Source organism: Clarias gariepinus, chromosome 7 (assembly GCF_024256425.1).
Source record: "Clarias gariepinus isolate MV-2021 ecotype Netherlands chromosome 7, CGAR_prim_01v2, whole genome shotgun sequence".
Taxonomy (NCBI): Eukaryota; Metazoa; Chordata; class Actinopteri; order Siluriformes; family Clariidae; genus Clarias; species Clarias gariepinus.
In genome coordinates, this window is record NC_071106.1 from 12,083,755 (window position 1) to 12,144,702 (window position 60,948).

The 60,948-nt window shown below is 38.1% G+C and overlaps 3 protein-coding genes across 4 annotated transcripts; 2 read left to right on the plus strand and 1 right to left on the minus strand.

Moving 5' to 3' along the window:
- The first annotated feature begins 11,566 nt into the window (after positions 1-11,566).
- On the plus strand, positions 11,567-15,842 carry LOC128528073 (E3 ubiquitin-protein ligase TRIM35-like). The gene is made up of 6 exons (XM_053500815.1): positions 11,567-12,052; positions 13,234-13,329; positions 13,447-13,677; positions 13,791-13,813; positions 13,911-14,029; positions 15,002-15,842. The coding sequence occupies exons 1-6, from the start codon at positions 11,648-11,650 to the stop codon at positions 15,535-15,537; spliced, it is 1,410 nt and encodes a 469-aa protein (XP_053356790.1). The 5' UTR covers positions 11,567-11,647; the 3' UTR covers positions 15,538-15,842.
- An 11,542-nt stretch (positions 15,843-27,384) lies between these two features.
- Positions 27,385-50,371, plus strand: impdh1a (IMP (inosine 5'-monophosphate) dehydrogenase 1a). Its single transcript, XM_053500427.1, has 15 exons — positions 27,385-27,979; positions 31,823-31,921; positions 35,813-35,861; positions 39,121-39,222; positions 39,600-39,674; positions 39,770-39,976; positions 40,161-40,248; positions 40,341-40,540; positions 40,709-40,799; positions 41,394-41,489; positions 41,622-41,765; positions 41,866-42,010; positions 42,292-42,435; positions 43,705-43,788; positions 49,110-50,371. The coding sequence occupies exons 1-15, from the start codon at positions 27,741-27,743 to the stop codon at positions 49,129-49,131; spliced, it is 1,785 nt and encodes a 594-aa protein (XP_053356402.1). The 5' UTR covers positions 27,385-27,740; the 3' UTR covers positions 49,132-50,371.
- Positions 50,372-52,850: 2,479 nt separating this feature from the next.
- prrt4a (proline rich transmembrane protein 4a) lies at positions 52,851-60,197 on the minus strand. Of its 2 annotated transcripts, none has more exons than XM_053500693.1 (4): positions 60,096-60,197; positions 57,740-58,382; positions 56,886-57,038; positions 52,851-56,116 (listed from the first exon to the last, which is right to left on the minus strand). In XM_053500693.1, the coding sequence occupies exons 2-4, from the start codon at positions 58,302-58,304 to the stop codon at positions 54,222-54,224; spliced, it is 2,613 nt and encodes an 870-aa protein (XP_053356668.1). In that variant the 5' UTR covers positions 58,305-58,382; positions 60,096-60,197; the 3' UTR covers positions 52,851-54,221. The 2 variants fall into 2 exon arrangements, with proteins under 2 accessions (XP_053356668.1, XP_053356669.1); XM_053500694.1 differs by lacking the exon at positions 60,096-60,197 and adding an exon at positions 59,485-59,550.
- Between the last annotated feature and the right edge of the window lie 751 nt (positions 60,198-60,948).

Below are 60,948 nucleotides of genomic sequence, written 5' to 3' on the forward strand. Positions count from 1 at the left end.
CAGAGGGCCCCAGTTCACAGCCCGGTTCTGGAAGGCCTTCTGCCGTCTGATCAATTCCACCTGTAGTCTGTCATCCGGCTACCACCCCCAGACTAATGGTCAGACGGAACGGACCAACCAACAACTGGAGCGCTATCTAAGATGTTTCGTTTCCGATCGCCAGCGCTCCTGGGCCCGCTACCTCAAATGGGCCGAACTGTCCCACAACCTCCACGTCTCCTCAGCCACCAACCTAAGCCCATTTGAGGTGTGCCATGGTTTCCATCCTCCCATGTTCAACCATCAAGAACCGGAGGTTGACGTACCATCGGCCCAACAGTTGGTCCGTAGGTGTCGGCGGATATGGAACCAAGCTAATCACGCCATCCAGCGAGCCAACACCAGCTACGTCGCCCAGCATCGCCGCCGACACCCGCCGGGACGTTTGTACCACGTAGGTGACAAGGTATGGTTATCAACAAAAAACCTCCATCTGCACACTGAGTCAAGAAAATTATCACCAAGGTTCATCGGACCATACCGCATCACTTTACGGATTAACCCTGTCACCTACCGGCTCCAGCTGCCTGCGGCGCTCCGGATACATCCAGTCTTCCATACTTCACAACTAAAACCCTTCATCACGTCACCTCTGGTTCCACCCACCCCCCCTGCTCCTCCTCCCCGAATCATTGACGGCGGTCCCGCCTACACCGTGCGACGAATCCTTGATTCGCGCCCTCGGGGCAGGGGCACCCAGTACCTGGTCGATTGGGAAGGCTACGGCCCCGAGGAGCGGTCTTGGGTTCCAGCACGGTTCATCCTCGACCCTGAGCTCATCCGGGACTACCGTCACAGGGTATCCTCCACCTCAGGACCGTCTGGAGCCGGTCCTGGACAGGGGGGTACTGTCATGCACACTCGGAACGCGACCGGCACTAGGACCCAGGAGTTAAGCGGTCGCAAACCAGGAAGTATAAAAGAGGTAAACAAACCATAGCACCTCGCTCAGTCATTGAGTTTTGCCGATGCCACGTCGGATTCCTCCATCTAACTGTGAGTACTCACCTTTTTGGTTTCAATTCCTGATCGAGTGTGTATTTATAGGACGCGGGTTAGATTGTGTCTTTCCCTTGCTCCCCATTTGTGAGAGTCCTTAGATTAAAAGCGTGATTATCCTGCCTACTCGTGCTCTTCCGCGTTTGGGTTTACCATTCACGCTACAAAGGGCTAACCGCTAAAGCTACGTCTTCTGGTCATCTCAGGTTAGTTCTTGACAATTTTACATATTTGTACATTACTTCAGAAAATACTTTTAACTTTTACTCAACTACATCGTACAAGAAATATCTTTACTTTTACTTGACTATAGTTCTGCGTGTCATTATGTTACATAAGTGGTGTATAGTGTTTAAAGTAGAAATTTTGCCACCTACTTACCATTACGGTTGATAGCGTTACAAATGAATGAAACTAGAAAGAGATCTAGTTGCAAGCAGCGACAAAAACAGAACATTCACAGTTAAGAAACAGAGACAGAGAGAGAAAGAAAAAGAGAGACAGAGAGAGAAAGAGATTGATTCAATAATTTTTACTATGAAAAGGCTACTCTGAGCTAATACATGTAAATTTGAAGGTGAATACTTTTGTATTTCTCCTCAAGTATGCATGTAGAGTAAATGAAGGACTTCCATTTTTACTTGAGTAATATTTTACCTAGTTCAGGGATCGTCAACCTGCAGCTACGGAGACGCATGTGCGCTTTTATCCCCATGCTGCGGCTCCCGGTTGCCTTGGAAAATAAATAATCAATATTTCATTTAAATGTACTTTATTTTAGTCTGTTAGTTTTTTAAATGTAATTCTAAATTTAAAGATTTATTAAGCTTTTTGAGTCCCGATTTTGTTTAGATTGGCCCCTGACTGCACGCTCCAGTGCACACGATAAAAGGATGATAGTACATAAAGCAGATGCCATTTTTGGTTTGCCTCAGGTAGATAATTTAAGTTCTGCTTTTTATTTCATTAATATGTGGAGGACTCAAATAGGTATTGATTATTTTATTTAAAAGTAACCTTCAACTCAGCGTCTAACAGTTCAAACTGTTTTTGGTGCATGCAGAAATAAAATTTCATTTTCTTTGTAGCAGTTCATTGATTTCATAAATGCAACACACTACAGGTTGTTTATACTTAGCATAAAGGTCATCACCATGCATAAAGGTAATCTACATTTTAGATGTCAAAAGGGTTTTGTGGCTCCTGTGGTTTCGTTTCTGTGGAAAATGGGTCCAAAATGGCTCTTTGAGTGCGTAAGGTTGCCGACCCCTGATCTAGGGTATCTCTACTTTTACTGTAGTACAGGTTAGGTATACTCAACCACTGCCTGCATGTGACAACATATTGTCTATGTGTCTGGCCAATGCGGTTAGACGGCTAGATGGACGGCATGTGGCCAAACGTGTTATAGGGCTGTTTCTCTTCAGCCAGGACTAAATCTTTTATCAAGGTGGAGGGCCTCACATATAGCTGGAAAAAAAAAATGATTTTAGTACAGAACATTCAGGTGTCTGCTAGTAAGCTTAAGATAAAAAGGATTTTAATCTTTTTCAAAAAAGGAATGGAAAATCAATGAAAAAGATTCACATTTTAGACCCCAGAGCTGAATCCACCTAAAAAAGAGGACCTTAATTTGTGAGATTTTTGTTTTTGCAAGAAAGAATGAGAAACATTTTTAGTGTCAGGATGTGCCACAACCAGAAATTCCAATGTGGATCCGATAAGATAAAAAAAAAAATAAAAAAAAACATTAAATCAGGAGAAAAAGAAAATTTTTTTGTGGTTCTAAATGGAACCACAAAAGGTTAGTTTAGGCCCCCTATTTTTTCAGATAAATCCCGCTTTCTGCGTCATGACTGGTTACCATAATTCAGTCTCATTTGTGATTGTTTATATGATTTACCACATGCGATATGGGAAGCCAATCAAAGCTCCTTCTTCAGCCAGAGACCCAATGGATGAAAGTAAACGCAGGTGAGAAAGAATTGTTCTCAGAGACTCTTCCATTCTTCTTGGAAACTCATTACATCACCTAGCGTTACCTAAGTATTAGGGCAAACAGGCAATAAATTAATTTTTATTTGAAAAAAATTGTTTGGGTAAAGTTTACATGGCTAATAAGAGGGGGTATCTAAAAGTTTTTAAAGATTTGCCCAGTCGCTTTACTGTATGTCCTCGATCAGACAAACCTGGCAGTAGAATTTGTTATTGACAGTCTGGCCTCTGGGGAGGAATTCTCGATGCACAATGCCGCGGATGTTGAAAAAGATGATGAGCATGAATTTGGTCGAGCTGCAGAGATTTGCACAGTTTCACATTTACACTTTGTTTCAACTTGTTGTCCATGATAAAATAGTAGACGTTGTAACACACATTGTCAGAATAGCACCAATTGCACAGCTCTTAATGTACACAGGATTATGCCTTTTGGCAAACTGACTTATGAAGGTCGGTGCTCCCCGTGACTTTGCGTGTGGGCTTGTGCTGCCATCTGCTACAAAACTAATCTTGAAACTTTTTGATACCACGTTGTATTTACATATTGAACGGATAACTTACTTACTCATCAGCTATACCACTGTATCCTATATTCAGGGTCGTGGAGGGCCTGGAGCCCATCTCAGGAGAGTTAGGCCATAAGGTGGGGTACACCCTGGACAGAGTGTAAATTCATCACAGGGCATACACAAACACTATTTACAATTGGGGAAGGTCAATTAGTCTAATCTGCATGATTGTCATAGAAAACCCATCAAGCACGGGGAGAACATGCACCTGGCCGGGAATTGAACGCGGACCCTGGAGGTGCAAGGGGACAGTGCTAACCACTACACCACCGTGCCACCGCATCCAATCCAGTTCAATCCAATTAAAAAAATTCACTAGTTCAGTCAGACTTTTAAGCATCATAAGCCCGAAATACTTACAGGAACTTAAATACGGTGACTATGGCTAGGACATACAGTATGACCAATGGCTAACAACGTTAGGCTAAGAATAATGCTAACAACAAAATTAGCATTAGCCTTAGATAAAATGGTAACCTTACCAAAAAAAATAGCAGGATGAACAACAACAGTAAACCAAACAGGGCTAGTATCCTAAACAGCTCAGGAAAGCAATCCCAGACAAAAGGAAACAAAACAGGATACCAACAGCAGGAAAGAAAACAGACACAAGACGAAGAATCAGCTGAAACATGCGCTATAAATAGGCAGACTAATTAGACAGGACACGGTGCAGGTAAATGTCATTACAATCAAGTGACTAGTGTAATGTTCCAGGGAAATGGAGTCTGGAACAAGCCATAATAGGAGTTTGACAAAACACAAAAGGCCAGAGACAAATGCGGGAAGATCATAACAGCTTTATCTTGGTATTATAAGAGGGGGATGTAAAGTTTTGAAAACTGCCTTAAAAACAATCTGATCCTTTTCTCGAGAAAATCTGTTGTCCAAAAACAGGTTTAACCGTTTAAACTGTAGTCTATTTGATCTTTAAATCTAGGCTGCTTGTCTTACAGGAACAAAGAGCGGACTTTATATTTAGTCTGTCTGTTCAGACATGCCGTTGTCTCCGAATAAAAGTCATGCTACAGTATATGTTGAAATTCACTGTGGCTAACGTGATCTTTTTTTGTTCTTTAAGAAAAGTATGAATAGTATGAATAGTACAGTAACCCAACATAACTGTATAATTGTAAAGGTTCTCCTAAACTTAAAAAACCTAAACTAAAATATATCCTATAAAGGAAGAAAAGCACACTAAAGCTAAAAAGAAAATACATAAATAAATATAAAAAACATATAAAAAAATATAAAAAAGAAAATTACACAAAGCTCAATGAAAATACTCTCCAATAAAGACAATACTGTGTGTGTGTGTGTGTGTGTGTGTGTGTGTGTGTGTGTTAACTCATGTCTTCTAAGGAATGGTTTAATCTTTTTTTTTCCTGCATAGCCTCTAAGTAGAGATACAGTATCTGTAAAGAATACTGTCATGTGTGCATCTGTGTTTTCACTTTTGAAAGGATTGACGCTCTGCTGAAATAATTAGAAACACAAGGAAAGAACGAATGCCTGACGGATGTGCATCCCAGGAGACAATACAGTATGCTGTAAAGCACATTATTTCATGCATAATATAAAGCTCTTGTTTTTAAAATGTAAACAGCAGGTAGAAATTATTCAAAGAAGCTTCACAATTAATTTTAATTCCTCATGGAGGGTCTTGAGCCTATACCAGGAGACTTAGTGCCAATCCATCTCAGGGAACACACACACACACACACACTATGGGCAATTTGGGAACACCAATTAGCCTAATCTGCATATCTTTGGACTGTAGGAGAAAACCGGAGTACCCGAAGGAAACCCAGCAAGCACAGGGAGAACATGCAAACTCCATGCACACAGAGACGGGAATCGAACCCGGACCAAGTGGAAGACTACAGTGCTAACCACTAAGCCACTATGCCACCCCCAAAAACCTGAAATGTTAATTTATAATACATATATATATATATATATATATATATATATATATATATATATATATATATATATTGTTGTTATAATAATAATAATAATAATAATAATAATAATAACAAATGTATAAGACCGTTCAAATTAAACTGGGACATGTGAGGAGATTTCTTGTGAATGAACGTAGTGAACCTGAAGACTTGAAGCACAGTGTGGTAATAAGACACAGTAAAATATCAGAATGGTACAGTCTTCAACATCCATGAATATATATATATATATATATATATATATATATATATATATATATATATATATATATATATATATATATATATATATAATTGCCTGGAACTTATGAACAAACAAAAAATTTTCGACCAGAATTATCTCCGATTCCGACAATGCCATGTTTGCAACAAGCCTGATAAGTGAGATGTTTTTACATCTTCCAGAATAACAAAGACTAATTCAGATAAACAGATTTTAAGATTATTTTTACATTTTGCCCAGACTTGCAATTTTTTCTCTACACAGTCATTTAGTACTGCTCTGCCCTCTAGTGGACGACTCCGGTATTGTTCATGAGGCAGGAAACAGATTTCACTTTTGTAAAAGCTACCATAGGTGTTAAAGTGTTTGTTTACTGCGAGTGTGGAACAAGTGGAAAGATTTTAAAGAATTACAGTTAAATTATACTATGTATTGCATAAGTATTCACACCCTAAAATTTTCACATTTTATAATATAACGATTTGAGTTGATTGCGGGAAGTACCCATTGAGTAGATGGGAAGGGGCGAAGCGTGTGGGGTTGGGGGGGTTTATAATTACATAATTAACTAAATAGACTCAAAGTAATTAAAGTATCATGAGATCAGTGTCCGGGCGGAAAGCTGTTTCCAACATAAACATTTATACAGTGTATTGAAGAAAAAACATCCTGCACAGTGCCCCTTAATATATTATATAAAATTTTTAAAAGATGATTAGCACTGTTGGGTCACACCTCACACCTTCAGGGTTCGATTCCCACCTTGAGTCTTGTTTTTGGTGTGTTTCCTTCCACCGTCCAAAGATATGCAAATTAGGCTACCTGGTGTTTCCAAATTCTTAAAGTCTTATGACCATGTTTCTTCACACGTACAGTAAGTTTTCACATAATGCTGCATTATTCATTCATCTTCTATACTGCTTATTCTGTGTACAATGAGCCAGTCCCAAGAGACATGGGTACAGGGTGCCAATCCATCTCAGGGCACACGCACATTAGACTTGGGAACACCAATTCACCTAATCTGCATGTCTTTGGGCTGTTGGAGAAAACCCACTACGCCACATTGATTGGTTTTGTTGTCTCTTTTGTTTTCTTGACATTACACAGGTTGACTTTGATACAGTACATTAATAATAATTCTTTGTTTTGTGCTACAAATTAAAAACTGAATTTAAGTGACTGTTTTTACTTATGGCAAATTTTTTTGATCATAACCAGAACCAGATCATCACGAACCAGAGATCAATCTGTACTGTTAAGAGCTAAAATTGTTTTTAAAGATTTTCTTTGGTAATCGCAAGTCAGTTCAAGTTTAAGACATAACACTGCATGATAACATCATATACCTACGAATGAAAATAACATGCCTTTCATTTTCATTTTCAAAGGAATCCACAGTGATGTTATGGTTATTACATGACAAAGGCACAGATGTTTGTGCATGTCCGGAGGGAAGAGCTGTTACAGGATGACAAGGGCTGAGGTTTGCGGTGTGTTGAGCGTCTGCAGTGTGTAGAGGGAAGATCCTTTATATCCTTTTCACATATAAGATTAAGAGTTTAGCTGGTACAGTGGAACCTCGGATTACGAGCATAATTACGAGCATTTTTTATTTTTATTAAAAATCTTTGCTCGTCTTGCAGAACACTCGTAAACCGCGTTACTCGTAATCCGAGGTTCCACTGTATTTGTGCAGCCCAAATTAAATCCAATCACATCATGCTTTAATTTGTTTAATAAATCTGACTTGCTCTTGACATTTAGGTTAATAGTTTTAATGACAGAAACATAAGCACGAGTGTACTGTATCTGTACATCTATTCAACCTTGTTAAGCATTCTTTGTGTTCCTATCACAGAGAGTCTTTTAGTGTTTCGCCAATGTTTACGTCTTTACCGATACATTTATTTTATACCTTTTGATGGTCCAGCAGTGGCTTGAACATTTAAGACTCCAGGTTACTGATTGTAAGGTTGGGAGTTAAAGCTCCAGCACCACCAAGCTGCCTCTGTCTGGCCCTTGAGCAAGGCCCTTAACCTCATGTGCTCCAGGTGGTGATGTATCCTGGCTGAGCCTGCGCTCTGATCCCGGATATGTGAAAAAAAAAAACGTCCCTGTGCTACAAGGTACTAATAATTGAATCTTAATCTTAATATCCTTTATGACCACAAATCAATTTATGCCTAATTTAAGTCTATGTTGATCACTTTACACGGATACTTTATCGTGGTGGCCAAATGTATTGAAACAAAAATCAAATGTAATATTTTAATGGCATTTTCAACTTAAAAATAAATGTAAATAATCAAGCTAATAAGAACAATTTGTGATGTTATACACAATAGAATATAGATTGATTGTTCTCTTAATATAGAACAATCCATATTTAGTATGAAGTGCTTTATTCTTCAACACCTGCTGAATCTGTCTTGGCGAGCAGTCAAGCAGACATCTGTACTACCTAGTTTACACTTGTTTAATCCATTCTTGCTTGACTGCTTCCTGAAGATCATGTATCCCTCCTTTCAGCCGTTTCTGTGCAGAGGTGGACACCCTGGCTTTAGGAAGTAAAAGTCCAGCCACATACAGCTGAACCAGCTGGTTCAAATTAGCACAACTCTTCTGTAAGATAGGCTCCAAATTAATTAGTGACATCACCTGTTTCGTGCGCAAGGAATGGCATGTATGCTGTCTTAATACTTTTGGCCACCTGATGGTTTATACTCACTGCCAAAAATATGTATGCATATAAAGTATGAGATGACCCGTTTTTCTTGTTTGTTGTGTCAATTGTGCAATTCTTCAGAAATTTCCATGACGTACCTGTGTGATGCAACATCAACATAAATAGTGGAAGCAGTTAGTACCATGTAACGCTGTGTCTAAAATTAAATAAACAAACTATCATCCTGTCTCAAACTGCATACTTATCTACAGTATCATTAGATCAGTACTAAGCATTAATACTGCTGCTTTGGTTTTTGTGTTGCATTTTGATTTTGATTTTACAAACCACTTAAACCTACCGGATTAGATTAATGAATATATTTTAATGGACAGTCAAAGTTCTTGATTTGTGATGTACATCATACGGCAAAAATCAACAACAGAAAGTGTTAAAGAGACACACACAGCTTGTCCGTGTGTTTAACATCACTGTGCATGAAAGCGGTAAACATGACAGCTCGAAATGGAGACCAGACGGACGCAGATGATTTGGCTCTGACACTCTTTGATCCTTTAGATTTAAACAGATATGCTAGTGAGCATGTGAACAATGCCTGTCATGGGTGTGCAAATACTGTATGGGTGAAGAAAGTGAAGTGTGCTTTGTACCTGCTTTGATTGTCCTGTGATCATTCCAGGGCTCTTATTCACAATATTCATATAGTGAACACACTTGCATTTCCTTTTCTAGGTGTACATAATCTAATTAATCAGTATCACACAATAGTGGGAGTGCTGTTGTACTGAATATCAGCACGGTTGTGCTGCGGTCACAGAGCACAGCCTGAATGGCAAAAATATTGCAACTGTGCTGATATTTAATACAACAGCAGAACCTTGAGTGAGTTTCACAAACATAATTTATTATCAACAGATTATGATTTGTTTGCATTTTTAACCAGTTATTTTGCTCTGTCCTCTTACGGAAAAAAATATGGCAATATATTGTAAAATAGTATGCAATTTATTCAATAATACATTTCCATATATAGGAAACTAGTGCTTATATTTATTAATATATTGCAATATATGAATAGACCATTTACAGTTTAAATATTTGTGTGTATATATATATATATACTGTATTATGTTTATTTTTCTTGCCACTGCCACACCTGCGTCTTAAGCACTAAAAATAGAAATCTTCATCCAGACTTCTGTTCAGGTCTATTGTTAAAAGCTCTATAGAAATAAAATTTAGCGTGGAATAGATCAGATTTGAAGCATGCATTATTTACTATGCTTAACTAAATGTAAGACATGACAGTGCATAATAAAAATTTCCTTAAGACTTTGGGAGATCTCTCACTCACTCACTCATCATCTATATCGCTTTATCTTGTATTCAGCATTGCAGAGGGCCTGAAGCGTATCCCAGGAGACTTAGGGCATGAGGCCAGGTACAGTACAACCTGGACAGGGTGCCAATCCATTGCAGGTCACACACAAACACACACTATGGGCAATTTGGAAACACTAATTAGCCTAATTTGCATGTCTTTGGAAGGAAACTGGAACACTCGAAAAAAATCCACTAAATCCACCATGCATCACGCACACAGAGAATTGAACCCGGACCCTGGAGGTGCAAACCGACAGTGATAATCACTAAGCCAATGTGCCGCCTGACTTAAGAGAGATGTATTTCATAATTTTTTTCCAGAGGGTTTAACACATTAGTTAACTGCCCTGGTTCCTGTTTGATCTTCTTTCTTCTAATAAGCTGCTGCTGCATTAGTGGGTCAACCTACAGTTATTCCTACAGTTGGTTGTGGTTTATTATGATCATTGACAACACAATGTGTGCTTCTCTCTGACCTGCCCTTACCTTTGTTTTACAAAAGCTTTACCTTTGCACAAAAAAAAAAAAGGTCTAAAAAGATGGTCCGAGAGTTGTTCAATTTATATAAAGGCATTGGAGCTATTTCGTTAAAGGTCAAAGAATATTTCAGAAACTGCTGATTGCCTGGAATTTTCATACAAAACACACAGAATCACAAAGAACATAGTACATAAAAAAGCCATTCAGTGAGCTGCAGTTCTGTGTGTGCGTTTGGGGGGTGTAAGGGGGGGACAATATGTTGATGAGCAGAGGGGAATGAGCAGACGCAGATAGAAACTCTACAGTAACTTAAATAAGCACTGTTTACAACTGTGGTGAGCAAAAAAGCATATCTACCAGATATGTCCAAAAGGACAAAGCATGTCTTCTGTGTACAGTATATGAGTGTGCTGCCTCCTGTGCTTTGAGTACTTTTGAGCACATTTACTGCTTTGATGCTTTGCCCTCCTGGGCCACTGCACGAGTCAGAATATACAACATACTGAATCTTGAGGGGAATGAACAGAATCCGTAGTAGCAGAGGCCAAAATCAGGTTTCTCTCCTATCAGGCGAAGAGGAAGAATCCGAGGCCGCATTTGGAACAAGCAACAAGCTTGAAACCGATATTTTGACTGGATTAAAGAACAATACTTGAAAAGCTATGGAATGGTAGGATTCTGGCTGGTTTGGCTGCTGTGTGCAGCTGTATACCCTGGAGCCCATGCCAGTGCATATCTTTATCTCTAGATCAGATTATATCAGATAGCACAGCCTTACATGTTTTGCACAACACAATTTGTCATTTTTTTTTAATGATTGCTTATTTTATTTTAAATTGTTAAGATCTATTATTTAATTCGAATTTACTTAATACGGTTAAGTGCTTGCTCCATGAACCACCATGGATTTATCACACATAGTGAAATGTAAAATGTGTACAGGAGACAGAGGGCATCAGTGTAGTCCCCAGTCCAAACACTGAAATTCTCTAGAATTCAATCCTGGAAAATGAGTGTGTTTATCTTTTGACTAAATCAGCATCTAGTATTTCTAACGAAGCCCGGCTGTATCCGGAAGAATGTTTCTTGAGAATTGGACAGATAGGTTAAAGGGGAAAAATATGCAAATTCCTCCCCTTTTTTTAGCTTTTGCATCACACACATAAATATTGCTGTATTTAAGTGTCTTTCAGATAGACACCTGAGAGATAGAGATAGAAAGAGACAGAGAGAAAGAGAGAGGGGTTTAGGATTAATAGCTAAGAATAACTAGAACTTAGGACAAGTTTAAGCTTTATCAATGGCCTCAGGTTCAGCCCTTTTTGAGGATTATCTTCAGTGTCCTGTGTGCCGTGATGTCTTCAGCGATCCCGTGCTCCTCATGTGTTCTCACAGCTTCTGTCGCCTCTGTCTGGAACAGTTCTGGCAACACGCCGAGTCTTCCACATGTCCGCTGTGCAGGACGAGCTCGTCAGTGAATCATCCTCCATGTAATCTCGCTCTGAAGAACCTGTGCGAGGTTTTCATACAGGAGAGCAACCAAAATGCTTCAGCCAGAGCTGAGCTTCTCTGCACACAGCATAACATGAAGCTCACACACTACTGTCTGGAGGATAAGAAGCCCGTGTGTGCGGAGTGTCAAATCTCAAAAACACACCATAAGCACTGCTTTAAACTGCTCGATGAAGTGGCCGTGGATCTGAGGGTATGCTGATGCTCAGTGTGTTTTGTTGCTGTTTTATTTTAAAGTGAATTAAGTGTTTTGTTCTACAAACACTGGCTGTAATTCTTGTGTTCTAACAATAGATGTAGCAGTGTAGAAATCGTTTTCTGGAGCCTTAATAATTGCAGCACAGATTAGCTTTGCAATGTAATGTAATGTGATGATATTCAAAACATGTGCAAATATTAAGCACACTAAGCAAATGTGTATCATTGCTTCATAACTTCCTGGAAACATTAGCTTTTTCTTCTGAATGCTTCACTGGTTATAAACCAGTTACACTGGTTTAAAGATTTAAAGCCTTCATGCGTACAAATACTACTACCCAAATTGCAGTAATAATTACATTTACATTTTAGGCATTTGGCAGACGCTCTTATCCAGAGCGACTTACATTTTTTTTAATATTGCATTTGAACTGATATTAATTCTGCCCAAGGAACTGGATATTTTTACATTAATTTTACAATGGCATTTTAAATCTGTAAAATATCAGTGATCAAACAAATAAGTTAATATTTGTTGTATATTAAACTACATAACTACATAATTACATATTAAAATAGTAACTTATGGGCCTTGGTGGTTCAGTATCAGGTGTCTTGTCTGCCATGCGGAAGGGCTTCCAGGGTAAAGCCTGTGCCAAGTTGTGTGTGGATCTGGGGGTCCGCTGTGGTGACTATTATTACTACTACTACTGTATTATTATTATTATGTAAATTATAAATATAAATATTATTTAAATAATTATTTAAAAAAAACAGCAAAAAAGAAAAAACAATATTGAATCACCTCCATGAGTTAATTTGGGTCAAACTATAAACTTTTCATTCAGTTTAATAAATATGTCTTTTACTTTTATAAATTAATATATGATATGACCAACATACAGTAATATACCGTACAATATACAGTAATTGTTTGTCTGGTGGCAGCAGACCTAGGTACAGTATCTACCTATCTAACAAGCCTTTTTACATATCCATCTATTATTTTCATAACATTTAAAATCCAGTTAAAGGAAAAAAGCTTTAGGCAAAAATTGCAGAAGATGTAAAATGAAAAACCTGCTTTACTAGTTTGTTATTATTATTATTATTATTATTATTATTATTATTATTATCATATTATACTCTGTTTTGTATTTATTTCCCAATTTCTAGTCGGACTTGAAAAGAAAACTGGCATCACTGAAGGAGCGAATGAAACTCTTCCAAAATGCAAAACACACTTGCATTCAAGCTGAGCATTACATTAAGGTAAAAATATGGTACATTAGAGTAAATACAGAAATCTACTGTATGTAAATAAACTGTTCAGTATGTATAAATGCTGTATATTGTAGTTATGTATGTTATGTCTTAATATTATCTCAGTGTCAGGCCCACTCTACTGAGTCTCTGATAAGGAGAGAGTTTGAGAAGATTCACATGTTTCTCTGGGACGAAGAGGCCGCTCGAGTCTCTGCCCTGAGGGAGGAAGAGGAGCAGAGAGTTCAGTCAGTGGTGATGAAGATGACCCAAATTAACAGAGATATTTTAGTTTTATCTGACAAAGTTACAGCTATTGAGGAAGGAATAGAAGCAAACAACATTTTATTTCTGCAGGTAAAAAGTTACTGAAGACATTTTATTGCATATAAGTATGGCATAAATTGGTATGAACAGAAAGCTAATTATAGCCTACTTATTTATTTATTTATTTGTTTATTTATTTCTAGAACCATGAAGCTACTGTGAAAAGGTATGAATTATACATCCCTCCTTCTTTTATATCCATCGTTTCTGTCTTTGGATCTGTTTTTGAGTCGAAGCCTATTGACCCTTGAATGTTCCTCCAGAACTGAGTGTGAGCAAACGGATCCTGAGATCAACTCTGCATCACTGATTGATGTGGCAAAACATCTGGGCAACCTGAGGTTCCGAGTGTGGGAGAAGATGCTGAGTATTATCAAATACAGTGAGTTCAGTCATGCACGTTTTATTTCAGTGCATTAAAACTATCCAAATCGTATATACGGGATAATCCCTTCAGCCAGCATGTTACCCAAATTAGACGTTACAGTTTTTCTTCTCCCTTGACAGTGTGAACAGTGAAGGGTACGGGATGCCGTAATCCTATATGAAAATCACTGGCATCTGGAAGTCAATGCACATTTATGGCGCTTAGTAATGCGTTTGGCAATGTAGCCTAATCTTGTGTCCATGCTATAAAACATAATCCTGCTGGTGCACTGCATGAACAGTAACATTTCAGTTGTGTTTTTCATTTTTTGGTACTCAAATCTAATACATATATTGTATTGTAACTTTAAAGCAGTCATACTGGACTGCTGTTTTTAATAACCAAGACTGAAAATTTTCATGAATTCATTCAAAATGTAATATATTATTTTGCAATTTGCTTTCTTCAGTGCACTGTTACAGCAGGTGGTCATAATGGTCTTTTTCTTTTACTCAATATTGCCCCCATGAGGCCAAAGTAATCCTCTACTTACATTAATATTATACAGAACACATCTTTCAAAACTAAATGTGTGTGTATGTAGGTGTACATACATATGTAATGTAAATAGCATCAAACTAGGGTTAGGGATATAAGACTACTATGCATGTAAACATGTTTTTACTATTTTAACAATTAAATTATCCCATCTTATTATATGATACATCTGGCTTAGAGTATACTGTGTACAAGTTATACGCCACTCTGTAGCGCTATTTGTTGATCTGGGTGAACCTTTTTTTTTATTTTTTTTAAAGTTTATCCAGACATACATTACAGCGTTCCAAGATAAATCCCTTAATAATCTCTTAAACACACCTAACAAGACAAAAATCTGACTGTTAAATGTAGCTTGTGAATGTACAGTCTGAACATACCCCATGTATCAACCCTTAAACTAATCCAAGCTTAACTCCATTTCTGCAGCTCCTGTTACCCTTGACCCCAACACGGCTCACCCCTGTCTACACCTGGATGAAAATCTGACCCGAATGGAGCTTCGTACTGGGAGTCTCGAACTTCCTTTGAACCCTCTGAGATTCAGTGACTATTCGAGTGTCATAGGTTCTAAGGCCTTTGATTCAGGTAAACACAGCTGGGACGTCGAAGTTGGGAGCAGCTCGGCCTGGGCCGTCGGGGTGATCTCCGAGTCTGCATATAAGCACAAAGAAATCCTCTCCAAGCAAGGTCTATGGCATATAGGATACTACAAAGGGAAATATGGCCATGGTGTGTCAGATGAGATGCTTACTCCTATCAAACTGCAGGAGAAACTCCGGCGGATCAGAGTGCTGCTGGACTGGGATGGAGGCTGTGTTTCATTCTTTGACCCTGACAGTGATACTCATGTGCATACCTTTGTGCACACGTTCACTGAGAGAGTCTATCCATACTTCTGTAATGCCTGCCCTGATCAAGCTCTGAGAATTGTCCCAGTGGGGCTCTCTATTACTGAAGAGTAGTTAATGTAGATATAAAACAAGTCTCATAACTCTAAACAGAGTTGCACAAGATAATAAAATTAACTGTGATGATACTGGTGCACTGGGCCAAAAGGTTAAACTAATTGTCTTCCAGTTTTTTTGTTGTTGTTGTTTTAGCCCTTTCTTTTCTATGCACCTTTATACAACCATCATGCTGTGATAACATTTATTTAGCATTTTTTTCTATATCAGTGTTCAAGGAATCCACTCAATGTGAATAAAAAACAATGTGATTATAGAGTTATGAGAGTAAAAAATATTTTTATAAAATATTTGTATAAAAAGTTATATAAATAACTATTTTCTATACAATCCCCTGCGACATTTATCCCAATGTTTTACTGAGGCTTGGATACCATCAAGGTAGAGAGTTTCATCAGTTTGCCAGAGCCATGATCTGACTGTCTGCTCAGACATACGCTCTTCTTTAAAATGTTTTACTGCAGCTGAGTCTCCTCACCGTACTGTGCATGATGTCTTCTAAAAAAGATTAAACCGATAAAATCAGCTGTATGCCTTCATTCCCAAGACATTTTATCACAAATCCCAGTGTGGCTTGAACGCCCCATGTACATATGTGGACTCCAAATCTGAGACCATACTGAGAATTTCGAGCAACAACAATAAAAAAAACAGAAAATGTTCTCGATAAACATTTTAACAAAAGTATACAGAAAATTTTATATTTTTTTACTAAAGTACATGTTGGGAAGTATTTGATTGAAAATGTCACAAATCATCAGATTTTATACAAACCTGTGAGTTTTGAGAACCTTGAGAGGTCACAAACCATTAAAATTCATTAAACAGCCACCTGATGTAGATTATTTGTATAGTAAATGCTAACGCTATGTCCTCACAACTTTGCATTAGTATTAGGATAGCTTATTTAGGATTAGTTCGTTGTGATAAAATTAGCACAGCTGCAATACGATTAAGGTCAGGAGAAGTATTTTGCATGTAATTACTGTACAGTGTTTTTTACCTTGGTTCTGTAATTTGGAGGGCAAGTTACCTGTGGTGCTGACGGTAGAGAAGATGAAAGGGTCGAAGACTGTGGTGTTTGTTGCAAATACTGTATTATACATCATGGCATGACTGTTGATAGATACTGGAACAATTACTGTAAACATAATTTGCCTAGTGTATTTTGTACATACTTACACTGTATGGGCTAATAACAACAAATAATTGAAATGAATATATTGTATAATGTTTGTAATTGTATTTAAATTAACCTCTTAAGAGATCTGTGAATTTATCATACATTATTTTCGTTTTGCTTAATAGCAAGTAAAAGTATATATTTTTAAATCCAGATTTATCCAGCATTTGTTGAATTACATGCTTGTTCTATCGATACATAATATTTCTGATTGTAAGCATTTACTGTATTTCCAGAAAGAAACAAACTAACCTGCTACAGAATAAGAACATTTAATGTATAAAACCATCTACTGTAGGTTTTAGGCTAAATAATCTTTTATTTGATTGAATAAGAAACAGTTGACTAATTTGACCATATCTAAGATACATGCACAGATATCATTTAATTAAGCAATATTACATAAGATGATATCGTTATCAGCACAGCATTGATGCAGTCATAGGCACGAGATGGCCCAAGTGCAGGAGGTGTCTGAGCCAATCTCAAGGGTGATAGTGCTTTTATATAACAGTTCTATTAATCATTATCAATAGATTATAATGTATTTGTTTATTTAAACAGTCATTTTACATCGTCAGCACATATCCTTCCAAGACTGGCAGAATTATAGTATCTACGCATGACTGCAGATGCTGGCTACTGACATTTAGCGACAGTTAATGTAATTAAAAAAGCTACTACAGTATATGTACAGTAGCCAAAAAGTGAGAAGAATAAACTATGGAGGTGGTGGACAGTTCTGTAAATCCTGTAAGTTTCTCTTTATATTTCAACTTATTCTGCTTTAGAATATCAGATCTATTAACTTCCAGGTTGCAGGGTTAAATCCCCAATGTTAAATAGGAAGTTAAATAGGAAGTTGGCGCGCTAATGTGTATAATCTGTTGTTCACCACAACAAGTAGTGCCCTTGATCAGGGGTTACAGTGGGATTTGGGATTTAGCCATGTGTTAGAAGCTAGTTAGCTTTGTACCTCTTTTTAGGCATAAATAAAACAACATGGAGGCAATTTGGAATGACAAAGAAGAAATTACCATGTAGATAAAATGTTGTTTTCTTGCTACAGGTTTTTCATGTGGGTTTTGTGAGGAAGCTAACTTTGGGAACGCCTCTTATCCAATCAGATTGCTCGCTCATAACTAACGGTTTTACATTATCATTTATATAATTGTGAGCAAGTTAATTGTGATGATCCTTTTAGCCACTGTCACATGCTCTAAATCATTTACATATAATTTTTATCTAAAACCCTATTAAAATGTAAGGATAAAATTAAAATTGTACATGTTAATGTTTAAAACTCTCCAAATTAATTAGTTTGAACAAGCACGTCTAAAGTTATACCACTTCACTATCATAATGGCCACTATCTCAGAGTCACTTCAGGACTATAACCTCTGCTGTCTGGATCAGGATGGAAAGGAAATTATGTTTCTTTCCTCTGTAAACACAAGTCTGTTCAGAAAGGTATCAAAGCTACTGTACAAAAAAAAAAGGGAAAAGGAACTTTACAGTAGATAAACCTTTACAAAGAGTTATACTAATTAGAGTTGATATGTTGTTGCATGAGAAAAACTAAAGGCTAACATCCTTCTTTTTAAATTTTTGATGTAAGAAATTGGACATGAAGCATCTGGGACAAATCCTGGTGAGTAAACAGCTAACACAAGTTACTGAAATAATGACTCTGTCTGTGTGCACACACAACTTTATAGGGTGTTAGTTACTGTTCTGAATCTTGTCACAGCCGAGCTCCAGAGCTAACGATAGCTAGCAACAGGCCAGTCCTGGTGTTCATTGTGATTTTGGTGGTTTGTTCCAAGTCTGTTTGTTCCAACCACCAAACTGATCAGCTGAAGCACGGTTAATACAGACAATTAAACTCTGGTGAAAAGGGAGAGATTTTACACCGAGCAGCGTGCGCGTGCATGTCCGGGTTTCTTCGGCCGCCGCTGTGCCGCAATATTTGAATTTATCCCGCCAAAAGCTGTGATTTTGCACAGCCTAAGGATATAAAACTAGCATGTTCAAAGAATTAACGCATTTTTAACAGTCCAGACTTCAAGGAGGAAGTTTGATTAGCAGTATAATGCTGCATGGCTTTGTTTAAAACAGTAGAACTTCAAACTTTTTACTCAAATTAAAGTCATAAGTACACGGCATTCTAAACTTCAATTGTATTTGAAGTGCAAAAGTATTACAAGAACTTCACAAACAAAACTACTTACTGTACACATTATTGAATTTGCTGTTGATTAAATAAATGTGTGTAAGTACTGTACTAGTAACTAAAGCTATGAAATATAAAGATTTAGTAAAAGTAAACAACATTTCTCTTAGAATTATAATTGGGAGAAAGTAATATGGAATTAAAATATTGAAGTGAAATATGTTATGTCTGTTGTGATATGTACTGTAAGTAAAAGAAACGAAAAACGGATTTTCAATTTTTTTTGTGTGTGTAAACCGTGTTATATATTTTCAATATCTCTTTCACAGCACCAACACCACTGAAGAAGAGAGGTTAGAATAGAGATAAAACAGGAGGTAAATGTCAACTTTTTAAATGTTACAGAAGTATTAAATGTGTAACCATTGAATCAAAGATTGAAATTAAAACCAGGTTTGAAATTTTCACTTTACCTCTAATTAATCTAGAATATACAAGTTTCCCCTAGAATATACTAGATTTTCCATTAACTAAAACAAACAAACAAACAAAAAAGATATAATTGTTAGTAATGCATGAATAAAGTTGGGTATCATTTTTATACAAGGGACAAAGACATGTACAAGGGACATTCAAGTCAAAGTGGGACCTTTGTGCAGAATAACAGAACACACTTATTAGAGTTAAAGCTCCCTTTATTTCTCTCTATATTTTTTTCTCTATATATGAGGTCGTGCATTGTTCTGCAACAGCAAAATGCCTTTGGTGATCATAGCAGTGCGTTTTTTGCAAAAGCGTTCCACTGGAATGTTCACCAGAATTTTACCAGCAATGGGTTCTGTAAAATCAAATCAGTTTAACGTCTTCGTTTTAGAGAATTTTCATCACAAGTCCTGCCTTGACTTAACACCACTCGTAGATCAGTGTGATGTATATTAGACCAAAAAGTATGTATTTTAACGGAAGTACTATTTTACCAGTTCTGGTAGACTTTACAGTAACAGTCACACTTGTATTTATTTGTATACTATAATTTCTTTTTTAGGTGCCAGTCTATGGGATGGCAGTGTAAGCTCTGCACATTTGTCACATCATCAAAAAGAATTTTAATTATTATCCAGTGAAGCTTGGTACTGTTGTCCAAACATATTCAGTGTCCTGTCTTCATTTAGACTATCATTGCTTCTTTAAGACCTGAAAAGGTCTGCACACACATTTGTATGGATCCCACAGTTTGCAGGAAACTGAAGTGTGAAGGTGTGCAATCTTTCAGATGTAAAATGTGACTCATTAGATTCTAATACAAAGGTTTACTTTCCACATGTTGCATTAACTTCTGATTTTCATTACATTTACTCAATTTTGTACATCATTGTACTAAATATAGTTATCAGGTCTACTTAATTTTTTTACTGACTCAATTCATGAAGTACATTTAACATGATTTCACAACTTTTATATTTACTCTATATTTTATAAGTGTAAAAATGTTTCACCAAAGAAATTGAGTCCAGCACAGTTTAATTTTTTTAGAGTGAACTCTTTATTAGCCATATGGTCACTACACGATACCAAATAATTTAGCAGGCTTTTGTCATTAATTATGAGCTGAAAGAGAATGTTAGGGTAAACTAACAATTCCTGAATAATTAATCTGAGGACATATGATAAGCAATTGAGAAAGACATACTGGCAGCACAACATGGTCACAGGTCACTGCAATAGGCAACAGGCAAGAATAATGTGTAATGCCACACCCAGACACACACATATTTCTTTTTGTTTTTATTTGGATGGTGACAGCTTATAGTGTGAAGTTTTTCCACAATCATTGATGATTTGGGTTGCCATGTCATCTCCTGACAAGCTTTATGAATATTATCTTTTCTAGCGGGGCTGAGCGCCTGCCCATAATGCCAAACCTACCATTAACTGGTATGCTGTCCATAATATTACTGTGCTTGATTGTCCAGCCCACTCGCCTGACCTGATTCTCTATGGTGTATTACCAAGAGGAAGATGAGCTACAGTTGAGCTGAAGGCTGCTATCAAAGCGATGGTTTCATGCCATGACACACTGATGCTGTAATTAATGCTAAAAGAGTCCAGACCAAGTAATTCGTTGTACTGGGTGCGTGTGTGATTGAGTAAATAGGTATAATTAAATATACTCTATACAGTATATATTAATGGACTTTTACAGTCTGTTCCGAGTGTTTTGGTAGTGAGAGTATATCAGAGCCACAAGAGGGGGCTATTGGTGCATGAAAAGATTACTAAAAACACAGAGAGGGAGAGAGAATGCTGTGTAACACAGAATATACCGTATGTCTGTCTTCTCATTTGACAGATCCCGTCAAGGGGTCGCCACAGCAGACCATCCGATCCACACGACAACTTTGGCACAGTGGCTGAGGTTCGGGCATTGGATGGGAATTAAACCCTCTGCTCCGACAGGCAAGAAACCTACCACCGAGCCACAAGTGGCCTAACACTGAACATACTGTATAAAAAGCAAAAAAGGACACATCATACCATTACCATTAATTACCATTAATTCTGCTTATAAACCTGGAATTCTAGGGATATTCATTTTCCAATTCAATGACTATTTTAGTTTAGACACCAGTTTCAATATCTGGTTAGACACCAGACAAATAATATTACAAACTCGACATGTTCGTATTTTAAAAATTACAAAAGCAACAATTTCTCCTAACCAGAATTAAGAAAAGAGAACGGGATTTTTGTTTCCCATCAGTTGGTTGTTTCTATTTCACTACAAGGTCATAACTTTGCTTTGGCTGTTAAATAAGAGCAACAACCACACACAGAAGTGACTGCTGTTACAGTTGAAACAGGAATATAGTCACTTTATTTTACTTTATTATGCACTCATAAAGGAATCAATAAAATAATAAACTATCATAAATGAATCAGATCAGGGTGACATTGAATTTTGCAACATTAGCATGTACTTTTGTAAGAACAAACAAGTCAAACTACTATGGGCTCTTTATCAGTGCACACTGAGGAACATTCTCAACAGTTAAAAGTGTCAAGAAGCCCTGCTGTGGGTGTTGTCTGAAGGCTCAGGGCTCAGCTGTAACCTTGCTGTGTCTCTGTGGCAGTGGGCCATGCGGGCACTGGCTAAGAGGCTTTACTTTTCCAATCCCTCTACAACTGTCACAAGCACTCTGTCACCTGCAGATGAAGCCATTCATAGGAACCTTGGCAGCACCGTGTCCTACATGTGTCTTTGCGGCTGAGTGTCAGCAGAGCATGATTTAAATAATCTAATAATGACACTGCTACTGTAGTATGAGCAATCCAAAACAATATGGGATTAATTCACATATAAAATACATACTCTTTAATTTTCTCCTTCACACTGTAAGTAGCGTTTATGTAACACTTCTAATCCAACCCAATTAGCCAAAAGAGAGCATCAGGGGCCTTGGAATACGACAAGATAGAGACAGTTATTTAGACAGTAAATTATTGTCACTACACACACACAGATGTGTATATGCATGTTTACAAGATCAACTAATCTCTGATGATTAGGAAGAGATAAGTCCCAGTGAAATGTCCTGCTAAAGTGTTTTCTTAGCCGTTTTAGCCATTCACAAAGTCCTGGATTTGATCCTGAGTTTGAGTTATTCTCTAAAAAATGTTTCTTATGTCCTCTTCATGATCACCTGGGTTCCTTCTTCGGTCCATACAAAAACATGCAGGTACGTGTAAAGAGTATGAACCGGCGTCCCACCCCAGGGCGAATTCTCACACCTTGCTCCCAGTCTTAACTGAGAGACACTGCACCCCTGACCAGCATAAGCTAAAGATGAATAAACTCAGTGATAATGTGCTCAGATACCAGGAACATTGTTGAGCTAAATAAACACATCTAGTCCTGCACCTTCACTTTGTGGTTGCTGTGGGCACTAGGGCACATCTATAAACCTATAAATCATGATGTGGAAGGCCATTACGAAAAGACAGAGCACAGCTTCCTCCTGTACACTCTGACATATTTCACAAATGCACTATAATTGAGCAATATCACATGACAGGGAGAATTCCTCTTATTTGATATTGCTTTTATAAAAAGATTCATCATTTACGGATTATGATATGTTTGTATATTTAACCAGTTATTTCTCTTCACCAACACATATCCTTTCACATATCCTGGTGAGTAGTTTTAAATTCTTTCTGGTACTATGTAGACAAAAGGTGTATAATCTATGAGATTTACTTTATATTTCCACTTATTCCACTTTAGAATATCAGCTAACTTCTAGCGTTTCGGTGTTGAATCCCAAATAGCGTGAAAATCAAAAGCAAAGTGTAGATACCCATCTTTCACATACCAAGTAGTGCCCTTGATGAAAGGTTAGAGAGGGATTTGGGATTCAGCCTTAGGTTAGAAGCTAGTTAGTTTTGTAGCTCATGTTAGCCAAGAAATAAAACAACATGGACGTTTCAGAGGCAATTCCGAACGACTTAAAAGAAATTACTAGGGAGACAAAAGTGTTGATTAGGATGAGAAATCATTATTAGATGTGTTTTCTTTCTGACAGTACTTGCGTGGCCAGTTTTGATTGTTGGTTTTGGCATGCAGCTGCTCTTCTTTTTTTTTTAGTACTGCGGAATGTATTGCCCTACTTTCCCCCCTGCTGGTAAACAGTTAATTACAGTGTAATAACGATTGGTAGAACATCTGTGGTATGGAATGATATATCATTAAACATACCAGTGCTAGGAGTTTGACTTGTTTGTTCTATATAACCACTTGTGGAATGTCGCTTGTCTAATCAGATTACTCGGGTGGAACTAACTTTTGTATAATGGACTATAAGACACACTATATCTCCCAGTGGCAAGTTGCGCATGGTGATAAGAACATTTTTAATATGCAGAGCCAGGAATGATGTGCAAGATGGTGTCGTTTCTCCTTTACCATTTTGCCTAAAATAGAATAATAGTTACGTTTCAACCTTAATTTTAGTCGATAGTATAAAAATGGGGATGAATAAACAATGCAAAGAAATCAATGATATGGTCAGAAGAATTGTTTTATTGAACAAATATATCCATAAGTTTTAATTATCTGTGATTTGTGTCTTTTAAATTGTAATGCTTTTTGCACAGGAAGTTCATGCAAATCAGACTCTATTGAGTTTGACTATCTACTGTACAGTGAAACAGACAAGAAAAATGATTTATATCCGTAAGCCAGTCAGAACTAAAGATATTCTTGGCAGGAGTATGAGTAAGGAAATAACAATAAATATGGACAGCAATTTGCTAACACAAATAATGTTTTATTTATTGTAATTTTATATTATGTCCAATTTCTATTTGTATTTAACTGCATTTAAAGTTGATTAATAGTTAGCACTTTTGCCTTGCACATTCAGGGTTAGGTTTTGAATCTGGTCTGTGTGCATGGAGTTTGCATGTCCTTCCTGCACGCAGTGTCATGTTACAGACAAATCAGAAAGCTATCCTTCCTGAAAACTTTCCTGTGTCAGGTACAGATTTATCTCTGATTTTACAAAGAGGCACAGTAGACTCCATCTGTAAATGTAAAATAAACTCATTACAGCAAACCATGTCCAGGTCAATGATATGTGATATGTGAATAATTAAAATGAGTTTCATTCCATTAATGCAGAGAATCTGGGCATTAAAGTCTCTGTGTAAGTCATTACCATACAAACTACAACATGGTGAATGACCACATTAATATACCTTACAACTATCATTTTTATGAATGCCACTGTCAGATCTTCTGTAGAACGTGAATCTCCACCACTACAACTGAGAAATTGATAGAACTGTGAGCATCTACATCTACGTATTTTACACGTAACTGTAGTCCCTTGCTCCATGAAATGCCCTTGGACAGAAACAGTAAATCCATCCATCCATCCATTATCTATACTGCTTATCCTGCATAATGTCACAGGGGGGCTAAAGCCTATTCCAGGGAGCAGTCTTTTATAAAGTACTTAAAAGCCATACTTCTGAAAAAGTACAAGTATGTAACCAGAAAATGACTTTGGTGGCTGTTAATGTCACCTTTTAGAATAGTACTTGAGCGAAAGGGATAAAGTGTTTGATATTTACTGTACTTACATAAAAATAGTTTTCAGGTATTAAATTTTCATTAGTATTGGAAGTAAAAGTAAAAATTTAGTGTTTAGAAACTTCTTTTCTAGTAAAACATAAAAAGGTGCAGTTAAAAATCTGCACGTAGGCTCATCAGCGATGTTAGCTAGTACATAAGCCTGGCCATTACATTACCCAGATATCTGAACAGGTTTATAATAATAACTAACTAAATATGTCTCTAATAAATCAATATTATTTAAATATATATTTACTCTTTGAACAAGGAAGTTTTGAATGTCAGTACAGTAATTCAGTGTCTTCTGGTAGGCAAAAGACGCACCTTCCCTGGTAGAAAGGATCTTACTTGCAAATAAGGCTGTGTGGTATCTTCATCACCACCATGAATTTCACAGAGTTCAGCTTTATTAGTCTGGATGGTTGTTGTTTGTTGGTTGGCAAAACATCACATACATCACTAATTCGAATTAGTGCACTAGCAAATAAAATCGATGTATCAGAGGAAAAAGTACACATTATTTTTCAGGAAATGTAGTGGAGTGAAAGTGAAAGTTGACGGAAACTTCAACTTATGGACAGAAACAAAGTGTTTTGTACTTTGTTACATTGCAACACAGCGTGTGAGGCAACAGGTCTAACCACTAAGCCACCATGTCACCAGAAACAGTAAATAATTTTTTTCAAATTTGGAACGGTCCCAGGCGTCCCCACAGATGTGACATACCATCACCAGGTCAACTAAATAACATTGATCCAACACTTTACACCAGCAAACTGATGACAGGTTTATGGGCACCAAAAGATCACCAGTGCCCACAGAGACCAAAAGCCAGCTTGTCCAGTCTGATCCTAGAAAAGGCAATGCAGCACTAAAAAAAAAGCACTGCTTGCCATGCTAAAAAGCTCCAGAAAACCCAGAGCACCAGAAATGGGGCAAACAAAGCCCAAGGCTGCCGACCCGGGAACCAAACTCCCCACAACCCAATACAATCTAGTATTGCACCCACGCAGTACACTGGACAAGCAAGTCCTATCCATGGATACTCCTTCCCGCAATCTACGACACCCCAAAGATCCACCATTAATATCATGGTTCCAGACACTACAGTAGCCCCCCTCCTCCTCAAAGCCCTGCGGAGCCACTGCACAAGGGTAACACAAAACCTAGATGGTTTTATGGTTAATGTTATGGCTGATTGGTTTATAACCAGGAGAATATTAGAAGTTGTTATCCTATTTTAAAAGTTTAAACTGAAACTCAGTAACCTTTATATAATTTCAAATGAAATCCAGTAAAATGGGAAATGTATCGCTAATAAGATACAAAAATGTTTGTTTCGGGTTTTGCGGGTATAAAATTGAGAAATCAAAAAACTCTAATGGCTTCAGTAAACAAACATGATGGTTCATATTTGCCTGGTGTGCCTTATATTTGAATGGCTAAATGATGTCTGTTGAAATAATTACATGCCATGATGAAAAGTGAAGTAGTCATCTTTGAAACCTTCTGATTTAAGGAATGACTGTTTAAAACAGATTGGGAACATGGAGGCGATGATGACCTTGGAGTGCGAGAGTTTTGATATGTCCAAAGAAGCCAAACACTTCGACTGTGCATTTGCTAAAACTCGTGTACCGGAGTGTATCTTAGTCCTAACAGTCCTGTGCTGCTGCTTGCTGCTGCACAACCGGGCAGTCTCATGGGTTAAACCCTCACAACCATCACACACTCTGGGATTCGACTTTGTTTGTCTCTGTGGGAGAAACCTGTTTCCATGACCTGCTGCACTGCAAACATACACTTACATTTTCACACATATGTGTGTCCAACTACAGGCTTGCAGAGCTGTACACGAGCCTCTCACACACATACACACACAAAGGCATACACACATACACAAACTTTTGTGCTTACACATGGCACACACTCTTACAGTAGAGTACATGCACATATGAAGAGTTATCTTTGAGAAAATAACAAGAGGAGTTCTGCACCTGAGTGCTGAGTGCCCTCCCTCGTCTGTCTTTCCTCCATTACCCGGCAAGTTTCTCCTCCCAAATAGAGCACACACACACATACACACTCACGCACACAAACATACACCCACACAAACTCACACACTTAATGCTGCAATCCTCTTTGTGGAAGTGACGTGTTTCTGTCAGAAACAGAGCTAAGCTGGAGAGAAAGACAGACAGAGAGGGAGAGAGAGAGAGAGAGAGAGAGAGAGACTCACACACAAATCGTCCTGCAGTCTAAACAAATTAGGGTTTTGTTTTCGTCCAAGCCCTACGTTCTGCTTTTCCATTGGTTCCTTGCTGTAACTTGCCACTCTCTGTGGTGAAGTGGCGACTACAGCTCCTCTCGTCCCTCAGGAAAGATTTGTTTAAGAACAGTCTGTCTATGCCAACAGGAGTCAGCTCCACATAGGCAGCTGTGGAGATCACTTGTTACAGACTTATTTATTGTGGGAAGTTTTAGAGCAAGTCTAATGGGTTGTTTGCATGATGCGTATTGGGTGACCCCCAGGCTGCTCTCCTGCTAGGAGGAACTCGCTTCTGAAGATCAAACTTTTGTGTGCATGTTTGTTGCTCCAGAGTGACCCCCCGCCCCTGCCGGTGAATGAACTTCTGTATTGAGTGGTGGGGCATCGGTTCAGCTGGCCCAGGGCCACATCGGAGGGGAACACTGTACTTTTTGCTCCAATGGAGAGCCAAGGTTATGAACGATACGTCGACGGGGAGCGTGACAACTACCAAATCGACTACCGCCGCATCGTAGGAGACACAGAACCGGCCAGACCATGGCTCTCCTCACGAGACCCGGAGCACAATTTACACGGGACTTTCAGCCACAACCCGCCACATGGTCATGGGCACGGGCATGAGACGGCAGCCCAGCGCTACAGTGCCACGCGCATTCAGGCTGGGTACGAGCCAGAGAGGTGAGACGCTGCTACATTTCTCAGAAACAGCACAGTTGTTTATACTCATGTTGGACACCTGTGCAAAAGGAGTCCTGATCAGACAACATTTCTGTTAATGTTAGTGGAGCAAATGTACAGTATGCCAGGGAAAAAGCATTAATTATTCACATGTTTTTAATGGTGGTGGTGTATATTTTTATATCTTTCCTACTGCTGTTTACACCAGGTCTGAGTGAGAGATAAGAGAAGACAGAATGACAAATAGTAATGCTAAATACTAAAATATCTAAAATAATAATAATAATAGGAAATCCTACAACAACTCAATTTCTCTCATTAAACACTTACTTGCGCGTGAGATTATATTGCAATCTCTGTTAAAGCTGCTTAAATGTACTTGTTTAAATCTAAGTTAGACACATGGCTTTGATTTTCAGTACCAATTCCTTGACACTTATATTCACACTCGTCCTTCAGCTCCAAAACTCAGCCTGACGGCTTGCTTTTTTTTAAAGTTTTAAAAATATAACATTTTATTTTTGTCTGTTAACAAGTGTATTTTAATTGCACATATTATTTTAAACACACATATGCATACTCACACTCAGTAGGTTAGTATTCGATACACTGTAATGTATACTGTATATTCTTTGCCCTGTTTAACTGGTGTCCTACATAATTTTAATGTAACTTTGTAATGGAGAGTAGGTCTAGTGTCATTGTGCTAGCATTCATTAAAGTACACGTATTCCGAATGTCTTACAGTTTGTTTGAAAAAAGTAGCCTGAGCATATCGGAAAGTGGTTTCGACCCTTTATGTAAAAGCCAGCCTTTAAAAAGCACCGTGAATCTGTACCTGAAACTGACGTATCACAATCCTCTTAGCTACTGAGAGCTTGGGCCGAGCTGCAGGCCAGGCACTGGGTTTAACCCTACTTTACTCTTACTGAAAGGGACAAATATGTCAATTTTTACCTTGAAATCCCTATACGGATTACAATAACCTAATAGCAGAAGTAAAGCCACAGAAACATGTGTGTGTAAAATTAAATATAATGTCTGAAGCTTCCTCATTTTACATCTGATTTACTTCAGCACTACTTAAATTTGACCATTTGCCTTCTTATTTGTCAGCAGAGTTCAGATCATGAGAATTACATGAGTAAAGACTATATTTAATCTGTGGTTTAGACCAGAAACCCTGCTAGAAGAGGCAGATTGAAGGTGCTCACGTACTCACGCAAACGCATCATAAGACTTTTTAATAAATAAAAAAAAAAACTTTACATAACAAAGTCAGTGGTTACATGTTGTGTAGACTTGCTTTTGCCAATCTGCTTCACGACATCTGCCACTGTTAATGCCAAGTTTCAGAAGTGTTTTATAATATTTTGTCCTGCATGTAGATTTAAAGTATAGCTGGTGCTTGAAACAGTTTAAAAATCATTTAACGTCTGGACATATTGAAGCTATATACTGTATATTTATATATATCTACACATATATATATATGACACAGACAATTATGGCTATCAAACCAAGGAATTAGGTGTTTTTGGAGCATTATATGTAGTGTTTTAATTTGTTTACCTCACAAATTCATGGTTAAAATGAAGGTTTAGAAATGTTCTCCAATTTTTAGTTCAGTGACTTTAAGGACGAATTGTCTTATTTTTGAACTTCTCTCATGTGCATCAAAGTTTTGGTTTGTGGTTTGGAGGTTGGACATTTTGCACACACATATATTAATTACAGGCATGCAATTATAGTTATATATAGTGGCCACTCAAGCTGTTCTCCCAAATAGTGATGGGAATACCATCTCTTTCTCCAGAGTCAAGTCATTTTCTCATCTTGCTCGTCTTCTTGCTGTTTATTTATTTTTTTCTATTTATTTACTTTTTAAAAAACTGTGTTATGCAATAGGTGACACTGTGGTTTAGTGGTTAGCACTGTTGCCTTTTACCTCCAGGGTCTGGGTTCGATTCCTGCCTCAGGGTGTGAGTGTGTGTTATTGCGTGCATGGAGTTTGCATGTTCTCCCCGTGCTTGGTGGGTTTTCTTCGGGTGCTCCTATTTACTCAAACAGTACAAAGACATGCAGATTAGGCTAAGTGGTGATGGTGTGTGTGTGTGTGTGTGTGTGTGTGTGTGTGCGCGTGCCCTGCAAAGGATTGTCACCCTATCAAGGGTGTACCTCACCTCATGCTCCAGGCCCTTTGTGACCATGTATACAGGATAATGTAGTATAGAAGATGAGTGAGTAATGAATCTTAAACTACCTTGTAGTCTGCAAGTCTACTAGTCTTAAAGAGTCTGTCTTGAACCGATTTGTCATTATTCCATGAGTCTGATGTTATTCTTAGTTGTATTAGTTAAAAGCATTTAGTGCATTGGTAAAATGGGTTAAACATCTTCATGTTGCTTCATCATCTGTTAACCTCATGGTCTTGTCATTTACTCTCACTATTACAAAGTTCTTTGCACAATTAATACTATTTGCACTGTTGTCATTTTGCCACTCAGAAATTTTACATCCAGGTTGCAATGCATTTTACTTAATTTCACTTATTAGTTCTTTATATGCTCATATGCTGTATGTATATATGCTTTTTGCATAGCTTGTAGTTTTTTTGTTCTTAGCATTGCACTTGTAACTGTCTGCCAGTTCTCACATTACCCTGTGTCTAGTGACTGTGTTTAAGATATATTGCAATTGTTTAGCAATCATAATAATAATAATAATAATAATGAGAGACAAATGTATATCATGAAATATTGAACTGACAGACATGATGCAAGACTTCAAAGCAATGCAGAGAATCGAGAAAGTTATAATCTTTTACTTTAGGAGAGATTATATATATAAAAAAGAAATTGTGCGTAAAGAAAACTACCGTGTCGGTAATTAATCTGGATGTTTGTAAAATTTAATGCACAGGTGAAACAAAAAAGTAATCTGAAACTATACAAGTAATAGGAACCAACAGTGTGACACAAACTCAACAGTGACACGTAGAGGCGCGGTGACGCCACTGCAGGACCATCTTTCTCTCTCTAACGTGGACGGAAAGATTCAAAAATTGGAGCCTCGTGCAGATGGAGCACGCGTGGCGTAGCCGTTGCACATGAGCAGCTAAGCTAACACCGAGCTTTACTGTCTGGGGTTTTTCTTTCTTTTCGTGGAATTTACTTCGCGTTATTTTCTCTTATTTTGTCTTATGAAGGCTACATAACCGCCCGTCATGTGAGTAAGGCCTTATTTTTATCTATTCATCTTCATGTAGTTCACGTCAGGAAGCGTTTTCTTCTGCGTATCTTTGTTCCGTCTGCTGAAAAAAACCTCCTCAGCACTCGCGAAAGTAAGAGCCGTTTTAGCGTTCAATCCTCTCATTTTCGTCTACTCCTGCGATTTAGAGAGTAAATTATAGTGAATGGGTTTTATTTATTACATGATACGTCGAAAGAAAAGCGCACAGAATAAAGGAAATAAATGGCTGAATCGCAAACAGTACACCTAATCGGGGCAGTTTAGTAGTACGCAAGGTGTTACGCAGGATACGTATGTCGCTAATGTATAGCTACGTTACAGTGGACACGCGCTAACGTGTATATGATGCATAGTGCACTGTGTAGGTACACCATGTGGTGCACTTATGTAAGGTGTACAGGAGATACACCTGGGGTTTGAACAGCAAATGGTGATATTTCATGATTTACTAAAATGAAGGATATTCGTGCTACGGGGATGCAGTCTGAGAGTTTATTACCATATGCTTTGGTTTTTATTTGTCTCATTTATATTTTTAGATCTAGCTGACTATCACTATGCCAACACGTCATCTATTCCTTGTTTCTACAGTATGGCTGACTACCTGATCAGTGGAGGGACCGGCTATGTGCCAGAAGATGGACTCACTGCCCAGCAGCTCTTTTCCATAGGAGATGGCCTCACATACAAGTAAGTTTTCAAGCGAATAGCAGCCATCCGTGAGTTTAAGTGATTTATTATATGGTGAAGTCTGTGCTCTGTTTCTGGAGACCTACCAGGCAGCTCCAACCACATTATACAGCTATAGACTAGTTATAAAAGTATCTAAAAGGTATGTGGTTAGAGCAGGATAAACTCGAAACAACTGCACTAAGCTATATATATATATATCTATTTAGGCTTGTCTTTCTTTGTCTCTCTCACAATAAATAATTACACATGTACTGTATATGTATTAGTGTACATTATACTGTAGATGGGGGAATATTTTTTTTACATTTATATTAGGGATAAACCAATGAATCAATCATTGACCAGAATTGGCTGGTTTTCGGTTTGATTGGCTGTGACTTGTGATCCGCCGATCAGCCTAAGATATAAACTATTCTGTGCCGAGCATAAAAGCGTCCTAGTGCCACAACAGAAGCGTATTTTATGGAGTTGTAGTTTAACAAAAATTGTGTGCATTAAAGCTCTGCATTTTTCTCCAAACTCGAGTTGCCCCAAGTGAGCAATTTCTTTTGGTGCTAACCACTAAATCACTGTACTGCCTATTGTGTAACACTGTTACTTTAAAAAGTAAAAAAATAAATAAATAGTGTGTCTTAGAAGCCCCGCATGCCCCGTGTTAGAAGCCACACTCGGCCGTGTCCTTGCAGCCACTTCCATGTTGTAGTAGTGAATGTGTTTAGAAAAAATAATTATGACATTATTATTTAGAATTATCAACATTGTTTAAAAGCTGCCCTTGGTTTTTAAGTGAGAAAGCTGATGTCATAAGACATGGGCTACATTTACTCGTCATTAAATTTTTTAAATGTTTAAAAAATTTAAACATTTAAAATTAAAATTTAAACATATCAGATTTGAATAATTATAAATTCCTGATACTTATAGAATTGCAATTTTTTATAGAATCGGCACACGGTATAATGATATCAATATAATTGTATTCACTTCTATCATGTGGGATGATGAATGTGTTAACAGACACATACACACTTAACATTTAAACATTTTTAAATAAAAGTGTTAGCATAGGGATATATGAAATATAGCCACTGCCTTTCATAACATCATGATGCTCATCTTGGTCTGTTCTAAACACAGACTGAACCACACCTATTTAAATTACGTGTCTGGTCTCTTTAGTTAACCAGACTTCCATCCAATTTGCATTAGCTACTGACTGATCTATATATCGAGAATCAAAACCATCGATTTCTGTTCATGGTTTCGAGTCTCAGTATGTCTGCCTTTCCATGCACAACAGTATTCTCAAATAACTAAGTCTGGCTAAACTAATCAAGCTCGTGTGTCCATTCAAAGAATCAAAGTTTTTGTTTGTTTGGTCTGCTCATGATTAGTAAATCTGACATCAAGTAACATACTGTTAAGTGAGTGGCTCTGCTCTCTGGTCTGATTTACTGCTTTTCCCTGCTCCAAAACACTTCACAGTTGATGAGGATTAGCTACTCATCAGCTAATTGAATATCTGACCTCGCTTGAGCTTGAGTTTTTGAAAAGCGGAATTTTATTTTATTTTTGCTTCTCAGTTCCCCGTAGCTGTTAATACATCTGCTTGAAGGAGAATCTGCAGTATATCTCTTGGCCCAGGGTCGGTAAACTAAAAGAAAAACAAATTATCTGGTTTAACCATGTAGGCCTTTCTGACAGGTTTCATGGGTTTTACTTAATCAAAAACACTAAACTGCCCTTTAAACAGTTTTTATCACAAAAAAAAAATCACCAGTTGCACTTTAACCCAAAGTAATCTCCTAAATAAGCATGCAAACATTTGCATTTTCTTACAAAAAATGTTTCATATTGGAAAGTTTTTACAGTTTTATTGATGTACATGAGAGTGACGTGTTGACTAGTTTTAAAGAGAAGAGTGTGTAAACGGCTACTGTTTTTTTATAGACCACTGCTTCTCAGGACATCTGTCAGGGAGATGGCTTTGAGCTCTATGGCAACCTTGAGACTGTATCCATAGAAACAGGGAAACAGACAGAGAGGTGAGATGAAAGCAGGATTTTGATAGAAAGACAGAAGGAAAGAAGGTCACTGCCTCACTTCCCTTACTTTAATGTAAGAATAGCACAGAACGATATCTTTGATACCATCATCTGCAATTAACTTGTTAGTAAAGTAGTGGTCTCTGTTTACACCCACAATCTGGACACGATCTCTAACGTGCTCTAATGGAGGTTGTATCTGCATTTCACTCTCTCTCTTAGACTCTTAACTATTCACTGAGTCTTTCACTTATACTTACTTGTGTATAATTTGTCATCAGGGTCAAGAGATTAAGTAATGCTGATCTTTGGCTGCCTGTGTGTCTGTCTCATCCTCTTAGAAGCTCCTGTGACACTTAGGCCACTATCAAATCTGTGTGAGATTACAAAGTTAAGAACGATAACAGAGTTAACGTGAACGTTAAAAAACTATTTTCCACAAAGCACTTTACACATAGATTGTTATTCATTAACACATACATGTTGACATATGCTCATATTCATTAATGGTAAATTACAGAAAACATCATATTTACTTAAATATTACGTTTTACTACTTTGCAACAGACGCTGTATTGTTGTAGACCACTTTTTTAGATTGTATTGCAATAAATTATGATTTAAAAAATGCTAAATATAATTTCTTAGTATTTATATAAAATTCACATGGAAAACTAACATGAAAATAGGATTGTGACAGCCGCTTAAGTCACACCTTCTTTCTGATTTACAAACAGTTTACATATCTGCACACTGGCTGTAGAATTTTATTTGAATAAAATTTTAGTAAAGACTAAAAAATACTTTTTTTAATAAAGACTATACACTATACGTTTTTTTTTTTAACATAATCTCCTTGCTTTTTAATACACCATCTGTCAACAAGCTTTAGTATTTCCTTATTAAAATAAAGAAAAAATATTATGCAATGGACTGTGAGCTATGATTGCACCACTGTCTTTACGTCTTCGTCAGAAGTGAATCTTTGTCTGCAGCTTTCATGAGACCAATCAGGTAAAAGTCTGTTGGAGGAAGATCAGGACTATAGGGAGGATTTTAGCACCTCAAAACCTTTTTGAGTTTTTGCTGAGTGTCGATAGTGTGGGCAGAAATGTGTAGAAATGTGCTGTTAATATATTTATCTCATCTGCACTATTTACCCCAGCGTACTGTATGTGCTTCCGGGGAAAGGTGTTTCAATTAACACCTGCATTATCATGCAAGATCACAATGCCTTTAGAGAGCAGTCCGCTGCGTTTAATCCAAAGTTTAGGCTTCGGCTCCTAAATCAGCGTGTCGCTTTAACGAGCTGTGTCAGTTATTTAACTTTTTTTTTCTTGACAATCCCAGAAAACTGTAAGCATCAGTTTTCCAGCTGATGGTTGATGTCTGAGCTTTTTCACGGTTGGAGATTGAGGATGTTCCTGGTTCTGTTTACGTCTTCCAATTGTGTCATTATGAAAACAATTAAAATTAAAATAAAAAGCTTAACCTTCCCATAATATTATTTCAGAGCACTACAACTTGTGAGCTATAGTATAGTGCATATATAATATATATAAAAAGTGCATACTATTTAAAATTATGATTTTAGTTGAACATTTACTTCTGGGATGTGGTTCAAAGATACACAAGTTTCGAATGTCTTCCCTGAAACAAAACCAGTTACAAGCTAGTTGAATTTTTGTAATTGTTTGTATCTATTTTTTTATTGTAAGGACAGCACATATCACACACTCCTAGTTATTTATCCGTCTAATAAGATAATGGTGTATAAACTGTAGGTCTGTCTCATTTCTATCTTCTCTAAATAACTTCTATTTGTCTAATGTTTTTGGCTCAGTGATTTCCTCATCCTGCCTGGTTTTATCGACTTTACCTCGGATGAAGTGGTGAGTATCTCTACATGAACACAGCTCAGCATCAGACATGGATCTTTCCCTAGAGTGTATGTTCACATTTAGCATGCCACATTTAATAACGATTTACAGAGCAGCAGCTTTTCTAATTAAATTGCGAGGCCGAAAGGATCCTCTGCATGCATCAAGATGGAACAGCTGCGCCAGTTGCCATGTAGTTTAAAAGCAAACTTAAGCAGGGAGTGGAGTGTAAGATAAACAGCTGGTTAAGGGACAGCTGATACGGGTGAAGGAGTGTAAATGAGATGTGCAAATGAGAGGCTCAGGTGGAGCCAGTGTCCCAGGTGCATTTCAGGGCATGTTCTCACAAGCAGGGTGGCACGTGTTTGTGAATCTGTTTATTTGTATACACATGGCAGTGAGAGACGGGAAGAACCAAGCTGCAGGAACAAAATGTCTTTACATTTAACACATAATTTTTTGAACATTTTTAGTTGACATTCGTTACAGGGTGTTCTTATTAAAACAGCCTTGAGCTAAGGCGGTATTACCGGTTTTTAATTGTTCAGTAATATTTCCTTGATAACCTTGGTGAAGCATTTACCGTGCTTTAACATATCTGTACGTCTACATGGAGTCTCTGGAGAGAGGAATTGGGAGAGATTGGAAGCTGTTTTTGTCTTACCTCAGGGATACTAAATGAGTGCATGTTGATCCAGATAATGAAAAACATCTATATATATTTTTTTCTTTTTTGTATAAACACTCCATAGACAGAGTAATGCTGGTAATAAGATAAAGCATTACTACGTGTTTAATCCGAAGCAAGACATTAAACAAACATTAAACAAAATTGGGAGGTCAGTAACACTAGCCATCAGACCTACAGTGGCATTAAGCATTCATTTAATGCAACAATACTATCAGTACAGTTTCCCACCTTGCATGTACAATGTAAAAATGTCATACATACACTGAGTTTACACACTTGTTAAAGTAACCCTCAACATGTCATTTTAAAGCTCTACAAAAATGTATGAAAATATTAGGGCTGCAACTAACGATTAGTTTAATAATCGATTAATCTGTCGATTATTTTCTTCTTCGATTAATCGGATACAACGCAAATCCGGGACAAGCATTTATTCCCAACCCTTCATTTAAAAACAGAACTAAAATCTTTAGAATGTGCACAAACATGTTGCTGCTGTTATAATAATAATAAAATAAAATAAAAATGGACTAATACAGAAAACATAGACATGTATGCTTTACATCTGCCAAATAGATATAGTGGAATCTTGGATTACGAGCATAATTTGTTCCGGAAGCTGCTCGTATTCCAAAACACTCAAAAACCAAATTTAATTTTTAAAAACATACTAACAATCACTGCTGTAAAGTAAAAATAAAACAAATTAACCTGCATTTTACCTTCGCCACAGAGCAGTGTTTTGTGTGTAAAGCAGAGAGAAAGCGTGTGTATGTGTCTGTGAAGGTGAAAGTGGGAGGGGTCTGTGTGTGTGAGGCACGGTGTTCAATGGCATGGGACACAGCATGCAAAGAGCAGCCTAAGCCTTGAGCAGAGAGAGAAAATGGATTTTTAACGTCTCTAATGAGACTTGCTTTTGCTTTACACACGCGCTGTACACACTTGCATACAGAAACAGAAAATAAAATGTTTTACACACACACATGGTCATTGTGTTATAGTAAACAGTACACGCAAGCACGGATGTTGATTATACCAGTAAGGGATGAGCGCTAAGACCCAGCAGCCTCCACTATGTATCTTTCCTCTACCTCGGCTCGTTTTTTTTTTTTTTTTTGCTTCGCCGCGTCTGAGGTGCCGAACTCTGCTAGCATCAGTGCGAACTTTGCTAGCACCAAGTGTGTTCACTCTGCTCCGCGCTCAACTAAAGTTTTTTTTAAATAATCAAATGTCTCCGTGTCGTGCGACACAACGAATCGATTATGAAATTCGTTGCCAACGCTTTTAGTAATAAATTTTTATCGATTTTATCAATTCGTTGTTGCAGCCCTAGAAAATATAAAATTAATAAAACTGGGCGTATTGGTTAGCACTATGCCCTCACACCTCCAGGGTCCAGGATTTGAGTCCTACCTTGGGTTTGTGTGCAGGGTTTGCATGTTCTCCCTATGCTTGGTAGGTTTCCTCTGAGTATTCCGGTTTCCTCCCACAGCTCAAAGACATGCAGGTTGGGCTACTTGATGTTTTTAAATTATCCATAGTGTTCAAGTGCGTGCACCACTCAGGTTGTATTCCACCTAGCTCCCAGAGACCCTTGGGATACTGTAAGCGATGAGAGAATGAGAATGTGTGAGTTATAAACAAAACTGCTAAAAAGTATCTCTACCCCCGAAAAGGCTGCTAAAAATAGAATGCAAATTACTTTGATAAACAATACAAGGTTTTATGAAAATACAAAATGTGCAAATTAGAAAGCTAATGCAATTCCAACGTAACCTAAAACAGGGCTTTGTTCCTTCCTAAAGCTGAGAGTGATTGCAAAAACACACTCACATTCTCTGACCTATTATTTATACTGCTTATACTGTAAGGGATGCTGGTGGGGGGTGGCACTCTGCAGGGTGCACCCAGGACAGGGTGCCAATCCATCTAATCACCAATTAGCCCACATGTCTTTTGACTGTGGGAGTAAACTGGAATACCTGGAGAAAATCCATATGGTTTATTCACTAAGATCAATCAAGCCGTGACAGTTCTGTTGTTACATGTTTACTAAAGTTCCTTCTGGCAGATGTACAAATTTATTAAATTTTTTTAAATAAGGACAAGGCTTACCTGTGATTAAGGAAGTTTAGAATGGGAATAGCGTGCCATTTATATGTTCTCAGGGATTTGTTGATTTAACAATAATCAGTCCTGTCGAAATTTGTAGTTCTGGCTTAATTTAATTTTTCCTTATTTTCTGAAACTTGCAGTATAAGGATTATATTCCTTCTAATTTGCATATTGAAATTATTTTTGTGACCTTGCAAACAGAGAATGCACATTTTTTTTACCCTGAACACTAAGTACAGTAGAATATGTTTTTAGAACTTCATGCATATTTCACGGAAAGTGAGCATAATTGTTAACACACTTTTTCAGATTTCTTCATCATAGTATAGTTGTGCACACACACACATAAAATAATGAAAATCTAGCTCTGTTCTCTTCGAAACATACATTCAAGTATATTACACTAGAATATTTTGTACCACATCAGTATGTAATGCTTATGTTTACTTTGATGTCCTCGTTAAGGATCTGACCTCGGCCCTGACCCGGAAAATAACCCTAAAGACGCCACTTATTTCATCTCCCATGGACACTGTGACCGAGTCATCTATGGCCATCGCTATGGCTGTAAGTGTTCTTCACACACACACACACACACACACACACACACACACACACACACACACACACACACAAGTGGTATATGCATCCTAGTCCATTTAATCCAATTTATTAAACTGAAAAATTACCACCAGTTTACTTCTTAACTAATTCATTTTTTTTGTTTATCGCTAATTTAACACATAGTTGGTGCATTTGTAGTTTATTGTTCCTGCTGCTCTATAAAGTCTTATCAAGGGAACAGAAATTTCAACTGCTTTTTGGTAGCAGTTTTAGGAACATTTTGCTACTTAGTCCATCAGTTTTTTTTATCAGCTTTGCAAAATGACCTGTTTCTAATGGCCTTTTGGCCTTGACCTTACTTTTTTTTAATTATGTGTTAGCTTATGGGTGGAATCGGGATCATCCATCACAACTGCACACCAGAGTTCCAAGCAAATGAAGTTCGGAAAGTTAAGGTGAATTTCAGACTTTTAATTACACTTGAATTGTATTTTTTTGTGCGTATTGGTAAAGTGTCTAATCACTAACATGTGGACTGTTATGACGGCAGAAATTTGAGCAGGGCTTCATCACAGATCCAGTAGTGATGAGCCCTCGGCACACGGTTGGCGATGTGTTCGAAGCGAAGGTACGGCACGGTTTCTCTGGCATCCCTGTTACCGAGACCGGTAAAATGGGCAGCAAGCTGGTGGGAATCGTCACGTCACGAGATATTGATTTTCTGTCAGAGAAAGACTACGACAGGCCACTGGAGGAGGTTGGTAAAATAAATGACGTGACATCATACTTGTGCATCTCTAAAAAGAGTAAATATATGTGTATTGATAAATGATATTTTTGACTTCTGAGCTTTCTAAGGTCTAATTTTTAATAATTACTTTAATCAAAAATAATTACTTTAATGCAAAGTCATGATAAAGCTCTTGTTGTGAATCTGCCAGACGATGACAAAGCGAGAAGATTTAGTGGTTGCGCCAGCAGGAGTTACTCTAAAAGAAGCCAATGACATACTGCAGCGCAGCAAAAAAGGTTTGACTCCTTCTGTTTTTTTGTAAAGTGCTTGTAGTGGTGTCCTTTTTACTTCACTTACCCTGATTGATGGTAAATTTTGCTGTTTACAGGTAAACTGCCCATAGTAAATGACAGTGATGAACTGGTGGCCATAATTGCTCGTACTGATCTAAAGAAGAACAGAGAATACCCTCTGGCGTCTAAAGACTCACGCAAACAGTTGCTCTGTGGTGCCGCCATCGGCACACGTGAGGACGACAAATACCGCCTGGATCTGCTCATGCAGGCTGGAGTGGATGTTGTGGTGCTAGTAAGTCTTTAATATGACTCTATTGTCTGTTTTCTGTATTGTCACACTTAAATTAGTTCTTAAAAAAACTCAGTACCCTACAGTATATACTTCAATTAATATGGATTGCATATCATTTTTATTCACAGGTGTTTTATATTCCGCTGCTGATTTATATTTCTCTTCCAGGACTCGTCTCAGGGAAACTCTGTGTTTCAGATAAGCATGATCAACTACATTAAACAGAAGTACCCTGACCTACAGGTGGTGGGAGGAAATGGTAAGTCACCAAGTTTCGATTAGATTATTTAGATAAAAATTCAAACTCAAGACTTGTACTTAAATTTTCTATTTTTTTATGTTTAATAATAAATGCCTTTAATTTATGATGACAGGATAAATTTATTTTTTGAACCTACTCCAGCTTTTCAACTATTTGGCAGATTTAAACAAAAAGAACAATGTTTTATAAAATGAATAAATAAATAAATAAAATATATAAAATAAAAGTATTTGTTTTGCTGAAGTTGCCCTGCGAATAACTAAAAATGGTTGTGTGTCAAAATGTGCAATTTAAACATTTCCCATCACATTAATGGCACTTCTTGTTTTTAGTTGTATGGCAATTAGATTCATTTTGAAAGAATTTGTATGTTTGTTTTTTAATTCCCAATTGCATTATTTCCATATTATAAGTTACTTTTTTTAAATATATATATATATTTTTATTAAATTGCTTGAGATATTCTGTTTTTCATCAGAAAAAAAACATTTACTATAACATATTGGGTGACTTTAATAGAAGTTTAAGGTATCTGGAATTTTATAATTTTTTCTTAATGATGGTTTGTTTTTAATTTCTGCGTCTGTCTAGTTGTGACAGCTGCACAGGCAAAAAATCTGATTGACGCAGGTGTGGATGCTCTCAGAGTCGGCATGGGCTGTGGATCTATCTGCATCACACAGGAAGGTGTGCAAGAGATCATATTGTATATTTGAAAAAATATGTACATCGATGTGTATATGGTAGACATGTTAACTGTTATTATTTTTTTTTTTACAGTATATTAATTAATACTTTTTATTTTGTAATTTTTTGCAGTTATGGCATGTGGAAGACCCCAAGGCACCTCTGTGTATAAAGTGGCGGAGTATGCCCGCCGTTTCGGGGTGCCAGTAATCGCAGATGGTGGAATTCAGACAGTTGGGCACGTGGTGAAGGCTTTAGCTTTAGGAGCATCCACAGGTACCTGCCACAACCTAATTAGACCTGTAATTTAAACATTCTGCTTTATTATTTGTCTACTATACTTTTTCTTTGACGCGTTTGTTCTTTTTTGCTGTAGTGATGATGGGCTCCTTGCTTGCGGCAACCACAGAAGCTCCCGGTGAGTATTTTTTCTCAGACGGCGTAAGACTGAAGAAGTACCGTGGTATGGGCTCTTTGGATGCCATGGAGAAAAACAGCAGCAGCCAAAAACGCTATTTCAGGTACCTCCCTAAAACATGCAACTCAATCATCTAAATTATTGGCAATATTAAACAGACTGAGTAAATTATAGCCCATTTCATGCTTGGCAGTCTTTTTGCACTTCTGCTTCCTCTTGTTACAAACTGGGCTTAAAAAGACTTTTATACTGTTTTGTTAGAATAAATAGTTATACATTTAGAGAAGTTTAGTCTGGAAAAAATTTAGGAAAAACTAATTTTTAAATGTTTAATTTAAATAGAATTTATTTTTTATTGTATTTATGTTTCTGTTTATGTTACAGTGAGGGCGATAAGGTGAAGGTAGCTCAGGGAGTTTCAGGCTCGGTTCAGGATAAAGGCTCCATCCATAAGTTTGTGCCTTACCTCATTGCTGGAATCCAACATGGCTGCCAGGATATTGGCGCAAAGAGCCTGTCCATCCTACGGTAAGACCATGACTCGTGCTTAGTAAACATTGTGGGCATGAGCATCATTTTTTTTTTTTTTTTTTTTTTTTCTACTCCTCCCAGGCTTGATTACAGCAACACACCACCTAAATTCTAGTAATCAGTACCCAGCATCAGTGTTCAGAGACGAACGGTCTCCTTAGTACATATGCTGTAAAGGGGAAATCAGAAAACATTAGTAATTGCTCTTTGGTCTAACTTCAGGTTTTTAGAAACCTTACTGAAACTGTCCAGTTGAAGATGTGAAACCCGATGTGGTCTTTTGTTGTATTAGCTCATCTGCCTTGACATTTAGTGGAGAGGTTTTTCACCCTAGCCTTGTTGTAAAATGTGTTCTTTTTAATCATAGCCTTCTTATTTGCTTGAACCAGTCTGTCCAATTTCCTTTTCCTTTGCAGATAGGAACCGCTGTGGCTGTAAAATCCATTCATCTCCTCAGTCCAGATTGCATTTATGAGAACCTAATCCAACTATTCAGATATGAGGCTTATTAACTAAATTAGTACGATATTCTGGCCTTTTATCTGTACGCTTTCTTTATTCCTGGACTTTTCATGCATTAGTTGATTTTATTTGTCATCCCACTTGTTTTAGAGCTCTGGATTAAACATTTTCCTTTCAAGGGAGCAGTCAAACTAGCCAAAAACTATACGGGCTGAGTTATAAATATACAGTCGACCCCCGCAAAGTCGTGGTTCAGAGTTCGCGGCCTTAGCTCTTTGCGGATTTTTCCTTAAAACCTAACAAATAATTGTTTGTGGAAACTGCATTTTTCATGCATTTTAACGTTAAACTATTAAGAACAATATAATTTATAAAATAAATATATAAAATATAATACTGTGCAAGTTTTTTTGGTACTGTAGAGAGAACACCAAGCAATTGTTGAGAAAAACACAGCTTGGGATTGTGTATTATTACTGTATTTACCCTATCGTACTTATACCAAAGAAAACGACAGCAGAAACCAATGAAAACACTCTTGCATGACTTATAGTACATATAGGGATATTGGTATTTTACATTCTATCACTGATGGAGACAGTACTGCACAGTATACGGGTTTACCTTTAGGCATTTTTTGGATGACATTCAAAATTTCGTGGGTTTTCAAATTCCCTGGATGGAATTTTGGGGCTAGACTGTAACTGCTTTTATGGGTTGTAATTGTCTGACTTAATTTTAAGAAGCATAAAAAGGATTTACAACTTATGTGTCTGTAATACCTGTTTTCTTTGCTCTGTGCAGCTCTATGATGTACTCCGGTGAACTAAAGTTTGAAAAGAGGACCATGTCTGCTCAGGTGGAGGGCGGAGTCCATGGTCTGCACTCGTAAGTGTCCGCCTATTCTGCTTACTTCCACACTGAACCGTCAGTCACTCTGCCTTTGTGGCTCTTTCTTAGTGCCCATTACGCAATGCTGGCGTGCTCCGTGACTGCTCCAGCAGCTGTCAGGCTGAGCCTCACAGAGAACTCGGGACACACAGGTGCTGAGGCCGACAAATAGCCTGTATCTCTTGTTTCTCACGCTTTGTGGGTCACTTTATCATGCACAGTGATAAGCCACTCTGCCGACTCCCACTGACACCAAGCCTGCTTTTGTGCTGTTTATCTTTCGCTTAAGCAAAAGACACTCAAGCAGTTCTGTGTGTACAAAGTGAGTGACCCTTAATATATTTATTATTAACCAATATATTTCACTTTATAATCGTAATGCAGAAAATATGAAATGTTTGACTTTGCTAATGTGTCCACTGCTATCTCACCCTGACACTTCTTGTTCTGTGTGCAAAAAACACTTGCATCCTTGTCTTAAAATAATGAATTATTGCGTGTCAAAAACACTTTTGCAATTTGGTTGTATTTGAAAACATTTTTATCCCAGGTCAAAAGCAGCGCCATAACCAGTTCATGAGGCTGGTTATAACTGCCTCTTCTTATCTGTCATTAGCATGGATAATGGCAATTAAACTAGCATTACTGAAATCTAATCAGCAACTATTGCAATATTAGCAGACATCCCTAGGCAGGTGCATGGCTCAATAAATATAAAACCAGTGTAAGACTTATAAAACTTATACTGAATAATTCATTTGTTGATCTTGTAAAAAAGTTTCATCAGCTTTATTGGCTTCAGCTTTATTGGCATTCCTAGGCCCCTGACACTGGGAGGATGGAGGGAATGCCTCTGAAGTACAACACTAATGCAAAAAAAATGCTGTCACTCACCTGCTTTAATGATGGACCTGGCAATCTTTAAATGACGACTTAAGACATATGTCTCTTCAATATTTGTGCTAATCTCCCTCTCCCACTCCCACAAAAAAACAACACTGTTTGGCCGATGTTACTTAATAACCCTTAACCTTAACTGTGTAAGGATCTAGCCAATGACCGACACTTTAAAGCATTTTTGTAAGTCGCTCTGGATAGGAGCATCAGCCAGATGCCTAAATTTAAGTGTGTTCATTCAGCTACAAGAGCATCCACGATGTCACTAATGTTAAATGAGGATGCCCGGAGTACAGTCAGCATTCTAGTTCATCCCAGTGTGGGGTGGGGTGGGGTGGTGTTGGGACCAGGGCTCTGTGCTGGACACTTGAGTTTTTCCTCTCCTAGCCTGGCATGCATTCTGCATTGACATGCTGGACCAGGTTTGGGTCTCTTGGGTCCAGTGAAAGGAAATAGTAGTGCTACTGTATCCGAAGACATATGGACAAAGGCATTTGGGGTGGGCCCACATGTGGGAATGATTTTCACACAAACGAAAACACTGCCTGGCCAAAAGAAAGTTGCACACACTATGATTTCATTTAATCTCCTTTAACTTTGCCTACATGATGTGATCCAGTTCACATGTGAAGATGATTTCTCATGCTCGCTGAACCACAGTTTCACAATTCAGAGTCTTATTAGGGAAGAAAAACTCCATAGATGTAATAACCTGGTCATTCAGTACATTCAAGTCATCATCTGACTTTATTTTACTGCCAGATAACATTGCTGAGCCTAGACCTGATCAACTGAAGCAACCCCAAATCATAACGCTGCCTCCAGAGGCTTGTATAGTAAGCACTGTGCATAATAGGTGCATCAATTCATCCACTCCCCTTCTTACCTGATGCTCCCACCCCTCTAGAATAGGGTAAATCTTAACTCATCGGACTTTTTCTATTGGTGATCTCAATTAATTATTTCTACAAAGTTGACGGTTCAGCACAGTTCCAGATTTTGATGTTCTGTAGTATTCTTAACCCACTTGCAGTAATTTCGAATCTCCTCAGTTTTCTTTTCTTGGAATAATTTGACCTACTGTATCTGATTTTTTTTGGGGGGCCAGACAGTGTATAAGCCCTTGTTTCAATTCTCTCTTTCACTGTAATGAAACAACCCATTCCTGTCCTTGGGGATTCTCTTAGGAATGTAAATAATAAATGGGGATTTTGTTACAGGGACTAAAATAATCCCCAAGACTCTAAAGATTTCTTTTTTTTGCTTCCAATTCAAATTGACCTAATTATAATCGCTGTATTTTAAACACATGTTTGTGTGTGTTTATTGGATGATTTGAGGAGTTGCTATTTTATTTAAACTTGCATGGTATTAAATTGGCCTTCTGCTACAGTATGTTCATGCTGTCCCCAAATAGTTGTAAAACTAAAACATGCTCTTCTTTTTTGAGCTGCAGCTGATTGTCAAATAAGTGAGATTGTAAATAAGGTATATCCAGGTCTGCTGGTGTTGTACACAGTTGATTTAGGCTTTTGTTTTTTATTTGAAAGAATTAACTAAATATGAATTTAGATTTTTTTACTATTAATATTATTTTTTTTAATTAATGGTAATTTATTAATGTAAATTAACCTAATACCTTTGGTACATCATCACAAGAAATAGCATGAATCTGAGAAGTTAACACATACTCTGTATTTAATATATGACCCAACAAATTTAGTATTAAACAAGTATTAAAGCACAATTACAGACCTGCCAATCTTTTCACATTTTGTGTAGGAACATTTTAAAGACAGAATGGTCTCTTTGCATCACCAATGCGTACCCAATTCAAAAAAGCAGATGAGGCAAATTGTATGTGAATCTGAAACGATGTTTTGGAGTCTCCATTATGAACCAATCCACTAGAATCCCCCCTCGTGACATTTTTAATCTCTCTTGTCTTAATTTAATTATCCTGGTTGGAAGATGCTGCATTCTTACTTTTCGTCAAATGTCAAAAGGTTGATGGGTCACGGATACCCAAAGCATAGTTATAGCTGTGGGGGCCAAAGAGCAGCTCAGCTGGTCTGATCAAATGTAGCACAAATTGATAAAAAAAAGTTAACACTAGGTGTGCTGGAAAAGTTATCAACACCAGTCCTTAAAGGATATGCAGCTAACTTCCTGGTTCCTGATACCACAGCACTCATTCAGAGTGCTTGTGGAGTCATGCCACAAGGAGTCAAAACTGTTTCGGTTAATGTTAACCATTTTAGTTAACATCTTAATTTAAAAGCATCCCGAAGTCCTCCCTTTTAGTCCTCTACAGAGTTGGCAGGTCTGTTTCCAGTACCAGTTTAACCGGGATATTTATTAAAGCCCTTACTTAGATGTCAGACACTCAGCAATCCCCTCTTAGTTCATACAGTCCTCCCAAAACATTTGATCTTTTCCTTCATATCTTCTTATGGAATGATGTGAAATTTTCTTCTTCTCCTTTCTTTTATGCACTCATCGTAGATATACTTTTGTGCCATGTAAGTACTCAGTCCTCATGTGTGTGTTTTTGATGTAAATCATGGTGGAGGGGATTGTGAGTTGTAGGATCCTTTAGTGAAAACTTAAGCTTACTTTTTTTTCCTTCCTTGAGGTCACTTTCTCTGCTTAATTTCTAGTTGCTCCTAAACCTCCTTTTGCAGCTCTTAAGCCCTGTATTTACTGTGTGCAAACTTTAGGAAAATAAAGGCATAGTGAGTCAAAAAATGCTAAATGTAGTTGACACTAGTTTGTTCATTTATTGGTGTTCATGTTAGCATTTTTGGCTAATCTATTCCTTTATGCTTCATGTAGCCATAGGGCTGATATAAGGTTATTGGGAAAATTCACAGTCTGAATATTTTTGTATTTGTTGCAATATAGGTTGTGATTTTTCCTCTAGTAGTTAAGTGTTTCTCACTAAAGTATTTAATTGGATATGTGGGGATGTTAAAGGTCAGTGATGTTAGGTTTATGGATCTGAATCTCATGTCACTACACCCAGCACATTTACTGACTCCTGGAACTGACAATACCTCTGACAAATTTACCTCCATTTCTTGCTATTGTAATTTCCCTTCAAATTAATATTGACACCATAATTCTTCGGTTTGATGTTTGTGCATGAACTCTGTGAAGACATGTTCAGCTTTTTATTGATGATTTTTTAAAATGTGAAACCTACATTTCCTCTGGTTGTAATGTAAGTCCTCTAGGAGGCGGAACTTCCTTTGCACATTAATCATCTAGATCTCTCAATCATTATATGATTACATGAACTCCTACAGTGTGTGTGTATGTGTATAATAAATATATAATTACAGTATACCTATTAATCAAGAGTAAAAGCCACTTATGCAGAAAAAAAACCCCTGCAAATTTCAGTAACTTTTTCTAGATTGCGGATTTCGGCCCATGATTAAGAGGAGAGCCGAGTTGTGAGAAGCTCCTCACTAATCACTAAAAGAGATTCCTCCAACTTGTATTACACATCATTTACAAAAAAAGAGGAAAAAAAAAATTTTTTTTCCAGCATTTATTTTTGTTAAAACAGATTATTACGTGTGGTTAAACGAGAATCACTCCGTAAATGCAGACTAATTATGAAGACGCCATTTAATTAATTTGATAAATCAATATATATATATATATATATATATATATATATATATATATATATATATTATTATCATAAGCAATACTATTCCAGTATACTATTATAATACTATAATCTATTCCAGGAGACTTTTTTTTTTCAGAATTTTTTGTCAGGTATGGTTTATCATGTTTTTATGTGGTTGTTAATATACAGGTGGCTTTATCACTCGCTTCATGTTAAGGTTTCTCCTGCTGTGCTTACGACCTCTCATTCTCGCTGCTCACTCCCAATGAGAGTAATATACTTGGCTGCTTGTCAGTATTCTTGAACCAGTGCCCAAGCATCAGCGATGTTTGCAAAACACTGATCAACCGCCAGGTCATCGGCCTCTAACAACCAACATAGAAATACAAACGTCTCATCGCAGTCAATCAAATTCACCCAGCAGGAAGACAGCGGAGACGCATCGGCGGTTAAGCTGTACGCCAGCTGGGTGGTAGTTGTTGATGTGCTGTCATGTACACAACATAGTGTTTGGTCACTTCTGATTGGCCGAACTCCTCCAGAGACATTTTTTTTTCCGAACTAATGTCAGCAAAAAAAAAAAAAAAAGTTAATCATTTAGACCTAAAGAGGGAAAGGTATATCATTATAAAATTTGTATATGATGATGTTTTTGTTTCATTATAACAGACAGCAGGATCATGGTGGATACTTTACGAAAAAGTTTTAAATAGACATTTTTGACTCACTGATGCACATTTGCTGTGAATGTTAATGACATGCTTTGTCTCTCACGTAGTTACGAGAAGCGGTTATACTGAGGACGGCAGCAGAGAACCCATACGACCCTAGCTGTGACCAAACATGACTGATTCATCAAAGCTCTCCTACATTCCTTCCTCTTCTCCCTTCTTCCTCCTGAAGAAACAATGGCGTATTTTTTTTTCCCGACAAGGTGTGTTCAGCAGCAGACGTGCAGGTATCCTGCACTCTACCTTGGTAACACAGACATGGACATTGCTGTGCACTGTTGTGTAAAAACAACAGTTTTTTTTTGGTCTTTTTATTTCCATTTTGTCCTCATATGACAATCCTGTTATATCTCATGTATCGTTGTCCTCACAGGATAGTGTAACGCTCACTGCTTTTTAAAGTTTCTTTCAACTTCTGCTCAACGCAACCAAAATATTCTTGTTAAATGTCTTCTCCGTTAGCCTACTAGCAATAAGCTTTAATACTGTGCACCCAGCCGGTGTTTCGATCATTGTAAGGGTAGCGAGGCGTACACACGAGAATGACGTATGGAACATAATGAAGGTTATATGTATATACATGAAGTTGGTTTATACATTTTCAAACTTTGATCCAGTATGCTTTTTAGGTTCTTCAGTTAACAAGCTTAGACTATGGAACCAGAAGCTGAGGGATCGCCTTAAATTAAAATCAGAATCCTTTTTCACCTGCACACCTTACAAAGGAAAGCAGCGTGTAGAAGGACCACGTTACATCAGTGATGCGTTACGATAACAATTTATTTTAAACATTTTAATACAATGTCTGTGCGCATCTTTTTCTCGGCCAAGTAAACGATCACAAACAGATACAACTATACAATATTGAGTAACAAGCAAATTTATTACTGTAAGTATTTGCAGTTATGGTAGTGCTGACTTGTAATGAAAACACTTAAACGTTTTTCAGTGTGAGTGACAGATCTGAATACAACATTCGTCATCTGTTTGTGAAACTTTGTGACATTAATGCTACATCACTGCACAGTTTTCATTTCCCGGAAGAGTCTTGGCTCCTTTGGGGTTTGGACAATAATGTACGAAAAATGTTATTCATGTACACTTACACTATACAAGTGTAATACCAAATGTGATTGTTTGTACTATACAGTGAATATTAGACTTAATTCGTTCCCAGGAAGAAAAAAAAAAGTTTAGTATGAAGGTGTCACCTCCGTTTGTGTGGATGTGTTGTTTATTTGACTAAGTAATTATTATTATTATTATTATTATTATTATTATTTGCAATTAGATTGTATAAAATAGGTCATCTTTTGTTGTCTGCAATTGCTGGCAAGTCAGGCAGTTCTCCAAATTTGTACAGTCTTTTGGACTAAAGAAACTGCTCACAAAATCTATTTTATAATAGTCCTTTATTACGTTCAACGTTACAATCCTATTTTTGACAATATTCTTGTGTAAAGCAGCTCACTACAGTGAGGCCCTGAAGATCTCACGTAGCCCGACTGGGGTGACTACAGGATCATGATTTATTTGACACAAAATGATGTCAGAGGATCTCAACCAATAAGAAATCTCCGTGCTATAGCTATGTAAAGCACAGGTAGAGCTATAAATGGTGCGGTTTTGGGATGTATGACCTCTAGACAGAGTTAATGAAGACTGATTTTGACAGGCTTTTGCTGCTCATGTATTACTGTTGTACAGGAGTATCACCCAAAGCTGTGCACTCAGCCATGACGTGCAAAAGGGTCACATTAATAAAGACGGTTATGATCCAAGATGCTCTTATGAATTTTTATTTGCATGTCACCACTACGTGGCGGTGTTGATTTTTTTTTATGTGTAGACTACTAGTACAATGAATGTTCAAGTCGACCCAGGACTTTTGGAATTTCTTGTGGATGAAGCCGTTAAACGGACTGACATTTGAAGAAGACTTCAGGTACTGCACGGTAATGAGACTCTTAACCACAATAAAACATTTCAATGGTGCAAACGTACATTTGTGATTGACGGCCGAGGTGGCCCAGCGCCCCCTGCTGTCTTAACGATGAACATTCAGTAAGTGGAACGGCTGATCCTCGAAAATCGTGGATCACTTATTAACTTATTGAAGAGACACATGCACGTTGAACTTGGCTTGTAGTTATTCCCACATCCCCCGTACAGTCCTTACCTCGCTTCAAGCCATTTCCACATGTTTGGGACATTAAAGTAGTTCCAGGGAGGCCTGTGTTTCAGACGTGAAGCAAGGCTCTGGCCCTTTCTACCTTGATGTAAGTGTAGCAGGAGATTACATGGAGAAATAAAGGGAGTTTTTACTCTCATAACTGTGTTCTGTTATTCTGCACAATCAAAAGTCCTGGTTTGTCCTGAACGCTCCTTATATATACAGTATCTCACAAAAGTGAGTACACTCTCATCTTTCAGCAATAACTTTATTATATGTTCTCAAGGGACAATCCTATAGAAATGAAACTTGGATATACACTCACCTAAAGGATTATTAGAAACACCTGTTCAATATCTCATGCAATTATCTAATCAACCAATCACATGGTAGTTGCTTTAATGCATTTATGGGTGTGGTTCTAGTCAAGACAATCTCCTGAACTTCAAACTGAATGTCAGAATGGGAAAGAAAGGTGATTTTAAGCAATTTTGAGCGTGGCATGGTTGTTGTGCCAAACGGGCTGCTCTGAGTATTTCACAATCTGCTCAGTTACAGGGATTTTCACGCACAACCATTTCTACGGTTTACAAAGAATGGTGTGAAAAGGGAAAAACATCCAGTATGCGGCAGTCCTGTGGGCGAAAATGCCTTGTTGATGCTAGAGGTCAGAGGAGAATGGGACGACTGATTCAAGCTGATAGAAGAGCAACTTTGACTGAAATAACCACTTGTTACAACTGAGGTATGCAGCAAAGCATTTGTGAAGCCACAACACGCACAACCTTGAGGCGGATGGGCTACAACAGCAGAAGACCCCACCGGGTACCACACATCTCCCTTACAAATAGGACAAGGAGGCTTCAATTTGCACAAGCTCACCAAAATTGGACAGTTGACGACTGGAAAAATGTTGCCTGGTCTGATGAGTCTCGATTTCTGTTGAGACATTCAAATGGTAGAGTCAGAATTAGACGTAAACAGAATGAGAACATGGATCCATCATGACTTGTTACCACTGTGCAGGCTGCTGGTGGTGGTGTAATGGTGTGGGGGATGTTTTCTTGGCACACTTTAGGCCCCTTAGTGCCATTTGGGCATTGTTTAAATGCCACGGGCTACCTGAACATTTTTTTTGACCATGTCCATCCCTTTATGACCACCATGTACTCATCCTCTGATGGCTACTTCCAGCAGGATAATGCACCATGTCACAAAGCTCGAATCATTTTAAATTGGTTTCTTGAACATGACAATTAGTTCACTGTACTAAAATGGCCATGCAAATGGATGTGCATCCCACAAATCTCCATCAACTGCAAGATGCTATCCTATCGATATGGGCCAACATTTCTAAAGAATGCTTTCAGCAACTTGTTGAATCAATGCCACATAGAATTAAGGCAGTTCTGAAGGCGAAAGGGGGTCAAGCACCGTATTAGTATGGTGTTCCTAATAATCCTTTAGGTAAGTGTACTTTAGAGTAGTCGGTGTGCAGCTTGTATAGCAGTACAAATTTACTGTCCTCTAATAATAACTCAACATGCAGGCTTTATTGTCTAAATAACTGGCATGAAAAATGAGTACACCCTTGGTGAACATGTCAAAACTGTGTCCATATAAGTGTCAATATTTTGTTTGATCACCACTGTTATCTAGCACAACCTTAATTCTCCTGGGCATGGAATTCACCAGAGCTTCAAATGTTTCCACTCACTTTTGTCAGTGAGTGTACATACTATGCTTGGTGTTACAATAACACTACAAAATGGGATAGATCATGACCTCTAGACAGATGATTTAAAATCCTGAAAGGTAAAGATTTGTTTTATTAATTTGTGCATTCATCCATTAATTTATTACAGAGGCATGGTGCTAACAGCCTAACTTATCATTATTTATAGGCTTATTTATTTTTAAAAAACAAACACAGATGTACTGTATTAGTGAAGGTTTGATTTGCTACAATACTTAGTACAAAAATGAATGCGTGAACGCTAAAGTGGAGATAAAATGTAGCTTTATATTGTGTATTTGCTTAAGGAGAGGAAATAAGGGCCTAAAACTGCACAACTATTTCTCCCGTACATGCACTGACTGGTGTTGCTATATAAGTATTACAAACTTTCTCAACTTAGACATTTTTGTCAGTTTAGTGTTCACATGAAATTTTTTTAAAGTAAATAGTAAAAGCCACACCTGAGCACACTCCACTCTCAGTGATGCCACATCCTGTTAAAATACATAAAGTGCTAAATGTAGATATATTGCTGTTCGAGAAAAAGCCCTTCCATGATTGCTTCCACACCTTGCCTTGCCTGTAAAACAGGTGGTGATGGTACCAACAGATATACTGTATTTGTAGTGAAGTAGTACTTTGTCAGGAAATTTGCATATCACTTTGTATTCCCAAAGCAAACTAATTGTCCAAACTTTGATGGTGCTTTTTAACTTGAACCTATTTCCATGTACAACTCAATAGGAAGGTATATTACTTGAGCAAGATCTATACAGCCATCAAAAAGAACACTAAACTTTTTCAAGGACAATAAGCTTCCACTTTGCTTAACATTACACAAGAAAATGCTATAAGACAACTGAAGAATGCATAAAAGCACTTTTCCTTTCATAAAAAAAAAAAAAAATAAAAAATCCAGATTTTGTGAATATAGAGATTAAACCCTTTGCCAGTTCTTTTTCTCCTGGTACATTTTATGGTGCCATAAAACAGTTACATTTCCAGTAGTAACTCAAACTTTATATTTTCAGTTCCTCAATTTCTTAAAGGTATACACCAAAACCACTGCAGGGACATTTTCCAAACTGTCTGCCAACTTAATTTAAGTTATTAGCTGTTACAAACAGCCAGAGATAGGTGTTCCATCTCCAATAGAATCACTTTTGAAAAATTAGGTCCATCCAGTTGAGCTGTAGATGATCTCCACTCTAAGCCCCTACATAATGTCCAAATGTGTGTCCCATGAACCTATAGTTCGATGGTGTCACTGCAGACACTCAGTGCATCTATCTGTCTGCAGACATTGATGAATTCAGCTTGCACAGCCAGTTCATCAGCTTGTGTGCGAATGTGTTGCTGGTCATACAAACGCTCTCTGGAAGAAATAGAGCCTAGAGCCCTGTATTGCTTCTGAGAGTGCCGTCCGGAACCGAAACCAGTGTAAAAAGATGCCTGACCTCCATGACTTCTAGTTCCTCCACGTAAAGAGCTAAAGTTGGAGGCCTTCCATGCTGCGCTGCTCCGTAGAACAGGTGGTGATGGTGCCGAAGGCATATCCACATCTCCACAAGATGCAGTGCGATAGAGGGATGGTTCTGCGGGTATTCCTCTGCATGGCTGGCCATCTGGAGGCCCTCGTGTGCTAAGGGACAGCCTGGAGGAGCTGAACAGGCTGCGGTGGAAGAGAGCCTCACTGTTTAAAGCCTCATCAATGCTTCGCCGCAAGTCAATCGGAGATGGAGGCCTCAGATCTACAGTAGAATCGCAGCTGAGACTGACAAAGGATGTCTGAGAGACCAAAAGTCCATTTTTAGGAAGTTCTGAAGGGGCAAGCTGAGGGCTGTTGGGATAGTTTAGGTCCAGGCCTTCTGGTTCTCCAAGGGGCAACTCTGCTAGGGTATAAAGTGGCACACACTCACTCTCATGTCGTGACATGCTTTCATGCAATGTCTCTCCAGTTTTCTTGGTCCAGCCACTTGTCAGGATTTGGGGTTTGGTAATCACTGTGTTCCTGGTGGATGACCTGGTGAACCATGAATTCCAGCAACTTAGTTTGGGGCGAGCAACTCCACAGCAGAGGAGAGGGTGTGTGAGGATGAGCGATAAAGTGAGGCATACACATGCCTCACATACTCTGCAGCTCAGCTGAAAGACCCACCAGGGCCAAGGCATGAGCCCCATTATGCCACCAGTCAGACCCAGAGCATGCAGAATGGCATAAAGCCTGAGTCCTGCACATGCCAGGAGAAAAAGGGCCGAGAACAGTCCCATTCCAGCTGCCCGTTCCCACACGCCTGCCTCACTGAGGGGACACTCTCTGGCTTGGCATTCCATGCGATCAGGGGAATTCTCCCTCAGCCTGTAGATGTGCTTGGCCTCAATGCGGGCACAGCAGTAGAGCAGCAGGTATAAAGTGGAGAGGAGACATGAGAGAAGCAGGAAGGCAGCAGGGGGCAGCAGAGCAATAACAGGAAAGTCAGGGAAAATCCATAATATTCCAACTGTCCCTATAACTGTGGCCATGTGAAGCAGCATGAGTGCAGCCAGCAAGCAAATACACCGCCGCAGTGAATTCTGGGAGAGTAGCTGAGGAGAAAGCAACACAAGCAGCATGCCAAAGGCTCCGGTTAAACATGGGTAGCCAGTTTCATGTAGGAGCCGTGCCCAGGCCACAGGGAGGCGCTCTTTCTGCCCATAGGGGTCATAAATGAGCCAGAAAGCCCGACTTGAGCCAATAAGCAGCTGCATGAGATGCAGAAGGGTGAAGTTGGCACAGCCCGATGGCTGGCACAGAGGCAGGCACAATAAGCTTAGTGCAGACAGTACAGCCACCAGAGAAAAAACACAACCAAGTCCGTATACCTGGAGCTCCCATGCCAGGCCCCACGTTGCCATTGCATTATTCCAGTCTGAAAATAATGGCACCAAAAGAGGTGGGGTCATTTTTATAGAAGGAAATGGGGTCATATTCCCAGGAGGGGGCATTGGGAAAGCAGGAGTCAGGGCACTGGAGAGGTTGTCAGGGAGACCAAAGCTCCAGGGAGCGTTGGAAGAGTTGCAGACCCCTGTAGTTTGGATATTGCAGTCAGGCTGGGAGGAGGATTCAGTGAAGTCATCATTCCAGTCATTAAGTGAAAGCAAGCCTGAAAATACAGAAAACGGGAAAAGATATTTAGAATTATTTTGTACCTATGACATGGTTATGAACTTAAAAAAAGGACTTCTGATAGGAGTATTAAACTTAACCTATGTGTTGTACAAAAGTAATTTGCACATTGCATTAAATACGATTTACAACAAAATGAATATTTCGACTATCAAAAGACAAAAGTGGAATGTCCCAAGGCAAATGTCAACATCATGATGAAAACAGTCCCTTGAGTTAAAAAGCCACAAACTATTGGCTGTGGTAATTAGCTGACCTATTTTCCAGTAGGTAGAATGTAGAAGTAGGACTGAACTAAATAGGGCACACAGTTTCTCACACATGGTGCAGATGAGGAGTTGTTGACCTTGATGCTCTCATTCATGTAACAATTGGGGGGAATAAAGGAAATGGCACACTTTAATCCTTCACTTATACACATTTAATAAGTGGATATGGATTGACTAGAAACTAGCTTCAACCTAAAAGATTGATCGTGCTTTGTAATGTATAGGTTGAAATGTAAAAAAAAACAAAAAAAACATTGAGTACAATAAATATTGCATACAGTCTATTGAGTATTGCTTATTGATCACCGGGAATCTACTGCATTAAACACGTTACCGGATGCCGAGAGGCAGAATGTTTGAATCAGCATTATTCCTTAAGCTAAGGATGGACTCCATGGTGCCTTCCTTCTTGATCTGTGTACTGGATCCTAGCCATTCATGCATAGGTGTAATCAGAGTGTGAGTGCTTAGAATTACCTGAAGTAAGAGTGCGTGCTGTCAGTTCTGGAGTTGGTCTGGGCGTCTCATCCTTTAAGGTCTCGAGACTGTTGTTTTTCTCATATAGACGTTCATGCACTTTGTTGGAGCCATGACTTGCCCGACTTGGGGTAGAGTCTCGTTTTAAAGTGTCTGTAAATAAACGCCACAAGATTGGTGTCCAGGTGAGCATATCTAATTTTTTTTTTGACACAGTATAATTCTATTTTAGTTAATAGATTTAACTAAAATAAAATTTTATCTTTTTTTAATACAGACTGAAAAAATCTAGAACAAAATGATCACTATTATTACATAATGACACTGTGAAATCAAGACGTTAAGCCAGTCTTAAGAACAGCTTGTTGTGTTGATCTGTTAATCCTAATTGTTCACTAAGATGAAACGGAAATGAAAATGAGTAGAGAGAGAAGCATGACTTAGTGAAGCATGGGCTCCCCCCACCCCCTCTGCACTCGCTGAGACGGATGCCCCTCGTGCGCCTCTGGAATACTGATTGTACACTGCGGCGCGAGAGCCCAGAACATGCTACGCTACTACACTGTTTTTGTTGGACAGACTGACGAAACTGGATTCAGAGTAGTTGAGTCAGCTTGTCCTTTTTTAACAGATGGTTTGTGATTATGCAATATTTGTCATATTTTAGCACATTTCCAGCTCATGAAAAATAAAAAGGCAGCTATTTAATGACAGAAGAAATTTACCAGTTAATGCTCTAGGATACCGATTGGATTTGCTACTAGAGTACTAGAGAATTCCTTATCGTGCCTGCAGTGTATTTTATCTGAATCGTCACTTTTGATAAAAGCGTCAAATAAACAAAAATATTTTACCTCCAGGGAAGTTGGTACCAAGGCGAGCTGGCTTCCTGGTGAACTCCTCTACCATTCTTCTGTCATCCTGTATAGTAGTCAGTAGGTCTGATTGCTTCTGTTTCAGACCAGTGTCATCTGATCTTTGAGCAAAAGCTTTGGTCTTCCCCAATACCCAGGCATCACTAAGCCTCATGTGAGGTCTGATTTGGTCAGGAGATGGTGTATATGATGCAGCTTTGAATACCTTGCTCTGGACCTGTGAAGCTGCATAGGAAGGTGACCCCAGTGTTGCCAATATGGTGGTTCGAGAGGGATGGCCAGTGTTACTACGGGTACCTGACCAAGAGATTTGTGCTTTTGATGAAATAGCCACTGCTGAAGTAGTGGTGGTGTCTGTATTGGCTTTTGAAGTCTGACTGGTCCATATTAAGCTGCCAGCAGGATGGACTTCTTTGTGCTCTTTGATAGGGCTCATCTGTGTCCATATTTGGTCTCCTTCATCTCCACTCATGAATGCAGCATTTATGCTGCAGAACAAAGTAAAACTGAGAATGACTGTGAATCTTGCACTGTGAAGGATCATGCTTGCAACCAACTTGAAGAAATCAGAGGTCTCGCTGTGTCCTGTTGGACTCCATCTCAGGCCTCCAGTACTCTGGTACTAAACATAAAATGGAGTAATGATTAAAAGACAAAAGATTCTGTAGAGATCTACTGTATTTGTAGTCATTTGGGAACAAGCAAGACTATCTACTGTTCGATATATAGAGAAAACAACCGAAAACCTCTTGACCTGGAACACACATACAGTATAAGAGACACATGGATTTTTAATGCTGGATCGCTTGAACATTTCTATGAATGATTTATTTGTAAATGAAGCTACATTTGCATAAATTGTCCCACAGCTATGTTTTAAAGAAAAATCATTTGTCACCTTTATTGCCTCGGGGCACAAATTTCCAGCTCTATTCTTGGACCCCCCCTGCATATTTTAATATTTTCACTGCTCCAACACACTAAATCATCTCACTAATGGCTGTTAATTAAATGATTAGCAGAGGACAAATACTGAAACATGCAGGAGATGGGCACTCTACATGATAAAAAATTATCACAAGGGAAAATATCTTAAATATAATTAAATGTATGTAGAGTATGTATGGGACTAACCAAATATTAGAATATTGAGCTTGTTTCTAATCAAATTTAACTAAAGGTATAAGGAGAATTTGGCAGATCATTTTTCAACTGTAGTTTTAAGAATTTATTTAGCAAAAGAAGAAAAAATATCTGGCAATAGAGCAACATTTATAGATTAACATTTGGTTTGTTGTGAACTTATTTTGAGAAGATATCTATAGGTTTGGCTAAATTTGAGAGAATTTCACTTGCTAAGATGTAGTTTTGTTGCAGTGGAGTGCAAAAGCCGAGTTGTGTTTAAAAGATGGCTAAAACTATTGGAAAGTTGAAGATTTTTATGTAATGTCTAACTTATCCTTAGCTCTCATTTATAAAGCGTAAAGGTTATAGTACTGGATTCGTATTGAGTAATCGTACATTTTAAATATTATTGATGGAATTCCACAACTTTCCTCATTATAATGATATTTTAAATATTAAGTTAAAATTGTTTTCATTACTCAGAATAGAGAAACTGTTAAAATGATGAATTATCAGCATTGTTCATACACTACAGAAGAAAAATATAGAGATTAGAGTGAAAAATACTGTCTTTTTTTTATTATTCCCTCGTCACATACTGTAGCTGTCTGCTCTGGTTGGTTTATATTCTGGTCAGTTTATATTCCTCCTGGCATTGCTCTCTCACAGCTTGCCCCAGTTTGCAGTACTGTTTTTTTTCGTAATGGATCTGTCCTCAAGAGCTCTAAATCACGGGATCAGTGTTGAAGTTCCAGCCCCAGGTCCCATCAATCCTGATCAATCTTCCCTATAAGCATCGATTAGTCACGAGAATTAGGCTTTCTACTCCATCCCAATCAGAATTGATCCTCAAAAAGAGATGCACAGAAATGCAAAGGCACAGTTCTGTTTTCTTGTAAAAAATTAAACGTGGATATTAAAAATAAAATACCAGCCACCAGTGTTTAAGCTCTGCATTAAGCCATCTGCAGTCGAAACCTCAAACCTCAGCTTCTCCTCATCTCCTTCAAGTCCGCTTGCCCCATTTTCTGGTTCTCTTCTCTGAATACGACCTCATCTGGACGATGTATGGTTAGGCTCATGTGGTCCACATGACCGAGCACTGGACTCGTTTCTCGGGAGCTGCGTTCACTGATGTACATTCTTAAACCCAGCAGCAATTAACGACACATGCACATAAGGTTGGTTAAAGATCAGGAAAGGGGCTCACCCCATGAAGGATGGAGACGAAAATAGGAGTAATCCCTTAGCTGCTGCTGAAAAGCCGTCTCCGTCTCTCTGTCGGTTCCTGCGCATGTGTGCGAGTTTTGGTGCTCTCGTTCCTGCTCTGCACAGTACACACACACTTCTACACACACACACACACCATCGCTGCCTCAGCTTCTCTCAAAGGAAACACACACTGCCTGACACACCCCCTATCTGACTGCACTTCCCCCAATGCTCTTACTCTGTATGTGTCAGATCTTCCTCCAATCAAGTTGATCCGAGCTCCTCTTGTCTCACTCGCTTTGCCAAGAGTGGATTAGCGCTGTTAGGTGACTTCCCCTTGTCTTACTTCAAACAAACTGCAAAAATAGGAAGGCAAGATCTTTTTCCTCATAGATCATATTCAAAAGGGAATAGTTTCTTTGCCCGTATGCATGCAAATGAAACGTTCCCGATTTCAGTTTATTTAATAATTTTTGATTTTCAGTTATATAATAAACTCATTACCCAAGAGCTTGATAATACATTGGGTTACAAAAAAAGATGTTTTGGGTCACACGGTGGTCTCATGGCTCCAAGGTCACTCGTTCTAACCTACAGTAGTTTGAGTTTACTGTCTAAAGATTTTCCTCATATCCCAAGAAAATTGCAGGATTGGATGAAACAAACTGCCCCTAGGTATGTGCAAAAATCTGGCATCTATAAGCCTGCCTTTAGTGTTCCTGGGGGAATGCTCTAGATCCACTGTGACCCTGTTCCTGACAAAGTAGATACTGAGCGATTGTCAGTGACTGAGTTTTTCGTGCTCCGAAGCACCACCAACACTTGCACTTTTATCAGCCGCTGTCATTTTT

Coding starts and splice junctions, on each gene's coding strand:
- LOC128528073 (XM_053500815.1), top strand. CDS start 11,648: ATGGCCTCAGGTTCAGCCCTTTTTGAGGATTATCTTCAGTGTCCTGTG. Junction 13,678..13,790: donor ACAACATTTTATTTCTGCAG/GTAAAAAGTTAC, acceptor ATTTATTTCTAG/AACCATGAAGCTACTGTGAA. Junction 14,030..15,001: donor GCTGAGTATTATCAAATACA/GTGAGTTCAGTC, acceptor CCATTTCTGCAG/CTCCTGTTACCCTTGACCCC.
- impdh1a (XM_053500427.1), top strand. CDS start 27,741: ATGGAGAGCCAAGGTTATGAACGATACGTCGACGGGGAGCGTGACAAC. Junction 39,977..40,160: donor ACGACAGGCCACTGGAGGAG/GTTGGTAAAATA, acceptor TGAATCTGCCAG/ACGATGACAAAGCGAGAAGA. Junction 40,541..40,708: donor GAGTGGATGTTGTGGTGCTA/GTAAGTCTTTAA, acceptor TTTCTCTTCCAG/GACTCGTCTCAGGGAAACTC.
- prrt4a (XM_053500693.1), bottom strand. CDS start 58,304: ATGATCCTTCACAGTGCAAGATTCACAGTCATTCTCAGTTTTACTTTG. Junction 57,039..57,739: donor TGGTACCAACTTCCCTGGAG/GTAAAATATTTT, acceptor GTTTATTTACAG/ACACTTTAAAACGAGACTCT. Junction 56,117..56,885: donor AGCACGCACTCTTACTTCAG/GTAATTCTAAGC, acceptor CTGTATTTTCAG/GCTTGCTTTCACTTAATGAC.